This window comes from Tachysurus fulvidraco, chromosome 13 (genome assembly GCF_022655615.1).
Source record: "Tachysurus fulvidraco isolate hzauxx_2018 chromosome 13, HZAU_PFXX_2.0, whole genome shotgun sequence".
Lineage (NCBI taxonomy): Eukaryota > Metazoa > Chordata > Actinopteri > Siluriformes > Bagridae > Tachysurus > Tachysurus fulvidraco.
The window spans coordinates 24,826,829-24,898,009 of record NC_062530.1 but is presented as its reverse complement, the minus strand read 5'-3'; the positions used below and the strand labels follow the sequence as shown (position 1 = coordinate 24,898,009).

Below are 71,181 nucleotides of genomic sequence, written 5' to 3'. Positions count from 1 at the left end.
TTTTATTTTCTAACCTGTTTTGTATCATTTGTTCTTCTTCCCTTGCCCTCATGTTTTCTACCCTAGTGTATGTGTCCTGTGTGTCAACAAACTTGACCAATAAATCTGATTCTGATTCTGATGTTGTAATTGGTTGTTGTTAGTCATGTGTTCCTGTTTATATTTGTCATTGGTTCCCTGTGTGTATTTAACCATAAGTGTTTGCCCGGTTTTTGTGGAGAGGAAGCGTAGAAAGAGAGCTCGGTAACTCGACCACATTTCAGTTGTCTGCCATCTTGGCTCTAAGTCAGCGTTTGTTTGAACCCCGCATAGCATTGTGACTAGATACAAGGAGAGACGAGAACACTCAGCAACGGTTTGGCTACCTATCTTAGTAACAACTATACCATGGATGCAACTACCATGGGTGAAAGTACTGATGGTGATAGTGAAGGTATGCACTGTCAGGGGGTATCACGGAAGAGGAAAGTTAGGAGTAATAGTTCTGGAAGCTCTACATTTGGCTTGGAGACTAGTGAAACAAACCAAAAAAACTGTATGTTTTACTGTAAAGACAAGCATGAGAAAGGAGGATGAAGAAATGGAATTGAATGTTGCATATCCTGGTACAGTAGATGGCGGTATGCACCTAAATAGGTTGGTTGCGACCTGCCATATAAACCAAGAAAAGAAAGAAAGTTTTTTTTGTGGGTTGTTGTCCCTAATGGCTGTTTCATGTGCTCTTGATGCTCATCCTGTTTTGTCATTGCCCTTGCCCAAATTACTTTGTGTTATTTTTAAATAAAATAGTTTACCTGCACTTGGATACTCTGCCTCATCTTTCAACGCACATTACAAAAATCCAACCACACCATGGATCCAGCAGGGAGGATTTTATGCCTTCGTCAGGGGATTCGACCAACAGAGGACTTTGTGGAGGAATTCTGTGGACTTGTTTATGAGGTAAAATTTTATGACAATATCCATCTTTGGTTTATCTAATCTAAAGCCTGCTCACATCATGCCTGCCATTCCAAAGCTTGCTCACATCATGCCAACCATGCCAAAGCCTGCTCAGGTCATGCCTGTCATGCCAAAGCCTGCTCACGTCATGCCTGTCATGCCAAAGCCTGCTCACGTCATGCCTGTCATGCCAAAGCCTGCTCACGTCATGCCTGTCATGACATAACCTGCTCACATCATGCCTGTCATGCCAACGCCTGCTCAAGTCATACCTGCTATGCCAGCGCCTGCTCACATCATGCCTGTCATGCCAACTCTCACTTATGCTATAATGTGAGCACGGAGTTCATTCCTGAGTCTCACATTTGCCATACATACCGTAACCACGGAGGTCATTTGTAAACTCCACTACCCAGGTCTGCAAATGCTTCATAGCCCAGGTCCTCCAGTGCTCCAAAGTCTAGGTCCACAATTGTGCCAGGACCATTTGCTCCACTTCCCAGGTCTGACAATGCTCCATGGCCCAGGGCCTCCATTGCACCATGACCCACTGCTCTGTGGTCCAGGCCAGCCACAGTTCCACATCCCAGTTCTACCACTACCCCATGTTCCAGGTCCACCACTGCTCCTTCATCCAAGACTACTATTTTTGCATAGCGCAGGCCCACCATTGCACGTGCTTCCAGCTCCAATCCTGATTCGTGGGCCTGGCCTTCCATCTGACCCCCAAGACTGTTACCATTTTTCCACCACACTCCCAGAACTTTTGTTGTTTTGGGTGGAGGATTCTTTAAGGGGGTCTGGAGCCGCCTTTAGAGGGCGGATTATGTCACATTGCTTTTGGCCTTTGTTTTATGTTCTGGTTTTCAAATATTTTATTTTTTAGTCTGTTTAATATTGTTTTGTGTTTTGCTTTCCTTGGTCTTATGTTATCTGGTATAATGTGTCATGTTGTGATTGGTTGTTGTTAGTCATGTGTTCCTTTTCTCATTTGTCATTAGAGCCCTGTTTGCCATTTTGTTATTTCCAGCAAGGAATCAAAAAACTCAGTGGACCTTTTGCCTTAAATGAATGATTACAGTCATGATGTCACTCTCAAAATTTACTCTTTATTGATAACTGGAATGTTTTCTGGGAGCATCCTAGGCTATTTTGTGCTGATGGACTGCATCCCAGCAGAGTTGAAGCAGGAATCCTTTCGGTACACATCTCCAGGGCACTGCACACCTTCTGACTGGTAAATTACAATTTAAATCTAAATTTCAGTAGCCATCCTTTACCTCATCATCTCATTGATACAAATGCACATATAGCCCATCCTATAGAAATCATAAAGTAAATGCATGAAAAGTTCTCTAAATAATCTTACCATAATTAGAACAGAAAAATGCCAAAGAAACAAACAAAAACAGTTCCTAAAGTTTGGGCTTCTGATCATTAGATCACTTGCACCCAAAGTACTTTTTGTAAATGAAATCATCTCAGGATATATCTATAAGCATGAGCCTCATCAGACTGGCCACAATCTTTAGTAATTTCCTCACTGTTACTGAGAGAACACGGGATAGATTTAAATCTTATGATCTCCAGAGCGCCATGGTATAATAGTCAAATCCACACCCTCAAAAGAGAAACCCGTAACCTCGAGCAAAAGTGGAGAAAAACTAAATAAGAGGTTTTTACAATTGCATATAAGGACAATGTGTCCAGCTATAGACAGGCACTAAAAGCTGGTAGGGCTGAGCACCTGAGCAAACTCATAGAAAATAACCAGAACAATCCCAGGTTTTTATTTAGCATTCATTTAGGTTTTTATTTAGGCTAGATTAACAAAAAAAACAGAAATCCGAACACAACATTCCATCACAGTTCAGTAGTAAGGACTTTATAAGATTCTTCACTGATACAATTGAAAGCACCAGGAACAAAGTTGATGTTCAACATACTGTATGAGAGCACCTTGTGACCCAGTCTCACCTAAAGCTCTACACACACAACTACAGTGCTTTACAAGTACAGAACAGGAAGAATTAGATATTTATCACTACAGCTAAATCAACAACTTGTTCAAAGGACCCCAGTCTATCTAAATTACCGAAAGAAGTGTTCCATAAAGCCTCTTCTTAATATTATTAACTCCTCCCTATCTTTAGGTTACGTCTTTAAATCAAGTTGGCAGTTATTAAGCCGTTCATTAGGAAACAGAATTTAGATCCCAATGAACTATCAAATTACAGATCTATTTCTCATCTTCCGTTTAAGTCTAAAATACTAGAAAAGGTTGAGTCTGTTCATCTGAGCTCCTTCTTACGGGAGAACAATATCTTCGAAGAGTCAGGTTTCAGGCCACATCATAGCATAGAAACTGCACTTGTGAAAGTTACAAACAACTTGTTCCTAGCTTTGGACCAAGACTGCATGTCCCTATTAGTTCTCCTTTACCTTAGTGCTGCATGTGACACTATAGATCACAACATTCTCCTAGATCGCTTACAAATTACACAGGTATTCAGGAACAGGATTTAAGTTGGTTTAAATCCTACATGTCTAATCAACACCATTTTGTAGAATTAAATGGTGAATCCTCCAGTTTATTGCAAGTTAATTATGGGGCCCTTCAAGGATCAATTCTAGGACCTCTATTCCGCATGCTCTGCTTCCTTTATCTGAATGAGACTAAATAAGGATACTTGGTAAATTGTTTGAACGGTTTTGTCTAGTCTTGAGATGGTCTACCAGGCAACAGTGCCCACAAGTGATTGGATGGAGACTACAGAAGATGCATTTTAAAATTTCATACTATTCATCATCTATTACAACCATATTTTGTTTGTGAAGTTTATGTTCAATTCTGTCATTATATCTGTATATATTTGCTTGTTTGTTTTTTGGTTGGATGCTAATGTGCAGTTTAGCAGTCTTCTCTTTTCTCATGGACATTGACAATTATTTGTGCTGATAAAAACTTTTTATTAGATCGATTATAGAAACATGCATGTTGCTGAATACAAAATATATTTCTATGGACAGAAATAAGAAACTAGTCTCATTGTTGCATGATTGGTTTATTCAGGTCACAAGCACATCCATATCAGATTTAATTAAATAAAGTATATTAGACAATGTTATTTAGTTTATTATATTTGACTTAATGTCTCAAAGATAAACATTCTTCAGCAAAAATGACAATGCATATATCTGAAAAGTTTGTTTCTTAAAATGATTTAGATGCTGTTTTCCCCATCATATTTTTCTTTGTGTTCAGTTCAGGTTTAAACAGAATAATATAACATTTAGGTGTAAATATACAGAATAGTAAAGCAAAACTGGAGGCCAGAATAGCAAATATCTCCACAGCTACAGTGAATTTTCCAGGAGAGCTGACATAAGCTGGAATAAAAGTGATCCAAACTGCACAGAATATCAGTATGCTGAATGTAATGAATTTAGCTTCATTAAAATTATCAGGCAGCTTCCTAGCTAGAAAAGCTAAAACAAAACACAAGAAAGCAAGAACTCCTATATAACCCAACACAGCCCAGAAACCTATAGTTGAGCCCAAACTACATTCTAATATAATCTTATCCTTGTAGTAGTCCATGTTTTTGTATGGGAAAGGAGGGGAAACTGTTAGCCAAAGTACACAGATAAGAACCTGTATGAGAGTGAAGGCAAGTACACTGAGTCTCTGCTGTAGAGGCCCAAACCATTTCATTAAATTACTTCCTGGAAGTGTAGCCCTAAAGGCCACTAGCACAACTACTGTTTTCCCCAGAACACAGGAGATACAGAGGACAAAGGTGATCCCGAATGCTGTGTGACGCAGCATACAGGACCAATCAGAGGGCTGTCCAATGAAAGTAAGTGAACAGAGGAAGCACAGAGTCAGAGAGAAGAGCAGCAGGAAGCTCAGCTCAGAGTTGTTGGCTTTAACAATAGGAGTGTCTTTTTCTATAAGAAATAAAATAGCTACTAACACAGTTAATGTAGCTCCAAGCAAGGAAAAAAATACCAGTATTATCCCCATATCCTCTGTAAATGAAAGAAACTCAACAACCTTTAAAACACATTTATCTTTGAGAGCATTAGACCAATATTCTCCTGGACACTGATCACAGTTATTTGAATCTGCAAAATAATTAAGGTTGTTAACATTAGGTTTTATATATGGTTTTATTTATTAATACCATTTATGAGTAACTGTATCCTGAATAATAAAATAAGGACACAGAACGTACATTTAACAGATTTTCTGAGAATATTAGTTATGCTGAAATTACCTGTCTGGTTACTGATCTCTCCTTCTGCACATGGTATACAGTCATAGCAGCAGACAGGCCTTCCTTTCTGTGCAGCTTTCCTGGTTCCTGGAGGACAGCTCTCACTGCACACAGACCTTGGCTTCTAAAATACAATATATTTTGGCTACAACCTTGGAATAATAAGGTTTTATCTGTTTGTGCCATAACTGCATGTTTAATAATGAAATCTTTGCAGCTTTACATGTTTATACTGTGCCACAGATATTTCATGTAGAATCGGTGGTACATAAAGGGCTTTATTTATTTATTGATAAATTTCAGTTACTTGGAAATTGCGAATAATGTATTCACCTCTCTTTTCTCTCCAGCCCAGATTATATCTTCATGATTTAGTACAAATTGCTGTCCAGCTGGCAGAGAGGCATCATAATAGCCCACAACCTTAAACTCCACTTCACCAGTGAGACCTCGATGCCAGTTCACCACATCATACTTTGCAGCCGTAGCCCCAGTGCTGTCGAACAAAATATGGTCTCCTATTTTACTGGTAAAATTTAACTTTTTTAGAGACTCAACAACCTTTAAATTAAAAAGAAAACAAGTATAAATTTCAGGATAACATCAGCTGTTGATTTGATCTGCTTTGCTTATCTTCTGTTACCTGCCATGATTGTATTTTTTTCTCTTTCTCACAAATCTTTTCTGTGCATCTCAACAGGCTGTGTAGAGAATGTGCCACAGCATAAACCCCATTATAGACATTATTTGCATATCTCAGGTCTGAAAAATCTTTACTATAGTTTTTAAAATAAATTATATCTTCATATTTGTTGCAGTAGCTTTCAGTCTGAGAAATCATCTTTCCATCTTTATCCAAGCAAGGGAAATCTTTTTGCCAAAATTCATTAAGAGCATATTCAGCAAACCCAGCAATTTTCAAATTTCCCACATCAAATCCAATAGATCCAGAAAGTACAGTAAAACTTCTTGGTGTTTGTAGGCCGATAGCAGAAATCCATGCAACACCAATCATCTGGTAGCCAGTGAGATTATTTAGAATAAGTTGTTCTATTAGAATGTTCATATCAAAGTACGCGAAAAATACAATGATTACTTTGGCTGTGCCTTTCTTAATAATATCAGCAATTTTTTTCATTTTAGAAGGAACTGTCCGATCAAACTTCTCAGAGTACTCAACACATATTCCCTCCTCTTTGGCTGCTTTCAGAAAAATAGCCATTCCATTGTTCCCATAGTCATTATCACTGTTCACAGCTCCCACCCAAGTCCAGCCAAAGTGCTTGACCAAATATGCCAGAGCTCTACCCTGGTAGTAGTCACTTGGTATTGTCCTGAAGAAAGATGGGTATTCTTTTCTGTTGCTCAGACATTCACATGTGGCAGAAGGGCTTACCTGAAGAAAGAAAGACAGGGAAAAAACCCAAAAGGCCCATTTGTGTTTCTGTGCTTCTCAGACCAAAAATTCTCCTACGTCCAATGTTTCCAAAAATAATATAATAAAATTTAAAATTTCAAAACAAAAGCTTATGTATGGCATACTATACATCTAATTATACTGTATACCTGTGTAAATGATCTTGATAGGTAGAATAACCCTGATGATACTAAAGAAAACAAATATTGAGCCTCAATTCTAATTCAAAGAACCTCAGATTGGAATACTGATAAATAGCAAAGAGATTAAATAAATAGACAATAAATATATAATGCCTCAGATCCATTGTTTGATATTGTAACAGACCTAATCTGTGAGTTGGAGTGCATGTTGATGTTATACTGAGCATTGTGATTTGTGAGTTTGGAGCATCAAGATGTTGCACCGTGAGAAATAATAATTAAAAGAGTGGATGAACAAATGATGAGCCTCGAGTGGAAAATGTATTACACACAAATCACAATGCTCAGTATAACATCAAAATGCACTCCAACTCACAAATTAGGTCTATTACAATATTTAAAAAATAACTAAAATAATTATAATGACTTAATTTATTAAATTTCTTTGTTAATAAAGATCATCTCGTATGCATATTTAAATTATATAAAATTCATTGTTAATAAACAATAATTAAATTACTTGCTCCTTACCACTGGCATCTGAAAAGGTCCTGTAGTTTTTGTGAGTGCTATAGTAGGAGTGGACTCTGATTCTCCTATGACAGCTTGTACTACTGCTTGTCCAGAGCAGCCATCATCTGCTGTTATGTCATGACCAGTCATAAAAGCCATGGCTGCTTTCATAGATAACAAACCTGAGAGACAGTTGTCATAAATCCTGTAACCAACTGTGATATTTGGGAGCAAGCCGTTGTTTCTGTTGATTTCATCAATTGCAAAAGTCACAGTCTGAGCTAGGCGTAATTCACCTAGGTCAATGCTACAAATATACATGAAAATGATATGAAATTTCAAATTATTTATTACAAAATGAAAAGTAAAGTTACATAATAAAAATAAATAAATGCAGACTATTACAAAACACAAAACTGTAGATTCCCCAAAATCACTATCATGTTAAATTGTCTACTATAACAAACCTTTTGCAGATTAAACTTTGAGGTTTTTCCGTGTATGTTAATGACTGCATCTGTGTTTCCCGATGTATTGAAAAGATAGCTCCAATTATCACATCTCCATCTTTAGACAGCAGAGGATTTTCTGGGTTTGCCAGAATATGGCAATATTCTCCCTTTGCCTGGTAAAAATAAATGAGTAATACAAGGAATAACATTACAAGGTTTGTCCACTGCTTTTGCTGGATCAGTCCACAAACTCCATGTTCTTCATATATTTATACACATGCAGTGGCTGTTCTGGGTATTACCATTTATTTTATGAGCTTGGTGATGTCATCGAGGGACAGAATGTTACACACATCATAATTCTGTCTGGTTAAAATTATTCATCATAATCCAAAATATTATTTACAGCCAACCTTGTTGGCTTGTACATGTGCTGAAAAACCTATAGGTTTATTTGCATTCTTGTATTTCTTGCATGTGTTCACTCACTAGTGGAAGAATATATATTGCTCCTAGGCTTTTCCAAAAATCGTATAGATATTTATAGAAGACTGAGGTGATATATCAGATAATTGTATGTAATTATTTGAACAAAGTTGTACATTTAATTGGAGTGTAAACTATTTCATATTCATAATTCATATTAGAGTGCTTGAGTTTATGTACTGTGCCATTTTACAGTTTTCAGGGACAGAGCACTGTCCTGGGCTATGGCTATTTGGTTGGGCCTAGCTGACTTCCCTACGGTTGGTTCATTTATCAATGCAATGCGAAGCTATTTTGACCACCCTATTGGAATAGGGGCTTTGACCTCATCCCTGCTTCGCATATGCCACGGTGCACGCTCGGTAGCCAGCTATATCATTGATTTCCGTACTGTGGTGGCCATCTCGGGTTGGAATGACCAGGCCCTCCAGGAAGCCTATGTGTAGGGCCTCTCCAAGAATCTGAATCTGGAAGTGGCTGTGGATTGTCTGGGCATGTGCATGCTTTGGAGGAGTACACGGCATCAGTGCCCAGCTACATCGACAAGTGCACAAACTGTACTGACGATGAGCAGTAATTAGAAACAAGCACAGAGTTCTTACACCATTCTGTGTTGGTGTAAACACACACCACCACCGCAAATCTTATCGCACAGAGCTGCATTTCTGTCGGCTCTAAGTGAAGTTATCCCGTCCAGCTGAATGGCGGCATCTGGAACTCTCATTGAGCCATGTCTCCGTGAAAACAAAGACATAGCAGTTTCTAAACTTTCGCCATGTAGTGCGTTTGAGTCAGATGTTGTCCAGTTTATTGTCCAGGGAGCAAACATTGGAGAGTAGAATGGACGGGAGTGCCGGCCTAAATAAAACCTTAAAAAATGTAAATAGCACATATTGAATCCGGAGTGGACGCTGCATGCTACTGCCACGCCGCCATCTTGGATGCAATGGGCCTAATTCAGCACAAAGGCACATTCCATTCTGAGACCTCTAGGTCCCTGCCTCAGGGCACTGACTAAAACAAGTCGTTAAACAGCAGGGGCCCTCCCCCCTCTGGGGACTACTGGGACCTCCATGATAGTGATGGCCAGTTCGTGAACAAATCGTTCTTTTGAACCGGTTCTTTTTAGTGAACTGGATGAACCAGTTCACCAAATCGGACTGATTCGTTCCAAACAGTTTGCGTCTTGAGTCAGCGCTGATCCACAAGTTACTAAAGTTACTCACTTTCGGTAATGACTGACAGCCCCTCCGACTCTAAATAAACTAATATCCCGGAGTATATGTAACTCCTGTACACTGAACTGAGGCATGTTGTGCTGAGAGAACTCTGAGCTCGAGCTGTTGATACTGCGCATGCGTGTATCAACACGCAAAAGTTCTTTCGGACACGTCCGAGATCCGATGAGCTGTTGATACAGCGAATCATCAGTACACTGAACTGAGAACTGTTTCTTTCGGACGTGTCCGAGAACCGATGAGCTGTTGATACAGCGAATCATCAGTACACTGAACTGAGAACTCGTTCGGACGTGTCCGAGAACCGATGAGCTGTTAATACAGCGAATCATCAGTACACTGAACTGAGAACTGTTTCTTTCGGACGCGTCCGAGATACGATGAGCTGTTGATACAGCGAATCATCAGTACACTGAACTGAGAACTGTTTCTTTCGCACATGTCCGAGAACCCATGAGCTGTTGATACAGCGAATCATCAGTACACTGAACTGAGAACTGTTTCTTTCGGACACGTCCAAGAACCGATGAGCTGTTGATACTGCACATGCTTGAATAACTGAACTGATACAGTGAATCATCAGTACACTGAACTGAGAACTGTTTCCTTCAGAAGCGTCTGACATACTGAGAACTGATGAGCTGTTGATACTGCGCATGCGTAAATCACTGAACTGATACAGTACAGCAACAATTGGAAATGGTTATGATTTAATGTCTTATCAACGTATGAGCGTTTAACTCAGTTGCATTAGTTTTTGAAACAACTGATGGAGGAAAGAAACATTTCAAAAATATGCTTTTTTTTGTAAGTTTTTGTAAGTTGATGAAGATTAGTTTATTAACTTTATATCTTTAACACCCACTTTTGCACATCAATGCCTGTACTGCATGTTTTAGTTGCAAAACTTAAATGTAAGAAACGTATTCAACTAAAGTTATGATTACAAAAAAACTCTTCAAATGTGTTAAATTGATTGTATTAATATCTGCCAGCAGCGGCGAGATGAAGTAATTTAGGTCATGACATCATTGTGAATTACGTCATTACGTCAGGACGTAAAAGAACTGGTGAACTGGATTATTGAACTGGTTCATTAAAACGAACTCTCCGAAAGAACCGGTTCGCAGAAAAGAACCGAACTTCCAATCACTACTCCATGAGGGATTCTCTAAACAGAGGGCCCAGGTCCTGCCACCACACCATTGCTTTGACTGCGCCATTAACCTGGTTCCAGGCGCAGCTCCCCTCAGCGACAGACTGTTTTTACTTTCCCTGCTGGAGCATAGAGCTATGGGTCAATATATCCAAGAGGCCTTATTCTTGGGATATATTCGCCCATCCATGTCATCAGCAAGGGCAGGCTGCTTCTTTGTTAGGAAGAAGGATGGATGTCTGCCTGGAACAAGCCAGAGTTTTTGACTACCTGCAGCAAGCTAGAGTTTACTCTAAACTTGACCTCAGCAGTACATATAACCTGATCTGCATCAAGGCAGGGGATGAGTGAAAGACCTTCATCATGCCTTCAGGGAATTACGAATATCTGTTGATGACCTTTGGCTTACTGAATGCTCCGGCAGTCTCCCAGAGCCTCATTAACAAGGTCCTCGGGAAGACCCTGAATTGCTATGCCTTTGTGTACCTGGATGACATTCTCATCTTCAGCAGTTCGTTTAAGAAACATGTTGTACAGGTCCACCGACTCTTGCAGTTTCTCCTTGAGAATTGCCTATACATGAAGCTTGAGAAATCACAGTTTAATGTCAATACCATCTCTTTCCTGGGCTTTGTGGTCTCTCAGGTTGCCCTGAGCATGGATCAACTCAGGATCCTCAGTCCATGCGGTCCAACACTTTCTGGGCTTCACTAACTTTTTCCAGCGCTTTTAGTACCTTGGCCAGCCCACTTTGTGATCCAGGAGGCCTTCAAGGCCTTAACGGAGAGGTTGATTTCTGCCCCTGTGCTTTGGGTTCATAGTGGAGGTTGACGCCCATGACATAGGAGTTATGACATATGACATAGGACATAGGACATATGACATTGGCCGTTCTGTCCCATCAGTCAGGAGCAAGGAGAAGAGGTGCGCCCCTGTGCATATTTCTCTCACTGGCTGACAAAGCCAGAGAGGAATTATGATGTAGTGGATCGCAAGCTCCTGGCCATTAATTTGGCTCTGGAGGAGTGGAGGCATTTGCTGGAGGCGGCCAAGAACCCATTTCTTATCCAGACGCACCACAAAAACCTGACGTACATCCCGCAGGCAAAGAGACTGAACCAATGCCAGGTCAGGTGGTCCCTATTCTCCGCTCGGTTTGATTTTACTCTTTCTTTCAAACCTGGCTCAAAGAATGTCAAACTAGATACCTTCTCCCACCAGCGGGCCCCCCGGCAGAGAATCCCAAGTTCAACCCATAATTCCACCTTTGAGTAAAGCATAGTTCCACCTTTGAGCTCTTGCAGCTCAGTTCCTGGTGGCTCTCTATAGATTGGGATGTTTGGGCTTTTGTGGCTGCCTGCCAGATGTGCACCCAAAAAAAGGGTCCAAGATGCACCCACAGGGGTAGCTCCGGCCTTTGCCTATACTGTCCCACCCATGGCAACACCTCTCCCTGGACTTCATCACTGGCCTGCCTCGCTCCAAAAGAATGAGTGTGATCTTGGTGGTAGTGGACCAATTCTCTAAGGCGGGAAAATATATCCCACTGTCCAAATTCGCCTCAGCCAAGGACATGGTGAAACTTGTGTTACAACACTTCACATGGACACACAGCTTTTTTTCTGACTTAGTCTTGGATCGGGGCCCCCAATTCCCTAGCCGATTTTCAGAGGCTTCCACTCTGAGTCAAATGGTCAGACAGAGAGGGTTAACCAGGACTTGGTTCACACCCTTTGTTGTCTGGCCGCCTCCAACCGGCAAATGGGTCAGACATCTGATGTGGGCCGATTATGCCCTCATCACTCTTTGTCACTCTGCCCTTGGCATATGACCTTTTGAATGCCAGATTCCCCCCCCCCCCAATGTTTGTAGAGCAGGAGGGGATTCCAGGGTCCCTTCTGCAGACCAAATCCCACAGTGCCACAGGGTCTGGCGGAAGGCAAAGACCGCCCTCTAGAAGGCTGCTCAGAGGAGCAATTGCATGGCTAACCACAAGAGATGTGCAGCACCCATATTCTGCCAAGGTCAGAGGTTCTGGCTGTTGACCAAAGACCTGCTGTTGCACATTGGGTACAAAAAGTTGGCCCATGCTACATCGAGCCGTTCAAGATCCTGTGGCAGATTAATTAATCCATGAAGATCTAGTGCCTAATGTTGACCGGGCAAAACCCCAACCCCCCACCCCATCTCAGCCGGCAGATTATGAATTCCCAACATCGCGGGGGGGCTTCCAGTATTTGGTTGATTGGGAGGGCTATGATCTGGAGGAATGCTCGTGGGTCCCTGCAAGTCACATCCTGGACCTGGAGCTAGTTAGGGCTTTTTGGTGAGCCCGAGCAATGAGCCTGGGACCGTCAGGGGCTGTTCCTAGGGTGGGGGTACCGTAACATTGCGTGTGCCATTCACAGTCACGCATGTTGCTCTGAGAGGTAATTTCCCATACAGTGAGGAGTTAAGACTTCTGTGCTGTTCCTCGACTGTCTTTTCAGTGCCTGCCTGGTGTAGCAGTAGAGCTTTAGTCACATGATTTGGGGAGCTTAGCCTCTGCAGATTGAACCTGGCTTTGGGCATTCCCAGTCATTACAAGCATGTCACCTTCCCTTATTATTAGCTACCACTGCCCCATCATAAGCCAAACCTTGCAGAACACTTTTGGGATGTCCAGGTTCAAAGCTGCAAACTGTTAATGGGGTCTCAGCATAATGTCCATCAGGCACTGAAATGTTGCTGGAGTTCCATGCAGGCCATAGGGGAGAACCTGGTTCTGCAAGTAACTGCTGGTGTTTGAGGCTGGAGTTGCCTGACAGGCTAGGGCCACTTGCAAAAATCCACTTGCTGAAGTTTAATGTGCATAATAAGTGGGCTTTTGCCAGATACTGTTTAACATCATCTAGAAGTTGTTGCAGAGCCTCAGGATGCTGTCAGGCATCAGTGCCATCACAATGATGTTGAACTAGAACCTGACAGACTCCTCAATGATTCCAACCTGGAAAGCACCAGCATTTGGCTGAACTCCTCCTCAATTCAGCCATTTTTGCCGATACAGGCTGCTCAGATACTTGTTCAATCTCTTGTCATTTCAAGACTGGACTACTGAAATGAACTGCTGCAAGTCTACCTCTGAACGCAATCCGCCCTCTGCAAATGATCCAAAATGCAGCTGCCCGGCTTGTTTTCAACCGTCCTACGATCTCGCATACCACCCAGCTGCTGCGATCCGTCCACTGGCTTCCGGTAGCTGCACACATCAGATTCAAAACACTGATGCTGGCCTACAAAGCCAAAAATGAACCAGCTCCCTCTTACACAAAGCCCTCATCACTCCTCTCACTGCACCTCACACCTTCCGATCTACCAGCACTGCTCGACTGGTTCCACCATCTCTCAGGGTAAGAGGTAAATCTACTACAAGTCTTTTTTCTGTTCTGGCACCAAGGTGGAGGAATGAACTTCCTCTAGGGGCCCAGACAGCTGAGTAGGTTGAAAACCTACTTATTTATGAAACCCTTCAACTAGCACTTCCTTCTCTGTTTGTTGTATGTATATCATAAAAAAAAACTTTGAACAGTATTTTAGACTCATGGTATCTTAAGTATGTAACCTAGTGAACTAGAGTTAATGTATCCAATGATAAAGATTTAAGCACTTTTGTACATCGCTCTGGATAGTGGTGTCTGCCAAATTATGTAAATGTAATTGTAGCAAGGTGTCCATTCGAGTCTGTCAGGGAGATACTTTGAATGGCAACAGTGCACCAGCATCTCTCTCTTGAGCACCACACATTTGGCATCCTCCCTGGCAAGAGTGCAAAGTAGGATTCAAAGCGTTGGGCCTGCCCAGAGTGGAAGGGATAGAGTATGCGGTCCTAGTTCTCCCTGTACCATTGTTTGCAAAAGTGGACATGCTCAAAGGTCTGCAGGTAGGCCCTGCCATCATATATGCTGCTCAGTTTCATGAGGAGGCACTGGCCATCATGGCAGTCAAGAAAAGAAATGGTGGCGGTTGTGGGTGATCCATGATAGGTTTGTGGGCCAAGTCTGTGCTGCATGTTTGCATTTTCCACCACCCCATTGAGGTAGCAAAATATCCACTGACCCCCAGCTTTGTTGGCAGCAATGCAAACAAAACATTTCAGATAGTCCATAAAGCTAGAAAATAAATGCAGCAGAATTCTAATGTAGTAAATATGTGATCTACATTGCTCTGTAAAAATGATCTATAAAAGCTGAAAGAAAAGGATGATAGGAGATCGATTTTAATACCAGGTGGGAACAACTATGTGTAGGCTGTCCATTTCTGATTTAAATCAAGCAGGATGTATGTTAATGCTATGTATGATCCCAAGACAGGTCTGTTAGTTATCCAGGTGTTTTTTGTAATTAAAGTAACTACATCAGTTTACGTTTGTGATTACATGCCAGCAAGTCCATATAAGGGCATCTACATCACGCTGCTCCAGCTTCAATATGTCTGAAGGTAGCGCGAGAGGATGCCCGGGATGTGGCCAGCGACGCACCGTCTCATTCCCTTCTCACGGTACCGGGTTACATACGTAACCTGCTGTAGTTTCCTGTTAAAGGAACTCGACACTACATCAGTGCTGAGGCTATGGGAACGCCAATACCCACGTCGCCATGCACCGGTCGATGACTGTGCCAGAGGCCGCAAGAGAGCACGAGCAGTCTGGAAACAGAACATTAAAGGCCCTGCAGGACCTGGGATGCCAGAGTGGGGTCGAAGTCTAGGTCATAGAACCTGATAAAGGTGTGCGGAGAGGACCATCCTGCCACAGAACAAATATCTTCAAGGCGACACCCCTGGCCAAGGCACTGGATGAGGCAATACCCCTAGTAGAGTGGGCCCTGATGCCTAGAGGCGAAGCAAGACCATGCACCTCATAGGCCTGAGTAATGGCCTCCACTAGCCAGTGTGCCAGGCGCTGTTTTGAAACTGGATTACCCCTATTCCAGCCCCCAAAACAGACAAAAAGGGTGGAGGAGTTACGCCACAAGCTAGAGCGGTGGACATAAGCCCTCAAGGCCCTCAGTGGGCAAAGCAAATGCAGCCTCTCCTGTTCTGCCGACTCATGGTGTGTGGGACAGTAGGTATGCAGGATGATTGGACAACCCACCATCCTGGGCACCTTAGGGACATATCCTGCCCTGGGGTGCAGAATAACCTTGGACATGCCAGGGGAAAATTCTAGGCAGGCAGGCAGGGGCAATCGACAAAGCCTGCAAATCACCCACTCTTTTGAGAGAGGCCAAGGCTAGAAGCAGAGCGGTGAAAGGGTTAGGCCAAAAGGGAGGACACAATACTGGTACGCTTCGCCCCCGAAAGCGAACCTGAGAAACCTCATGTGTTCTAGCAGAATGCCTATATGAAAATAGGTGTCTTTGAGGTTGATCGTCACAAACTAGTTGGACCTGATCTGGGACACAATAAGCTTGAGAATGAGCATCTTGAACTTGTAGGTCTTCACAGTACAGTTCAGAGCCCGCAGGTCCAAAATCAGCCCCCCGTCCTTCTTGGGAACAACAAAATATCGGCTGTAAAAGCCGGAGTCCCGCTCTGGGAGGGGAACATGCTCTTTGGCCCCTTTGGTCAGAAGCGAGAGGAGTTCCTCTTGGAGGAACACCGCCTGGGGCCCACCCACAATTGTGGGCAACACACCCTGAAAGTGGGGATGATGGGAGGAAAACTGGATCCTGTACTCTTTTCTCACAGTATCCAGGACCTACTGAGACACCCCAGGCAGAAGTGCCTGGCTGTCTGACAGTGGTGTCAACCTTGCACCAACCTCCCGTTTGCCCTGAAACAGCACACTGGCAGGTGCTAACCCAGGGAGATCCGTGCAAGGAAGGAGAACAGGCACAGACCCTACTGCCCTCTGAAACAGTGTAGTAGGCAGAGTGAGCAGTAGGGGGAGCATTCCTGAATAGGACTCTCCTAGGAACCCCAGCCCTCGGGCATCAGGACTCCTTCGTGGCCCGTCTGACTGAAATGACGGACCTAAGGTCCCATCTCAACTGACGGGTCTGGTTCCGGGTACGCTGACCAGCCTCCCTAGTCTTAGATGGGAGGGCACTGGCCACCATGCTAACCTTATTCACTGCCCTGAGTGAACTAGAAGGGGGCAGGGAGTGGCTGGATGATGGCCCAGACTGCTCGCTGCAGTGAGGGATAAACTCCCTGAATGCTGCCGAATGTCGTTTCACCTCCTGGTGTCTGTTGATGACAGTATTCACTGTGTTGCCGAACAAACCCTGAGGTGACACCGGGGCATCCAGGAGAAAGGATTTATCATTATCCTTTATGTCAGTTATGTCATTGAATGGCCTATGGAACGGGCCATGTGCTTCATGGCACGATGGAGCTCAGATATCACCTGAGGTCCCAACCCGTCACCACTGTCAAGCTCTGCCAGCCTACCAGCCTGGTAGGCCTGTAAAACCACCATGGTGTGCAGAGCCACACCTGCTTGGCCTGCTGCCGTATAAGCTTTACCCACAAGGGCTGAAGTGGTCCTACAGGGCTTGGATGGAAGGGCAGGTCTCCTCCATGTGGGCGATGTAGGTGAGAGATAGCCTGCAAGCATCTCTTCAACTCTAGGCATCGCCCTATAGCCATGGTTTTCAAGCCCTGTAATGGCTGAATAATTAGACATGGCTGTAGAAAAAACACGTGCCGAAAGTGCCGAACACGTGCCTCGACAACTCGGCATGGAGGTAAGGAAAAAAACGTCAGTCGCCTGCAGGTGGCCTGCGGACTGAAATCAGAAAGCAGTCGTCTTGCTTATAATGGATGACACTAACTTCCTCTTCAGGCCAATCCAAAGCTGATTGTGCTTTCTCTTTCGTCGGCATTGCCGAGGGGGAAAGCCACTCTCCGCCCACATCAAGCTCCTCAGAGCCCAAGCGGAAAGCAGCATGCTCTCTTCCAGGTCGGGAGAAATCGCAGCGCGATTTCCCATAGCATCAGCCCTGACGCAGTGTCGAGTTCCCTCAAAAGGGAACCCCTTCTGCGAACTTGGATGTGATTTGAGATTCCTTTCCATTTTGCACTTTCCACAAATTGTGTGGTGAATCAAAGAACCTGCAAACCACCTCAGCCACCATTCCACATGCTCCGGCTCCTATATCTGAACCAGACTAAATAAGCAAATTGTGTTAATTTTGTAAGAAAATTTGCCTAGTCTTGAGATTGTAGTCTTAACTATCAGTCTACTGTGCCCTCTAGTAATCTGATGGAGACCATGGCAGATGCATTTTAAAGTAGACAATAACTTACCATTGATCACCTAGTACAACTATGTTTTGTTTATGAAGTTTATTCTTTGTTCTGTTATCATGTATATATTTTCTTGCAAAGATAGTGCTCTTCTGTTTTTTTCATGGACACCACAAATTATTTGTGCCAATGAGATTGAAATTGTAATTGAATTGTATTAGATTCTTGATTACAAACATGCATGCTGCATAATATAGAATATATTTCTATGAACAGAAAGACACAATTCAGATTTTTGCATTATTGGTTTAATCAGGTTGCAAGCATATCCATATTCAACATTTTTCCTGAGTTCAACATTCTTCAGAAAGAATGAATATGTTTGAAGTGTTTGTTTCTTAAAGTGATTTAGATGCCATTTTTCCCATCATACTTTTCTTTGTGTTCAGTTCAGGTTTAAACAGAATAATATAACATTTAGGTGTAAATATACAGAATAGCAGAGCAAAACTGGAGGCCAGAATAGCAAATATCTCCACAGCTACAGTGAATTTTCCAGGAGAGCTGGCATAAGCTGGAATAAAAGTGATCCAAACTGCACAGAATATCAGTATGCTGAATGTAATGAATTTAGCTTCATTAAAATTATCAGGCAGCTTCCTTGCTAGAAAAGCTAAAACAAAGCACAAGAAAGCAAGAACTCCTATATACCCCAACACAGCCCAGAAACCTATAGCTGAGCCCAAACTACATTCTAATATTATCTTTTCCTTGTAGTAGTTCATATTTTTGTATGGGAAAGGAGGAGAAACTGTTAACCAAACCACACAGATAAGAACCTGTATGAGAGTGAAGGCAAGTACACTGAGTCTCTGCTGTAGAGGCCCAAACCATTTCATGATATTACTTCCTGGAAGTGTAGCCCTGAAGGCCACTAACACCACTACTGTTTTCCCCAGAACACAGGAGATACAGAGCACAAAGGTGATCCCAAATGCTGTGTGGCGCAGCATACAGGACCAGTCAGAGGGCTTTCCAATGAAAGTAAGTGAACAGAGGAAGCACAGAGTCAGAGAGAAGAGCAGCAGAAAGCTCAGCTCAGAGTTGTTGGCTTTAACAATGGGAGTATCTTTTTCTATTAGAAATAAAATAGCTACTAACACAGTTAATGTAGCTCCAAGCAAGGAAAAAAATACCAGTATTATCCCCATATCCTCTGTAAATGAAAGAAACTCTACAACCTTTAAAACACATTTATCTTTGAGAGCATTAGACCAATATTCTCCTGGACACTGCTCACAGTTATTTGAATCTGCAAAATAATTATGGTTATTATCATTAGGAAGGAAAATATGTTTTATCTGAAGGATTTATTTATTAATTCCATTATAGAGGAACAGTATCCTAAATAAGAAAAGGAGGATACAGAATGTACAATTAACAAATATTCTTTGGAACTTGTTCATGCTGAAATTACCTGTCTGGTTACTGATCTCTCCTTCTGCACATGGTATACAATCATAGCAGCAGACAGGCCTTCCTTTCTGTGCAGCTTTCCTGGTTCCTGGCAGACAGCTTTCACTGCACACAGACCTCGGCTTCTAAAATACAATATATTTTATAATTAAATATAAGGTTTTATCTTTTCATGCCATACTGTAACTGCATTAGTTGGATATAGGACAAAAAAAATGAATGGCTTCATTTATTAATTTATTTGTTTGTTTATTTTTTCAATTTCAGTTAAAATTAGATTTCATTAAAAAAATGCATACAATTTATTCACCTCTCTTTTCTCCCCAGCCCAGATTATATCTTTAGAATTCAGTACAAATTGTTGTCCAGCTGGTAGAGAGGCATCATAATATCCCACAACCTTAAACTCCACTTCTCCATTGAGCCCTCTATGCCAGTTCACCACATCATACTTTGCAGCCGTTGCCCCAGTGCTGTCAAACAAAATATGGTCTCCTATTTTGGTGGTAAAATTTAACTTTTTTAGAGCCTCAACAACCTTCAGATTTGAAAAGAAAACAAGTATTAATTCCAGGAAAATGTCAATTATGAATACTGCATGCTTTGCTTCTCTTCTTTGTGTTACCTGCCATGACTGTATTGTTTTGTTTTTCTCACAACTCTTTTCTGTGCATCTCAACAGGCTGTGTAGAGAATGTGCCACAGAATAAACTGCATTGTACACATTATTTGAATATCTCAGTTCTGATAAATCTTTACTATAATTTTTAAATTGAATCATCTCTTCATATTTGCCACAGTAGCTTTCAGTCTGAGAAACCTTTCCATCTTTATCCAAGCAAGGAAAATCTTTTTGCCAAAATCCATTGAGAGCATAGTCAGCAAACCCAGCAATTTTCAGTTTTCCCACATCAAAACCAATAGATCCAGCCAGTACAGTAAAACTTGCTGGTGTTGCTAGGCCACCAGCAGAAATCCATGCAACACCAATCATCTGGTAGCCAGTGAGATTATTTAAAATAAGCTGTTCTATTAGAATGTTCATATCAAAGTAGGCGAGAAATACAATGATTACTTTGGTTGTGCCTTTCTTAATAATATCAACGATTATTTTCATTTTAGAAGGAACTGAGCGGTCAAACTTCTCTGAATACTCGACACATATTCCCTCCTCTTTGGCTGCTTTCAGAAAAATAGCCATTCCACTGTTTCCATAATCATTATCACTGTTCACAGCTCCCACCCAAGACCAGCCAAAGTGCTTGACCAAATATGCCAGAGCTCTACCCTGGTAGTAGTCACTCGGTATTGTCCTGAAGAAAGATTGGTACTCCTTTCTGTTGCTCAGACATTCACATGTAGCAGCATGGCTTACCTGAAGAAAGAAAAACAGGAAAAACTAATTAAGGCCTATTCGAACACAAAAGCAAGTATTATAAGCAGGGGCAGTTCTAGGATTTTATCTTTAGGGGGGCTTAGCCCTCAGTGAGAATTTAAAACAAGAAGAGTTTTATATTATATGACTACATAGTAAGCCAAAAGTTATGCTATTATTTAAAATGGCAAAAGTGAACAATAAAATTTTATGCATGATTTAATGATGCCAGTTTTGAATCAAATCAGTTCATGTATGTGTGCATTATCTATGAACAGTGTGTCCAATGAATTCAGTCATTATTAAAATAAATATTCACAAGACAAAAAACAAATCAATAAATGTTATTTTTATTCAGTATTGAATGGATTGTTTGCATTAATATTTTGTTTGTGTTATCAACTCTGGTAATAAGAATAGTGAAATTTCACTGCGCTCTGACTGACTCTGTGCTTCTCCGTTCAAATAAGGCAGACAGCTGATGACGCAGTTTGAAAGATGCACGCACATAAAAGCAAAGAAAAAAATTCGCTCTTGGATCAAACTAATAAATAACTTTCATTCCCATCGAAAACATGTCCTGCATTTTAACATAATTTTTATTTTTTATTTTTGAAAGTAAAAATAATACTTATAGTTTCAGGGTGGCTGAAATCACAGACAGAGGGGCTGAAGCCACCCTAAAAAAGACCTAGAACCACCCCTGATTATAAGCAAAAGCTTTTGCATGATATTCCATACATTTGGACAATTGTTGGAAATGGAGAAACCAGAGGAAACCACATCAAACAAAGATAAAACATGCAAAACTCTATATAGAGGTTAACCCAAGCACAGGATTGAACCCAGAACATTGGGGCAGTGATTTGCCTTTTTTTTCTCAATGTACGACTTTGCTATGTCTACGAATAGTATTCATTATTCAAAAACAAATATATATCTAGTAAAATAATTCATATTTGATGAATTATTAAACATTATTTAACAGTAACTTCCCTCCTTGTGAGAATTGTTTCAATTCTAATTTGAAGAGCATCAGATCAGAATATTGATAATTAGCAAATATATTGAAATAATAAATAAATACTTAATTGTTGAAATTTCACTGCGCATAAAGATCTCATATGCATATTTTAAGTGTATACCATTACATATTACTTATGACAATTGAGCTTCAATTCTAATTCAAAAAGCCTCAGACCCAAGGGTTGATAATTATCAAAATAACTAAAAATAAATATATAAATGACTGATTAAATTTTGATTAAATTGATTAAATTTATTTGTTAATAAAAATCATCTCACATGCATATTTAAAGTATATAAAATTCATTGTTATTAAACAATAATTAAATTACTTGTTCCTTACCACTGGCATCTGAAATGGTCCTGTAGATTTTGTGAGTGCTATAGTAGGAGTAGACTCTGATTCTCCTATGATGGCTTGTACTACTGCTTGTCCAGAACAGGCACCATCTGCTGTCATGTCCTGACCATTCATCAAAGCCATGGCTGCTTTCATAGATAACAAACCTGAGCGACAGCTGTCATAAATCCTGTAACCAACTGTGATATTTGGGAGCAAGCTGTTGTTTCTGTTTATTTCATCAATTGCAAAAGTCATAGTCTGAGCAAGGCGTAATTCACGTAGGTCAAAGCTACAAAAATATACATAACATTTCTAATTATTTTTATAAAATGATGAAGTTCAGTTATACAAATTATTACAAAGCACAAAATTCTAGTTTCCCCCAATCACAATTATTTTAAAGTTTCCACTATAACAAACCTATTGCAGATTAAAGGTTGAGGTTTTTCAGTGTATGTCAATGACTGCATCTCTGTACCACGATGTATGGTAAATAAAGCTCCAATTATCACATCTCCACGTTTAGACAGCAGAGGATTTGATGGGTTTTCCAGAATATGGCAATATTCTCCCTTTGCCAGGCTAAGAGAAAAGAGTAGTACAAGGAATAACATCACGAAGTGTTTCCACTGCTTTTGCTGCATTACTCTCAAAAGGATGTCTTCATGATATATTTATTGACATGCTCTGGGTCTTCTGGGTATGACAGTTTGGGTTGGACAAATCAAAGAGGTAGTGAGATTTGTGATGTCACCAAAAGGATGCTGCCTGCAACTCTCAGTTATTTCTGTTGTAATTAATTCAATGATGACCAAAAAATTATTTTAACCACTATGTTGGTTTGTATATGCTGGGCCTGCATGAACTGTCAAACAGTGTGGCCAAAATGTGTGTTCATTCAATCATTTGTCTGATCATTGACCAGTGGGTGTGTTCCTATTATATTGCTCCAAGGACACTAGAAGCCTATATATTGTATATTAGTGTATATTCATTCACTTTAAGAAAAATGTTGCTTCTTTGCTATTTAAAGCACATGCGATTAAACTTTGGTATGAAACACCACAGTTTGGAAGCTGTTCGTGTGAGTTCTGAGCCATGATTATTATAACTTTTTGGCTTCAATGAATTTTGTAATATCTGGTATTTTGTCCCTGCCCTGTTCTCTGAGCAAATTTTGAATATTGTCTTTGATTTAACAGTTTGCCTGTGTTTTGTGGTAAGGACCAGAACTGTTGTGACCCTGTCAGTAATCCCCATGCACATATATCTTTACTCTGTGTAGGCTGCTTGATGTATGGGAAACACTTATCAGAATCACTTGTCTTGATTTATCCAATCAGAATTGCTTCAGTCTTGCTTAAGTTCTGGTGTTCATGTCTTTAATTTTATAACCTGTTTTGTATCTTTTGTGTTTCTTCCCTTGCCCTCATGTTCTCTGGCCTAGTATATGTGTCATGTTGTGATTGGTTGTTGTTAGTCATGTGTTCCTGCTCCTATTTGTCATATTTGCCTTTCTGTGTGTATTTAACCATAAGTGTTTGCCACGTTTTTTGTGGGTTGTTGTCCCTAATGGCTGTTTCTTGTTCTCTTGATGCTCATCCTGTTTTGTCATTGTTATTGTCATTGCCCTTGCCCTTGCCCAAATTACTTTAGTGTTATTTTTAAATAAAATAGTTTACCTGCACGGGGTTGGGGCTCGCATGCGAGCGCTTGGTGGCCGGGTCTTGCCCCACGGGGCCTGGCCGGGCTCAGCCCGAAAGAGCGACGTGGGGCCCATCTCCTGTGGGCCCACCACCTGCAGGAGAAACCGTAAGGGGCCGGTGTAATGTGGATTGGGTGGCAGTCGAAGGCGGGGGCCTCGGCGACCCAATCCCCAGACACGGAATATGGCACTAGGGACATGGAATGTCACCTGGCTGGGGGGGGGCCTGAGCTGGTGCGGGAGGTTAAGAGATACCGACTAGATATAGTTGGGCTCACCTACACACACAGCTTGGGCTCTGCAATCCAACTCGTTGAGAGAGGCTGGACTCTCTACTACTCTGGAGTTGCCCATGGTGAGAGGCGGCGGGCTGCTGTGTGCTTGCTCATAGCCCCCCAGCTCAGCAACCATGTGTTGGAGTTCACCCCGGTGAACGAGAGGGTCGTTTCCCTGCGCCTTCGGGTCGGGGATAGGTCTCTCACGGTTATTTGTGCTTATGGGCCAAATGGCAGTGTAGAGTACCCGACCTTCTTGCCGTGTCTGGAAGGGGTGCTGGAAAGTGCTCCGACCGGGGACTCCGTTGTTCTACTGGGGGACTTCAACGCTCACGTGGGCAGTGACAGTGACACCTGGAGGGGCATGATTGGGAGGAACGGCCCCCCCGACCTGAACCCGAGTGGTGTTCTGTTATTGGACTTCTGTGCTAGTCACAGTTTGTCCATAATGAACACCATGTTCAAGCATAAGGGTGTCCATCAGTACACATGGCACCAGGACACCCTAGGTCGGAAGTCGATGATCGACTTTGTGGTTGTTTCATCTGACCTCCGGCCATATGTCTTGGACACTCGGGTAAAGAGAGGGGCGGAGCTGTCAACTGATCACCACCTGGTGGTGAGTTGGATCCGATGGCGGTTGAGGAAGTTGGACAGACTTGGCAGACCCAAACGTACTGTGAGGGTCTGCTGGGAATGTTTGACAGAGTCTCCGGTCAGAGAGATTTTCAACTCCCACCTCTGGCAGAGCTTCAATCAGATCCCGAGGGAGGTTGGAGACATTGAGTCCGAGTGGACCATGTTCTCCACCTCCATTGTCGACGCGGCCGCTCGGAGCTGTGGCCGTAAGGTCTCCGGTGCCTGTCGTGGTGGCAATCCCCGAACCAGGTGGTGGACCCCTGAAGTAAGGGATGCCGTCAAGCTGAAGAAGGAGTCCTATCGAGCCTGGTTAGCTCGGGGGACTACGGAGGCAGCTGATAAGTACCGAAGGGCCAAGCGAGCTTCAGCCCGGGTGGTTACGGAGGCAAAAACTCGGGTCTGGGAGGAGTTCGGTGAGGCCATGGAGAAGGACTATCGGTTGGCCTCGAAGAAATTCTGGCAAACCGTCCAGCGCCTCAGGAGGGGGAAGCAGTGCCCTGCACACACTGTTTACAGTGGGAGTGGGAATCTGCTGACTTCAACTGGGGATATTCTCGGACGGTGGAAGGAGTACTTCAAGGATCTCCTCAACCCCATTGACATGTCTTCCACTGAGGAAGCAGAGGCTGAGGGCTCGGTTCTGGACTCGTCAATCCCCCAAGCTGAGGTCACTGAGGTAGTTGACAAGCTCATCAGTGGCAAGGCACCGGGGGTGGATGAGATCCGCCCTGAGTACCTCAAGTCTCTGGATGTTGTGGGGCTGTCTTGGTTGACACGCCTCTGCAACATCACATGGAGGTTGGGGACAGTGCCTCTGGACTGGCAGACTGGGGTGGTGGTCCCTCTGTTTAAGAAGGGGGACCAGGGGGTGTGTTCCAACTATAGGGGGATCACACTCCTCAGCCTCCCCGGAAAAGTCTATGCCAGGGTACTGGACAGGAGAATTCGGCTGATAGTCGAACCTCGGATTCAGGAGGAACAATGCGGGTTTCGTTCCGGTCGTGGAACACTGGACCATCTCTATACCCTTGCCAAGTTGCTGGAGGGTTCATGGGAGTTTGCCCAACCAGTTCACATTTGTTTTGTGGATTTGGAGAAGGCTTTCGACTGTGTCCCTCGTGGTGACCTGTGGGGAGTGCTCTGGGAGTATGGGGTCCGAGGCCCTCTGCTAAGGGCTGTCCGGTCCCTATATGAGTTTGGTTCACATTGCCGGCAGTAAGTCAGACTTGTTCCCGGTGCATGTTGGACTCCGGCAGGGCTGCCCTTTGTCACCGGTCCTGTTCATTACTTATATGGACAGGATTTCTAGGCGCAGTATGGGGCCGGAGGGAGTCTGGTTTGGGGACCACAGGATTTCGTCTCTGCTTTTTGCAGATGATGTTGTCCTGCTGGCTTCCTCAAACCAGGACCTTCAGCGTGCACTGGGACGGTTTGCAGCCGAGTGTGAAGCGGCGGGGATGAGAATCAGCACCTCCAAGTCCGAGGCCATGGTTCTCAATCGAAAAAGGGTGGCTTGCCCCCTTCAGGTTGGTGGAGAGCTCCTGCCTCAAGTGGAGGAGTTTAAGTATCTTGGGGTCTCGTTTACAAGTGAGGGAAGCATGGAGCGGGAGATCGACAGGCGGATTGGTGTATCTTCTGCAGTGATGCGGTCGATATACCGATCTGTTGTGGTGAAGAAAGAGCTGAGCCAAAATGCAAAGCTCTCTATTTACCGGTCGATCTACATTTCTACCCTCACCTATGGTCATGAGCTTTGGGTCAGGACCGAAAGGACGAGATCCCGGATACAGGCGGCCGAAATGAGTTTCCTCCGCAGGGTGGCTGGGCGCTCCCTTAGAGATAGGGTGAGGAGCTCGGTCACTCGGGAGGAGCTCAGAGTAGAGCCGCATCTTCCACATCGAGAGGAATCAGCTGAGGTGGCTCGGGCATCTGTTTCGAATGCCTCCTGGACACCTCCCTGGGGAGGTGTTCCGGGCATGTCCAACCGGGAGGAGGCCCCGGGGAAGTCCTAGGACACACTGGAGGGACTATGTCTCTCGGCTGGCCTGGGAATGCCTCGTTATTCCCCCAGAAGAGCTGGAGGAAGTGTCTGGGGAGAGGGATGTCTGGGCATCCCTGCTTAGACTGCTGCCCCTGCGACCCGGCCCCGGATAAGCGGTAGAAGAAGAAGAAGTTTACCTGCACTTGGATACACTGCCTCATCTTTCACCGCACATTACAAAAAAACAACCATGTTATGGGTCCAGCAGTGAGGATTTTATGCCTTCATCAGGGGATCCGGCCTACTGTTGAGGAATTCTGTGGACTTGGTTATGAAGTAAAATTTTATGATAACTTTGTCCATCAAGTGAAATTTCACTGTTAATGCCTTCACACTAGATCCTACACTATACCCCACACTATACCTAGACCCATACCCCACACTAGACCCTAAAACAATGCATAGGCTTTGCTTTAAAGTTTAGTCTATCTGCTTTTGAACACGCTGAGGAACACGCTGCTCACATCATGCCTGCCATTCCAATGCCTGCTTACGTCATTCCTACCATGCCAAAGCCTGCTCAGGTCATGGATGTCATGCCAAAGCCTGCTCAGGTCATGCCTGTCATGCCAAAGCCTGCTCACATCCTGACTGTCATGCCAAAGCCTGCTTACGTCAGGCTTGCCATGCCAAAGCCTGCTTACGTCATGCTTGCCATGCCAAAGCCTTCTCATGTCATGCTTGCCATGCCAAAGCCTGCTCACTTCATGCTTGTCATGTCAGTGCCCATTCATAACCAGAGCCCTCAGCCAAGATGGCCACCGGGCAAGAGCCCTTAGAGAAGATGGCTGCCAGGCCAGAAACCTCAGGTGTCATAGATATTGTTTCAGAGTCTTCAGCCTTTCAGCATCATGCTGCATACGAAGATGTCGATGTTCCCCATAGGAATATGGTGTCAAGTCTGGAGGATGCCCCTCTTGTGTCAGTACGTGTTGCCGGTTTCCCTGTAGTTGTCGCAAGCCAAGGTGTCTCAGAGGTGGTCTTAATGATGACTACATTTTATGTTGCTGCTATGGCCATTTGGTGTGTTTTGGCTGCATGTTTTTCATCAGCTCAAGAATCTGTTTTAAACACACAAGGATCTGATCCTAAGTTTCGTGCCTGTCATGATGCAACCACAGAGGTGTTTCTGAGTTTCACATCTGCCATGACACGACCACAGAGGTCATTCCTGAATTTCTCGTATGCCATGATACGACCACAGTGGTCATTCCTGAGTTTCCTGTCTGCCATGATATGACCATGGAGGTCATTCAAGAGTCTCACTTATGCTATGATGTGACCACAGAGGTCACTCCTGAGTCTCACATTTGCCATACTGTGACCACAGAGGTTGTTCATAAACTTTTGGCTCTGCCTTGGTCACCTGTTTAGCCAGTACCCCTTAACCTGGGACCACCACTGCACCAGGACCTTCTGCCCCATTGACCAGGTATGCAATTACTTCATGGCCCAGGTCCTCCAGTGCTCCACAGTTTAGATCCACAACTGCACCAGAACCTTCTGCTCTACTACCCAAGTCTGCAACTGCTTCATAGCCCAGGTCCTTCAGTGCTCCACACTCTAGGTCCACAATTGTGCCAGGACCATTTGCTTCACTGCCCAGGTCTGTCAATGCTCCATGGCCTAGAACTGCTCCTTCATCAAAGACTACCATTTTTGCATAGCCCAGGCCCACTATTGCACATGATTCCAGCTCCAGTCCTTCTTCATGGGCCTGGCCCTCTATGACTCCCAAGAAAAAATCCCCAGAAAGTATCTTTAACAATAAGATATCAGACATCAGGTTTTATATGGAGATCCCAGCTGTTTATTTCCCAGTGCTGCAAATTACTTTTTTATTTTTATTTTGCAAATCCTGAGCAAGTTACCCTTATTTCTAATATTGAGGTTTTATCCCCACCTACCCTAATTTTCCTCTGAATTCCCCTTATCTTCTAAGTAGGCCTGCCATGACTTACCTGTAGTTTGGTTTCCTGTACTCAGATTTTCCCTTATTTTCCAAAAGTTCAAACCACCATTTATTTTCCCTTATTTTCCAAAAGTTCAAACCACGCCCTTTTGAATACTTTCCTCTTTCTCTAATTTTCTTGTTTTTATAATATTTTTCAATATTGTTGGTTTTTGTACTGCCTACAGTCTTTTTCAACATTGTTGTGATTGCCACTGTCAGGACCCAGCTTAGTGCCCAGTTGGTACAGAGCTGGAGTTTCTGCAGTCTCGCCTTTCCCAGGGGCCTGTCCCCCTCTACTTTAAAAGTGTATGGGGCTGCCATTGCTGTGAACCACAAACCTTTCTGAAAGGCCTTGTTGGGGAGACACCTTCTGGAATATCCTAACCTCCACACCTGGGACCTCTCGGTAGTCCTAGAGGGGCTGTGAGCTTCTGAGAAGTTTATGATCCTAAAGCCAGCTCTGCTCTTAGCCTTGGCCTTCCTTAAAAGGGTAGGAGAACTGTGTGTCAAATCTGTTTGCATTGTTGTATTTTTTTATGTATTTACTGACCAGTAGAGGAATAGATATTGCTCCTAGACTTCTTTAACATTTTAAACAATATGTCAATGAACACAAAACAATTGTCCTAAATGTTGACAAGACTAAGTTTAATATAACATCTGTTTACCTTATAACACAAAAGTAAAGTTAATAATTTAATTTAAAATACACATTTTTTCAGTTTAACTCAAATAAGGGTGATGCAAAAATGAGTACACCCCACAAGAAGTAGACTACATCTAGTACTTTGTGTGACCTCCATGATTGTTAATGACAGCACCAAGTATTCTAGGGATGGAATGGACAAGCTGGTGACATTTTGCAACATCCAACTTTTTCCATTCTTCAAGAATGACCTCTTTTAGAGATTGGATGTTGGATGGAGAGTGATGCTCAACTTTTCTCTTCAGAATTCCCCAGAGGTGTTCAATTGGGTTCAGATCAGGAGACATACTTGGCCACTGAATCACTTTTACCCTGTTCTATTTCAGAAATCCAACAGTGGCCTTAGATGTGTGTTTAGGATTATTGTCATATTGGAAAAGTGCACAATGACCAAGGGCCCGGAGTGATGGTAGCATCTTCTCTTTCAGTATAGAGCAGTGCATCTGTGAATTCATGATACCATCAATGAAATGCAGCTCCCCGACAACAGCAGCACTCATGCAGCCCCACATAAGGATACTGCCACCAGCATGTTTCACTGTAGGTACCATGCATTTTTCTTTGTATTCCTCACCTTTGCGACACCATACAGTTTTGAAGCCATCAGTTCCAAAAACAAATCTTGGTCTCATCACTCCAGAGTACAGAGTCCCAGTATTCTTCATCTTTGTCAGGATGGGCCTTGGCAAACTCTAGGTGGGCTATTTTGTGCCTGGCCTTTAGGAGAGATTTCTTTCATTTCTGGTACCCATCCATGACATTCCTGTGCAGTGTACACCACATTGTGTCATGGGAAATGGTCTTCCCAGTTTGGCTTTCTACTTCTTTAGTTAACTGCAGTGAACTTGCATGCCAACTTGCAACCCTTCTCATCAGAAGACGCTCTTCTCGAGTTGTTAACTTCCGTGGATGGCCTGGATGTGTCTGTGAGATGGTTGAAGTTCCATCTTTTAAAATTTTTGTACAACTTTTGCTACAGTATTCTGACTGATTAGTAAAGCTTTGCTGATCTTCTTGTAGCCTTCACCTTTCTGGTGTAGAGAAATTATTTTCTTTCTCAGGTCTTGTGACATTTCTCTTCCATGTGGTGCCATTGCTGACAGCATGAAATGGGATGTAGCCTAACACCCTTTTATGGTCAACTGTCTACTGGAAACCTGTCTAATGAATAATTAGACTCACCTGTGGTGGAATTCTTGTTAAATTAGACATTTTTAGTCTAAAATTTTGCTTTGCTCCAGACACTTTCAGTGGGGTGTACTCATTTTTGCATCACCATAATTTGAGTTAAACTGAAAAATGTGTATTTTAAAATAAATTATTAACTTTTCTTCATTTTTAAATGTTAATTTTTAAAGGGGATGTACTCATTTATGCTGAGCACTGTATATTGTAAGGCACTTAGAGAGACGGAACATGGAAGAAGAGGCACAGAGATGGGATTAGCCTAATAATGGGGTGGTATTTATTTTCTTTAGAAGTGCAGAAAAGAGTCAGGCAAGGAGAAATAAACTGTTCCTGCTCCAAACCCAGGCAGCAGGAGGAGGAGGACGACGACGACGGTGAAAGTGCAGCAGTCTTCTCCAGGAGCTTAGCGTAGGCTCAGCCTGCAATCTTGAAGTCCGGGATCAACTGGATGTGACTAGAAAAAAGCATCAGAGTGAAAACACGCATTAGTTTTATTAGGCACGCCCCCTTTTCCCCTCTCCAGCCGCTGAGCCTTGCTTCTGGCTGTGCTTTCCTCCTGGAGGGTATATATATATATATATGTGTGTGTGTGTGTGTGTGTGTGTGTGTGTGTGTGTGTGTGTATATATATACATATATATATATGTATATATATGTATTTATATATATATATATATATATATATATATATCTATATATATATATATATATATATATATATATATGTATATATATGTATTATATATACATATATATATATATATATATATATATATACACATATATATATATACATATATATTTGTATATATATATATATATATATATATATATATATATATATAAATATAAATATATATACATATATGTGTATATATATATATCTTATATTTTTATATCTTATATCTCAACTAGGTTGTCTAAAGCTGTTGCAGAACAGCTGCTGTGGCTTTGAATGAAAAGGGGTGGAAGAAAAAATTCAGCAAACTGTTCCAGCAGCGCTATCAGCTCAGGATCACTGGACAGGCCAAGGCCACTGAGCTCCCAGGTTATAGGAAGCCTGCTTTTCACCTCGACTGAGATGGTGATTGCATTGGGTGGGGTTTACCAAGGTTTCTCAAAGTATTGTGGGGCTAGAAGGTCTGGCTTAGTCAGCATGGGCTTTGATGGTCCATTCGGGGGCAGCGGTAAGGTTGGTTGTGCAGGGCAGCCATTGCATACTTAAGGGGCTCTAGCTTGTCTCTGTGGGTGCTGGGACCTCATATCTCAATGAGCATCAGGTCATCCAGTGACAGAGCTCTCTTGAAGTGGTCCATCACCAGTTCCTTAACAACCTCCTTAGCCATAGGCTGTTCAGGCTGAAGCCACCTTTTCTATGACTATGTAGCAAAGTGTCCATCTGAGTCTGTCAGGGTGTTGGGAGACTGGCCACAATGCAATAGGGTCTCTCTCTTGAGCACCATATAATTGGTAGCCTCTACTTGCAAGAACACAACTGGGCTTATGCAGAGTGGAAGGGATCAAGTATACAGGGACAGACATTAAGATGGTTCCGGTTCTACCTGTCTGATTGATACCATTTTGTAGATTTAAATGGAGAATCCTCCATTTTAATTCCACTGAAATATGAGTACTTTAAGGGTCAGTTTTAGGATTGCTGCTTTTTTCAATATACCTGCTTTCTTTGAGAAACATCTTTAGAAGGCATGGGATTAGTTTCTATTGCTATGCTTACGATACCTAGTTATAGATCTCATCAAAATTCAATGAAATATCTAAATTGTCTAAGATAACTGAGTGCATTAAAGATATAAAAGTGTGGATGACCCGTAATTGTCTATTGTTAAATTTGGATAAGAGAGAGATATTACTAATCGGTCCTAAAACCAGTAAACAGAAGCAGTCACTAGCAGTCACTAGATTGACAGTGAAAGACCTGTTTGTCATATTAGACAGCAAATTGTTATTTGAAAATCGTATTGCCCATATTACAAAAACAGCCTTCTTCCACTTTAAAAATATGTTCACGCTAAGAAACATCCCATCTGTATCTGATGCTGAAAAACTAGTTCATGCATTCATGACCTCCAGTCTGGACTATTGTAATGCATTGTGGTTGTGCTGCATTGGAAAACAGGCTACAGTTAGTCCAAAATGCAGCTGCCAGAGTTCCTATCATGGCAAGAAAATATGATCATGTAACCCTAATTTTATCATCTCTTATTTATCTCATATTTATCTCACACTGTTTACCTGTTAAGTAATTACAAACTGCTGCTATTTGCATACAAGGCACTAAATGGTTTATAATGGTTTATAGTAATAGTCCTCCTGACAGTGTCCATGGCTCAGACATACTTTCCCAGTTTAAATGTAGATTAAAGCCATATCTATTTAGTGAAGGCATACACATAATACATTTTACGACCGTGTGCTCCAGTTGATACACATTGTTATCTAGTTCTGTGTTATATTATGAACAGTAGCTATGTTAATTACTCTCCTCCTACTTTTCTACCCATCCCAATGCATCCAGTAGTTGTGCCAGTTCCAGTTGTTTTCCGCTTCTTGAAGATGGCAAACATTCAAAGAGACGTTGTGAACTCCATGAGGTCTCTGAGGACAAAAACATCCCAATCAATACACAATTGCCAGAGTATATATGTAGAAAGGACATTATTACTAATTAACAGTCATGTTCACCTTTGGTGTTTTTAACAATTTATATTTACACTCTCCCATTTCATCCAAATGAGAATGGGTTCCCCTTTGAGTCTAGCTCCTCTCAAGGTTTCTTCCCCTTCCATTTAAGGCAGTTTTTCCTTGCCATTGTCACCTCAGACTTGCTTATTCAAGGATAAATACAAACACATTTAAATATAAGTACAATATTAATCTTGAATCTTTGCATAAATCATTGTATAATATTAACCTTTTTGTATGTTTTGCAATATTTCTTGTTTTTTAAAGCTGCTTTGAGGCAATGTTTATTGTAAAATGTAGTATTGTATTGAAAGAATGCAAACCCAGTTTTCCATGTTCCATTCATTGCAGAAAGCAACTCTGTTAAAGCTCTGCAGGTGTGCCAATAAAATTAATTTATTAGATCCATATTACAAACATGCATGTTGCTGAATATATTTCTATGCACAGAAATAAGACACAGTACGTCACATTTTTGCATGATTGGTTTATTCAGGTCACAAGCATATCCATATCAGATTTAATTAAATAAATTATATTAAACATTCATTCATTCATTCATTTTCTACCGCTTTATCGGAACTTCTCGGGTCACGGGGAGCCTGTGCCTATCTCAGGCGTCATCGGGCTATATTAAACATATTAGACAATATTATTTAGTTAATTATATTTGACATTATGTCTCCAAGTTTAACATTCTTTAGTAAAAATGACAATGCGATTATCTGAAAAGTTTCTTAATGTGATAAAGATGTCGGTTTCCCCATCATATTTTTCTTTGTATTCAGTTCAGGTTTAAACAGAATAATATAACATTTAGGAGTAAATATACAGAATAGTAGAGCAAAACTGGAGGCCAGAATAGCAAATATCTCCACAGCTACAGTGAATTTTCCAGGAGAGCTGACATAAGCTGGAATAAAAGTAATCCAAACTGCACAGAATATCAGTATGCTGAATGTAATGAATTTAGCTTCATTAAAATTATCAGGCAGCTTCCTAGCTAGAAAAGCTAAAACAAAGCACAACAAAGCAAGAACTCCTATATACCCCAAAACAGCCCAGAAACCTATAGCTGAGCCCAAACTACATTCTAATATGATCTTTTCCTTGTAGTAGTTCATGTTTTTGTATGGGAAAGGAGGAGAAACTGTTAACCAAAGTACACAGATAAGAACCTGTATGAGAGTGAAGACAAGTACACTGATTCGCTGCTGTAGAGGCCCAAACCATTTCATGATATTACTTCCTGGAAGTGTAGCCCTGAAGGCCACTAACACCACTACTGTTTTCCCCAGAACACAGGAGATACAGAGCACAAAGGTGATCCCAAATGCTGTGTGACGCAGCATACAGGTCAAATCAGTGGGCTGACCAATGAAAGTAAGTGAACAGAGGAAGCACAGAGTCAGTGAGAAGAGCAGCAGGAAGCTCAGCTCAGAGTTGTTGGCTTTAACAATGGGAGTGTCTTTTTCTATAAGAAATAAAATAGCTACTAACACAGTTAATGTAGCTCCAAGCAAGGAAAAAAATACCAGTATTATCCCCATATCTTCTGTAAATGAAAGAAACTCTACAACCTTTAAAACACATTTATCTTTCAGAGCATTAGACCAATATTCTCCTGGACACTGCTCACAGTTATTTGAATCTGCAAAATAATTATGGTTATTATCATTAAGAAGGAAAATATATTTTATCTGAATGATTTATTTATTAATACCATTATAGAGTAACTGTATCTTAAATAATAAAAAGTGGATACAGAATGTACAGTTAACAAATATTCTTTGTAACCTGGTTATGCTGAAATTACCTGTCTGGTTACTGATCTCTCCTTCTGCACATGGTATACAGTCATAGCAGCAGACAGGCCTTCCTTTCTGTGCTGCTTTCCTGGTTCCTGGAGGACAGCTCTCACTGCACACAGACCTCGGCTTCTAAAATACAAAATATTTTGGATACAAAATTGGAATAATAAGGTTTTATTTATTTATTTATTTATTTATTTATTTATTTATTTATTTATTTATTTATTTATTTATTTCAGTTAACATCATATTTTTTTTAAATACTTCATTCACCTCTCTTTTCTCTCCAGCCCAGATTATATCTTCATGATTTAGTACAAATTGCTGTCCATCTGGCAGAGAGGCATCATAATAGCCCACAACCTTAAACTCCACTTGTCCATTGAGGCCTCGATGCCAGTTCAACACATCATACTTTGCAGCCGTTGCCCCAGTGTTGTCAAACAAAATATGATCTCCAATTTTAGTGGTAAAATTTAACTTTTTTAGAGACTCAACAACCTTCAGATTGAAAAGAAAACAGGTATTATTACCAGGATAATGTCAGTCATGGATATTGCCCGCATTGCTTCTCTTTGTGTTACCTGCCATGATTGTATTGTTTTGTTTTTCTCACAACTCTTTTCTGTGCATCTCAACAGGCTGTGTAGAGAATGTGCCACGGCATAAACCCCATTGTAGACATTATTTGAATATCTCAGTTCTGATAAATCTTTACTGTAATTTTTAAATTGAATCATCTCTTCATATTTGCTGCAGGAGCTTTCAGTCTGAGAAACCTTTCCATCTTTATCCAAGCAAGGGAAATCTTTTTGCCAAAATCCATTGAGAGCATAGTCAGCAAACCCAGCAATTTTCAGTTTTCCCACATCAAATCCAATAGATCCACCTAGTACAGTAAAACTTGCTGGTGTTGCTAGTCCACCAGCAAAAATCCATGTAACACCAATGATTTGGTAGCCAGTGAGATTATTTACTATAAGCTGTTCTATTAGAATATTCATATCAAAGGAGACGAGAAATACAATAATTACTTTGGCTGTGCCTTTCTTAATAATATCAGCAATTTTTTTCATTTTAGAAGGAACTGACCGGTCAAACTTCTCAGAGTACTCAACACATATTCCCTCCTCTTTGGCTGCTTTCATAAAAATAGCAATTCCACTGTTTCCATAATCATTATCACTGTTCACAGCTCCTACCCAAGTCCAGCCAAAGTGCTTGACCAAATATGCCAGAGCTCTACTGTAGTAGTAGTCACTACGTATGGTCCTGAAGAAAAATGGGTACTCTTTTATGTTGCTTAGACATTCACATGTGGCAGCATGGCTTACCTGAAGGAAGAAAGACAGGTAAAAATAATTAAAGCCTGTTTGCATTTCTGTAAAAGTTCACTAAATGTTTTCTTCCAAGAGAAAATGATGTATAAGCATGTTCTGACAAATAAACAGAAGAACATAATAGCAAGTATTATAAATTAAAAGCTTGTATATGATGTACACTATTTTCTCTTGTATACTGAGGCAAATAAGGATGATAGGAAGCATGAGATTAATTCATTCAGCTTTACTACTCAGTTCCTGTGGATACTAACTTAATCCTGTAAACACTGCGCATAATGCAAACACCATGTTACACCATGCACACACTGTTTAACACAATTGGACAATTTATTGTAGACCTTTTGCTTGTCTGCATGTTTATGGACAGTGGGTGGAAATAGAGAACCCAAAGGAAACCACAGCATACAAGGGTAATATATCCAATACCCTACACAGAGGTTAACCGAAGCACCACTTTTTATACGCTGTCTGTGTGTGTGTTTATGTATTTCTTTTTTTTTGTGTGTATATATTTTCGTTTTTCATTATCATAATAATTAATAATACGATAATTATTATCATAATTTACCTACTTATGAGAAACAATTCCAGTTCAAATTCTAATTCAAAAAGCCTCAAATCTGAGGATTGATATTTATCAAACAGACTAAATGTAAATATATATTGACTTTAAATTTCTTTGTTATTAAAGATCGTCTATTTAAGTCTATAAAATTCATAGTTATTAAACAATAATTAAAAAATGAATCCTCACCACTGGGATCTGAAATGGTCCTGTAGATTTTGTGAGTGCTATAGTAGGAGTAGTCTCTGACTCTCCTATGATGGCTTGTACTACTGCTTGTCCAGAACAGGCACCATCTGCTGTTATGTCCTGGCCATTCATCAAAGCCATGGCTGCTTTCATAGATAACAAACCTGAGCGACAGCTGTCATAAATCCTGTAACCAACTGTGATATTTGGGAGCAGGCTGTTGCTTCTGTTGATTTCTTCAATGGCAAAAATCATAGCCTGAGTATGGCGTAATTCACGTAGGTCAAAGCTATAAATATACATACAAGTCACATAAAATTTCAAATTATTTTAAGTAAAATTATAAAGTTCATTGCAAATTATAAAATTCATTGCAAATAATTGCAAATTATTTTAAAGCACAAAATTCTAGTTTTCCCATGATCACAATCATGTTAAATTGTCCATTATAACAAACCTATTGCAGATTAAAGGTTGAGGTTTTTCAGTGTATGTCAATAACTGCATCTGTGTTTCACGATGTATTGTAAATATTGCTCCAATTATCACATCTCCATGTTTAGATAGCAGAGGATTTGATGGGTTTTCCATAATATGGCAATATTCTCCCTTTGCCAGGCTAAGAGAAAAGAGTAGTGCAAGGAATATCATTGCAAAGTGTTTGCACTTCTTTTACTGCATCACTCTCAGAAGGATGTGTTCATGATATATTTATTGACATGCATAGGGTCTTATGGGTATGACAGTTTGGGTTGGACAAATCAGAGAGGTGGTGAGATTTGTGATGTCATTCAGGGACAGGATGCTGCCTGCAAACCTCAGTTATTTCTGTTGTTATTAATTCAATTTATATAGGTGCTGCTGAATACATGGATGTATATTAAAAGAATGTGTATTTGGTGTAGGTCAGTGCAGCCCATACTCCGTGTGTGTGTGTGTATTGTGCACTGTACAGTTCAGTTTAGTTATTGAGGAGTCTGATGTTAGACAGTCTGGACGTGTGGCCCCGAATGCTTTGGTGCCTTTTACCAGATGGTAGTAGGGTGAAGAGTGTATGTGAGGGGTGTGCGGGGTCATCCACAATGCTGTTGGCTTTGCAGATAGACTCCATTGATCTTCGCAGCTGTCCTCACTATTCGCTGCAGGATCTTGCGGTCTGAGAGCGTGCATTTCCCAAACCAGACAGTGATGCAGCTTCTCAGAATGCTTTGTAAAATGTAGTCAGGTTGGGGAGAGGGAGATGTGCTTTTTCCAGCCTTCATAAGTAAATATGTACACTGTTGAATAAGTGAATATAGTGCTTTTCAGCATTAAATGTATAATATGTTATAGTGTACAGTATACTGTAATATAGATATTCTTGCCTAATATACTTTTGATTTTGTTAATCACATTGCCCAGAAACAGTATCCTAAAAAATGAAATAAGTATAGACAACATACAATCAACTTTGATTTTAATACTGTTCATGCTGACATTACTGTACCTGTCTGTTTAGTGATCTCTCCTTCTGCACATGGTATACAGTCATGGCAGCAGACAGGTTCCTGAAATAAAATTATCACTGCACACAGACCTTGGCTTCTATTAGAAAACAAAATATTACAGCTACAACTTTTTTTGTAATGTTTTATCCAGCAGTTCCATCTAGCTGTTTAGCCAACATTCTTTGTTTACTAATGATGCATAATATTCAGCTGTACGGATCTGTAATTTTTACCTTATGGCAGTGTATTGAAGTAGAATGTGTCATGTATATTCTCTGAGAATGTTTCATTTATATTCATTAGAACATTTCTAGATTGTTTTTTTTTTTTGGAAGAAAAAAGTTATTTCGTCATCGCTTGCCTTGATTCCTTTCTTTGCTTTACCTTCCAAGACTCATTTCTGTGCATTTCAACAGGCTGTGAAGAGGACATCAATTTCATCCATTCATCCATACATCCATCCATCCATCCATCCATCTTCTACCGCTTATCTGGGGCCGGGTCACGAGGGCAGCAGACTAAGCAGGGATGCCCAGACTTCCCTCTCCCCAGACACTTCCTTCAGCTCTTCCAGGGGAATACCGAGGCGTTCCCAGGCCAGCTGAGAGACATAGTCCCTCCAGCATGTCCTAGGTCTTCCCCGGGGCCTCCTCCCAGTTGGACATGCCCGGAACACCTCCCCGAAACAGATGCCCGAGCCACCTCAGCTGACTCCTCTCGATGTGGAGGAGCAGCGGCTCTACTCTGAGCTCCTCCCGAGTGACCGAGCTCTTCACCCTATCTCCAAGGGAGAGCCCAGCCACCCTACGGAGGAAACTCATTTCGGCCGCCTGTATCCGGGATCTTGTCCTTTCGGTCATGACCCAAAGCTCATGAAAACAGGTGAGGGTAGGAACGTAGATCGACTGGTAAATAGAGAGCTTCGCCTTGTGGCTCAGCTCTTTCTTCACCACAACAGACCGGTATATCGAATGCATCACTGCAGAAGATACACCGATCCACCTGTTGATCTCCCACTCCATCCTTCCCTCACTCGTGAACAAGACCCCAAGATACTTAAACTCTTCCACTTGAGGCAGGAGCTCTCTGCCAACCTGAAGGGGACAAGCCACCCTTTTCCAGCTGAGAACCATGGCCACGGACTTGGAGGTGCTGATTCTCATCCCTGCCGCTTCCCACTTGGCTGCAAACCGTCCTAGTGCACGCTGAAGGTCCTGATTTGAGGAAGCCAACAGGACAACATCATCTGCAAAAAGCAGAGATGAAATCCTGTGGTCCCCAAACCGGACTCCCTCCGGCCCCTGACTGCGCCTAGAAATCCTGTCCATATAAATAATGAACAGGACCGGTGACAAAGGGCAGCCCTGTCGGAGTCCAACATGCACTGGGAACAAGTCTGACTTACTGCTGTCTATGTGAACCAAACTCCTGCTCCGGGCATATAGGGACCGGACAACCCTTAGCAGAGGGCCCCGGACCCCATATTCCCATGAGCACCCCCCACAGGTCACCATGAGGGACACAGTCGAATGCCTTCTCCAAATCCACAAAGCACATGTGGACAGGTTGGGCAAACTCCCATGCACCCTCCACCAACCTGGCGAGGGTATAGAGATGGTCCAGTGTTCCACGACCGGGCCAAAACCCGCATTGTTCCTCCTGAATCCGAGGTTCGACTATCGGCCGAATTCTCCTCTCCAGTACCCTGGCATAGACCTTTCCGGGGAGGCTGAGGAGTGTGATCCCCCTGTAGTTGGAACACACCCTCTGGCCCCCCTTCTTAAACAGAGGGACCACCACCCCAGTCTACCAGTCCAGAGCCACTGTCCCCAGCCACCACGTGATGTTGCAGAGGTGTGTCAACCAAGACAGCCCCACAACATCCAGAGACTTGAGGTACTCGGGGCGGATCTCATCCAACCCCGGTGCTTTGCCACTGAGGAGCTTCTCAACTACCTCAGTGACCTCAGCTTGGGGGATTGACGAGTCCAGAACCGAGCCCTCATCCTCTGCTTCCTCAGTGGAAGACATGTCAATGGGGTTGAGGAGATCCTTGAAGTACTCCTTCCACCGTCTGAGAATATCCCCAGTTGAAGTCAGCAGATTCCCACTCCCACTGTAAACAGTGTGTGCAGGGCACTGCTTCCCCCTCCTGAGGCGCTGGACGGTTTGCCAGAATTTCTTCGAGGCCAACCAATAGTCCTTCTCCATGGCCTCACCGAAGTCCTCCCAGACCCGAGTTTTCGCCTCTGCAACCACCCAGGCTGAAGCTCACTTGGCCCTCCGGTACCTATCAGCTGCTCCGTAGTCCCCCGAGCCAACAAGGCTTGATAGGACTCCTTCTTCAGCTTGACAGCATCCCTTACTTCCGGGGTCCACCATCGGGTACGGGGATTGCCGCCATGACAGGCACCGGAGACCTTACGGCCACAGCTCCGAGCAGCTGCGTCGACAATGGAGGTGGAGAACATGGTCCACTCGGACTCAATATCTCCAACCTCCCTCGGGATCTGGTTGAAGCTCTGCCGGAAGTGGGAGTTGAAGATCTCTCTGACCGGAGACTCTGACAAACATTCCCAGCAGACCCTCACAGTGCGTTTGGGTCTGCCAAGTCTGTCCAACTTCCTCCCCCGCCATCGGATCCAACTCACCACCAGGTGGTAATCAGTTGACAGCTCCGCCCTTCTCTTTACCCGACTGTCCAAGACATACGGCCGGAGGCCATATGAAACAACCACAAAGTCGATCATCAACATCCGACCTAGGGTGTCCTGGTGCCACGTTTACTGATGGACACCCTATTGCTTGAACATGGTGTACGTTATGGACAAACTGTGACTAGCACAGAAGTCCAAAAACAGAATACCACTCGGGTTCAGGTCGGGGGGGGGGTGGGGGTGGGGGGGGGCGTTCCTCCCAATCAGGCCCCTCCAGGTGTCACTGTCGCTGCCCACGTGAGCGTTGAAGTCCCCCAGTAGAATGACGGAGTCCCCGGTCGGAGCACTTTCCAGCACCCCTCCCAGAGACGCCAAGAAGGTCGGGTACTCTACACTGCCATTTGGCCCATAAGCACAAATAACCGTGAGAGACCTATCCCCGACCCGAAGGCACAGGGAAATGACCCTCTCTTTCACCGGGGTGAACTCCAACACATGGTGACTTAGCTGGGGGGCTATGGGCAAGCCCACACCAGTCTGCCTCCTCTCACCACGGGCAACTACAAAGTAGTAGAGAGTCCAGCCTCTCTCGAGGAGTTGGGTTCCAGATCCCAAGCTGTGCGTGGAGGCGAGCCCAACTATCTCTAGTCATTATCTTTCAGCCTCCCGCACCAGCTCAGGGGGGTAAGACCTGGCCACCAGGCGCTCGCATGCAAGCCCCAACCCCGGGCCTGGCTCCAGGGTGGGGCCCCGGTTGCGCCATACCAGGCGACGTCACGGACCTTGGTATTGACTTCTTCATAAGGGGCTTTTTGAACCGCTCTTTGTCTGGCCTGTCACCCAGGACCTGTTTGCTTTGGGAGACCCTACCAGGGGCAAAAAGCCCCAGACAACATAGCTCCTAGGATCATTCAGGCACGCAAACCCATCCACCACAATAAGGTGGCGGTTCAAGGAGAGGAACATCAATTTCAGTCTGAGAAATCTTTTCTTCTGTATACAGTTAGGTCCATATATATTTTAACACAGGTACAATTTTTTTTCTTTTAGGTATTTACATATTACATTTAAACATATTCAAGCTATATCGTGGGCTGCAAGTGCAGTCTCTTAGGTTTAATTTGAGGGCATTCACATCCACATTGACTGAAACGTTTAGGAATTAGCTCTTGAGAGTACCCTAAGCTTCAAAAACAAAACAAATCCATCAGAGAGATAGCAGGAACATAAGGAGTGGCCAGATCAACAGTTTTGTACATTCTGAGGAAAAAAAATGCAATGGTGAGTTCAGCAACATACAGTAAAAATGCCTGGTGGTCCACGGAAGACAACAGAAGTAGATGACTGCAGGATCCTCTCCATGGTAAAGCAAAACCCATTTACAACATCCAGCCAAGTGAAGGACACTCTCCAGGAGGTAGGCGTGTCATTGTCAAAGTCTACAATCAAGACTTCATGAGAGCAAATACAGAAGGTTCACAACAAGGCACATTTTTGGCAAATTAGACTTTGTCAAAAAAACATCTAAAAAGGCTGACCAGTTCTGGAAAAGCATTCATTGGACAGATGGAACTAAGATCATCCTTTACCAGAATGATGGGAAGAGAAAAGTATGGAGAAAGCTTGGAACAGCTCATGACCCAAAGCATACAACGTCATCTGTAAAACATAGTGGAGACAGTGTAATGGCATGTGCATGCATGGCTTCCAGTGGCAATGGGTCACTGGTGTTTATTGATGATGTGACAGAAGACAGAAGCAGCTGGATGAATTCTGAAGTGTATAGTTCATTTCAATTCAATTCAAGTTTATTTGTATAGCACGTTTTACAATTGACATTGTCTCAAAGCAGCTTTACAGAACATAAACATAAAAAAAGGTTAATATAAAGAATAATATAAAAATTAATAGAATAGGAATATACTGCAGTATATAGGAATATACTGTCTGCCCAGATTAAGCCAATTGCAGCAAAGTTGATTGGGTGGCATTTCACAGTACAGATGGATAATGATCCAAAACACACCGGTCTCCCTGCTTCACCACCCTGAACAGGGGGCACGAATGCAGACCACATTTATGATTGATAAAGGAAACCAGAGGCCAGGTCTTTCCACACATAAGAAGGGTATGAAGCCAACAGTGAGCAACCCTTATGAACATAAGGGGATGTCTGCAGGGATGAAAGCTCACACCCGTAACCCAGAGCTGGAATGGCCTCATGTGAAGCAGACCCATTGGCTGCTGCTACCAAGAGGCTGAAAACTCTATGCCTAGGCAACAGAGAGGCTTTGTCCTAGCCATATAGCTTTCATTGCTGGAAAGATGGAAGCCACCCAAGCGGGGAACAGAAATAAAAGCACCATGTCTTTCCCTTCTACATTTAATGTACTGGTATGTGCTTATAGGCATCTAAACTGTATTTTGCATATTTGCCCCGTGGAGCATGTTCATTCAAATCTTTGTGCCCCGTGGAGCAATGGCATTCAAATCTTTAAACCAGGACCAGCATTAAGGTTAGAATCAGAGGTTAGCTAAAGGGTTTCTTCCTTGCAAACCATCAAAGAGTTTGACTCACCCATCACTTCAGGGCTGACCCCCTTGACCTCGACATGAGGTGTTGATGGTCATGCACTTTTTTCATATTTTTTTAGGGCACTCTCCCTCACTCATCCCCTTCTACATCTGCCTTGATATTGCCCCTTTTTTTTTTTTTTGCTGTGTTTGGCACTTTGCCATGGCTTGCATCATTGTTAGCTAAACTGTGTAAATAATAAAAAATAAAGTATCACACTGGTAGGCATGTCAAGAGTAAAGAAGTTTCACAATTTATTGTGTGCTGTTGCACAAGAGGATCCAACACTCCTCATGTGGCATGATTGAGGCATTGGTCCGATCATTGATTACATCAAGATTTTATATGCATTATTCAAACAAGAAAACATGTAAGGGGAAAACATCATCAATCATTGTTTATGAGCCTAAATCTCACCAACTCGTCTCAAGTTCCCTCTGTCCATGTCATATTCTACAAAACCAATCACTGGAAATAACAATTTCTATTCACAAACAACTACCAGTCATGAGCACAGAAGGTAAGATCCTTAAAAACAGCTCCTTATTAAAAAATTCCAGCTCAGGTCATAAGGGATACACACTGCAGGATTTATACCTTTTTATGTGGAGGAGACTCCAGTTCTTGACCTTGGGTCCCGTTCTAGGAAAGAATGTTGCAAGACTCTTTAGACGGATGACTCAATATCAGGTTGCCGAGCAGTCTAGGATGGAAGTAATCCAGCAAACCAGGAAGTGCTGACAGCTTAGGCCTGTGGTCTGAGTTCATTTGTCAGAGGAGTCGACACACTATTGTTTTCAATTCTCACCAGGCCGCTCTGGGACTGGATGCTCTGGTACAAACATGGCCTGTCAGAGTGTGCCATGATCAAGTACACCTATATCTAGCGGCTCCTCATTTACCCACTCAAATATAGTTTGCCGACACAGTCTCTGTCCTAGACAGCACGCCGTGAGAAAATATCTCCTCTCTGAGGTGCAGGGGGGATTCCTACACCCATTACTATATATATATATATATATATATATATATATATATATATATATATATATATATATATATATATATATATGTGTGTGTGTGTATATAAAAGGTGTAAATTTAAGTGTAATGTTAACTATTTATATGAATAATATTATAGAATATTGCAGAATATTATAATAGTTAAGTTTCCATGGTTGCTTGAAGAATGGTGAATTGCATATATGTTCAGAAAGTGTCTGATGGCTGATGTCTAAGGTAGTGTATTACAGGGTAGTGTGATGGGCTGTTATGTGGAGGGTAAACAATGAGTACTCATCAGGCTATGTCCTTTTATAATTTCCCTCAAGGACGATTATTTGCTGCTGGACTCATTGGCTGCCAGCTGTCTGATTTTATGCCATCCTAACTAGAACCTTATGTTTCTTTGCTATCTACATCATAATGTGTGTTAAAATGTTGCTGCCAATTCAGCACCAAGGTGGCAGTTATGTCAGAGGCATGCTTTGACTGTGTGAAGTGTGAGCCCCCCCTTAGCACGGAGCCTATTGTTGCTCGATGCATGGGGCACAGGGCGTATCTATACAACAAGCCAATTCGGTGATTGAACTCTGCTCTGTGTTGCACCAAAAAATAGAGGTCCTGCAATGAAAGTAACCACTCAGTTATTGAAATATTAATGCCCTTAGCCCTGACCAAAGAAGCATGATTGGGCAAAAGTGTAAAGTGTCAGCTTAGATAGTAATGATACCAGTTGATAGCCCAAAAAATTGCAAGAGGTATTTCAAGCAGAGAATTTTTTTTTATTGGTGTTAACTTTGCTGTCATATACAGGTCTGAGTGTTCCTCCCCTTCAAACGGTTGTGGCAGGATGGTGTTCAGTCCCCTTGGTCTAGCTGACATCAAGAAAAAAAAAGCCTTTATTATTGTCACATTTATTACACAGTGAAAGTCTTTTTGCCTATTCCAAGTTTTGATGTTAGGATTAGAGCAAGTGATATGGCACCCCTGGAGTAGTGGGTTAAGGGATTTAGTCTGGGATTGAACTCTAACAATCATGAGTCTTAACCACTTGAGCTACCCCCTCATCAACGAATATTCTAGTGCTGTGTTTGCCTGATTAGATAGGGCTTTTTCCAGCCATTGTACCAGGTTGTCGAAAAGCCTTTGCAGTACCTCAGGCTTTTGTGGTTTTGAGTGGAATGGGGTGAACGAAAAATGTCATCAAACTGGTCAAACAGCTCCGGATCGCTGGACAGGATAAGATCCATGAGCTTCCAGATTCTAGGACACCTGCCATTCACCTCGAAGGAGATGGTGGTTGCATTTTGTGAAGTCAAAGTATGCAGGGCACAGCCAGTTTACCACTGCATGTCAGCTTGCTGTGGGGATAGAGGGTCTGGCTCAGTCACAATAGGCTTTTCCAGGGTGGAGCAATTGTTGTACCTGCTCTACCTAAGGTTTGGTGTTATGTGAGAATGGCTGGCTCTTGTCATGCTTCCTTGCCATCTCCAGGGTGGCAATTGCATACTCGAGGGACTCTAGCTTTTCTCTGGGGGTGCCGGGACCTCATATCACAATGGCTTCTGGTCATCCAGTGACAGAGTGCTCATGAAGTGGTTCATCACCAGTTCCTTAACAATTTCCTAGATGCATGCTGTTCAGGCTTAAGCCACCTCTTAGGACAGTGCAGCAAGGTGTCCACCTGAGTCCACCAGGGTTTTGGGAACTGACCACAATGCAACAAGATCTCTCTCTTGAGCACCCCCATTGACTTATAAGTTTTGTTAGCAGTTATGCAAGCAAAACATTTGAAATATTTAATCATTTATTTAGGTAAAATAAATAGGACTTGTGGAATGTTCTGCCTGAAATTTAATGCAGCAGAAAGCTAATGGAGTAAATATGTGTGACTTCTATACCCTGTAGAAATATGAATGCAAATGGTCATAAGAGATGGATTTTAATACCAAATGTGAGCAATATGTTGTCTGTCCATTTTTGATCCAAATCATGAAGGATGCATGTTAATGTAATGTATGAAATGGACCCAGTTATCCAGGCTTTTCATGTAATTAAAGTGACCCCTTCGGCAAACCCAAATGTGAATTCGCTGATTCCTTTCTCAGGGCTGTCAAGTGTCATGCACTGAGAGTGACAGTCACTCATTTTGGTCTTTTGTCACGTTCTCCCGCCACACATCATATTTCTCACGCAAAAGAAGTTACACAATAGCCAATCAGAAAATAGCACTATCTGGGTAAGATTTAACGCAACAACCAATGAAAAAAAAACATTAGCGAGGTTTTTCTCTGGACGGGACATTGTCCTCAATCATGACCTTAAAAACTGTTTTAAATGGGAGCAACATTACAAATGATGAAGGAGTCCAAAAAGGCAACAAACACTTACAATAAACAACACCAGTCATAATCTCTCTCTCTCTCTCTCTCTCTCTCTCTCTCTCTCTCTCTCTCTCTCACACACACACACACACACACACACACACACACACAAATTAATAAATGCAAATTAAACAAATACTTTGTATTTGGTTAAATTGCAGTCAGTGATCCTTACAAAACTACTCCAATATTATTATGTTTTTATTTTTTTTTGGAGGAGGTGTGTGGAGATGTCATGCTTGACTGTCTTCAAAACTTGAGAGCCCTGCTTACTTTTGTGGATGTTCCTAAATCTGTATGGTCAATCTTCACGAAAGCTTCAAACATAAAATCACCTCTGCCACCATTCCACATGCTCTGACACCTATATCTGAATCAGACTAAATCAAAGTCTAGTAAAACCATATTTTGTTTGTGAAGTTTATTCTCAGTCCTGTCTTTGTCTGTATTTATTTGCAGGATTGTTGGTGTCTGCTAAAGTGCACCGGAAGAAGCACTCATAACCTTTTTCATGGACATTGACACATCACAAATTATTTGTGCCAATGAGATAATTGTTCTAGACCCATGATTACAAACATGCTTGTTGCTGAACACAGAATATATTTCTATGGACAGAAATAAAACGCAATTCAGATTTTTGCATGATTAGTTTAATCAGGTCCCAAGCATATATATATTAAATTTAAATAAATTAAGTATGTCTCGAAGTTCAAACATTCTTCAGCAAAAATGACAATGCATATGGTTGAGCTGTTTGTTTCTTAGAGTGATTTAGATGTCGGTTTCCCCATCAGATTTTTCTTTGTGTTCAGTTCAGGTTTAAACAGAATAATATAACATTTAGGTGTAAATATACAGAATAGTAAAGCAAAACTGGAGGCCAGAATAGCAAATATCTCCACAGCTACAGTGAATTTTCCAGGTGAACTCACATAAGCTGGAATAAAAGTGATCCAAACTGCACAGAATATCAGAATGCTGAATGTAATAAACTTAGCTTCATTAAAATTATCAGGCAGCTTCCTAGCTAGAAAAGCTAAAACAAAGCACAAGAAAGCAAGAACTCCTATATACCCCAACACAGCCCAGAATCCAATAGCTGAGCCCAAGCTACATTCTAATATGATCTTTTCCTTGTAGTAGTTCATGTTTTTATAGGGGAAAGGAGGAGAAACTGTTAACCAAAGTACACAGATAAGAACCTGTATGAGAGTGAAGGCAAGTACACTAAGTCTCTGCTGTAGAGGCCCAAACCATTTCATGACATTACTTCCTGGAAGAGTAGCCCTAAAGGCCATTAACACCACTACTGTTTTCCCCAGAACACAGGAGATACAGAGGACAAAGGTGATCCCAAACGCTGTGTGGCGCAGCATACAGGACCACTCAGATGGCTGACCAATGAAAGTAAGTGAACAGAGAAAGCACAGAGTCAGAGAGAACAGCAGCAGGAAGCTCAGCTCAGAGTTGTTGGCTTTAACAATGGGAGTGTCTTTTTCTATAAGAAATAAAATAGCTACTAACACAGTTAATGTAGCTCCAAGCAAGGAAAAAAATACCAGTATTATCCCCATATCCTCTGTAAATGAAAGAAACTCTACAACCTTTAAAACACATTTATCTTTGAGAACATTAGACCAATATTCTCCTGGACACTGCTCACAGTTATTTGAATCTGCAAAATAATTATGGTTATCATCATTAGGAAGGGAAATATATTTTATCTGAAGGATTTATTTATTAATGCCATGATAGAGGAACTGTATCTTAAATAATAAAAGAAGGATACAGAATGTACAATTAACAAATATTCTTTGAAACTTGTTGAGGCTGAAATTACCTGTCTTGTTACTGATCTCTCCTTCTGCACATGGTATACAGTCATAGCAGCAGACAGGCCTTCCTTTCTGTGCAGCTTTCCTGGTTCCTGGAGGACAGCTCTCACTGCACACAGACCTCGGCTTCTAAAATACAATACAATTTGGCTACAATATTGGAATAATAAGACTGTATCTTTTTATGCCATAATTGAATGTTAAATAATGAAATCTTGTAGAAAGAGTGGGATATAGAACAAAATATAAAGGCATTTATTTATTTGTTTATTTATTTAACACTGTATTTTTTTAAATACTGTATTCACCTCTCTCTTCTCTCCAGCCCAGATTATATCTTCATGATTTAGTACAAATTGCTCTCCAGCTGGCAAAGAGGAATCATAGTAGCCCACAACCTTGAACACCACTTCTCCATTGAGCCCTCGTTGCCAGTTCAACACATCATATTTTGCAGCCATTGCCCCAGGGTTGTCGAACAAAATATGATCACCTATTTTAGTGGTAAAATTTAACTTTTTTAGAGACTCAACAACCTTCAGATTTGAAAAAAAAAAAACCAGGTATTAATACAAGGATAATGTCAGTCATTGGTATTGCCGGTTTTGTTCTCTTCTTTATATTACCTGCCATGATTGTATTGTTTTGTTTTTCTCACAGCTCTTTTCTGTGCATCCCAACAGGCTGTGCAGAGAATGGGCCACAGCATAAACTGCATTGTAGACATTATTTGTATATCTCAGTTCTGATAAATCTTTACTGTAATTTTTAATCTGAATCATCTCTTCATATTTTCTGCAGTAGCGTTCAGTCTGAGAAACCTTTCCATCTTTATCCAAGCAAGGGAAATCTTTTTGCCAAAATCCATTGAGAGCATAGTCAGCAAACCCAGCAATTTTCAGTTTTCCCACATCAAATCCAATAGATCCACCTAGTACAGTAAAACTTGCTGGTGTTGCTAGTCCACCAGCAAAAATCCATGTAACACCAATGATTTGGTAGCCAGTGAGATTATATACAATAAGTTGTTCTATTAGAATGTTCATATCAAAGGAGGATAGAAATACAATGATTACTTTGGCTGTGCCTTTCTTAATAATATCAGCAGTTTTTTTCATTTTAGATGGAACTGAGCGGTCAAACTTCTCAGAATACTCAACACATATTCCCTCATCTTTGGCTGCTTTCAGAAAAACAGCAATTCCAGTGTTTCCATAATCATTATCACTGTTCAATGCTCCCACCCAAGTCCAGCCAAAGTGCTTGACCAAATATGCCAGAGCTCTACCGTAGTAGTAGTCACTGCGTACGGTCCTGAAGAAATATGGGTACTCTTTTATGTTGCTCAGACATTCACATGTGGCAGCATGGCTTACCTGAAAAAAAAAGACAGGTAAAAATAATTAAGCCCCGTTTGCGTTTCTGTGCATATTACTCTAAAAGTTCTCTACCAAGAGAATCTGTTCTGACAGATAAATGGAACAACTCAAAAGCAGGAAAATTAAATTAAAATCTTGTTTATGAGGCACAATATTTTCTCTTCTATATTTAGGCAAATACTGATGGTAGTATTGATGGGTAGAGAGCTAGTCCTGGAAACATTGTGCATAATATTCAAATAGACAACTTAATGTTGACATTTTGCTTGTCTGCATGTTAATGGACAGTGGGTGGAATTGGAGAAACCCCAGTAAACAAGGTTAAAACATGCAAAACTTTACATTGATATTAACCCACGTAAACAATAGAATATATTGCATAAACATTTACATTTGAGGAATAGTAAACATGATTATCATAATTTAACTATTTATGAGAAATGAATTTCAAATCTAATTCAAAGAGCATTAGCTCTGGGGATTGATATTTGCAAAAAGGACAAAATATAAATATATAATGACGTGAAATTTCTTTTTTAATAAAGATCATCTTATATGCATGTTTAGGTCTGTAAAATACATTGTTATTAAACAATAATTAAAACCATTACTCCTTACCACTGGGATCTGAAATGGTCCTGTAGATTTTGTGAGTACTATAGTAGGAGTAGACTCTGATTCTCCTATGATAGCTTTTACTACTGCTTGTCCAGAACAGGCACCATCTGCTGTCATGTCCTGGCCATTTATCAAAGCCATGGCTGCTTTCATAGATAACAAACCTGAGCGACAGCTGTCATAAATCCTGTAACCAACTGTGATATTTGGTAGCAGGGTGTTGCTTTTGTTGATTTCTTCAATGGCAAAAATCATAGCCTGAGTATGGCGTAATTCACGTAGGTCAAAGCTACAAATATACATGAAAATTTCAATAAAATGAAAAGTAAAGTTATAAAATTGAGAAATGCAAATTATTTCAAAGCACAAATTTCTAGATTCCACACAATCACAATCAGGTTAAATTGTCCATTACAACAAACCTATTGCAGATTAAAGGTTGAGGTTTTTCAGTGTATGTCAATAACTGCATCTCTGTACCACGATGTATTGTAAATATAGCTCCAATTATCACATCTCCATGTTTAGATAGCAGAGGATTTGATGGGTTTTCCAGAATATGGCAATATTCTCCCTTTGCCAGGCTAAGAGAAAAGAGTAGTGCAAGGAATATCATTGCAAAGTGTTTGCACTTCTTTTGCTGCATTACTCTCAAAAGGATATCTTCATGATATATTTATTGACATGCTCTGGGTCTTCTGGGTATGACAGTTTGGGTTGGACAATCAGAGAGGTGGTGAGATTTGTGATGTCACTGAAAGACAGGATTCTGCCTGCAACTTTCAGTTATTTCTGTAATTAATTCAATAAAGAACTCAAATTATATTTTCAGCCACTATTGTTGGTTTGCATATTCTGGGCCTGCATGAGCTGTCAAAAAGTGTGGCCAATCTGTGTGTTCATTTAATCATTTGTGTGATAAGTAATCTTTAGGCAAATTCCTGTCATATTGCTTATATGTCAAAGCCTATAAGTATTCACTTTCAGAAAAATCACATATCACTTCTATACACATTTTAATACTAAAACTGTCACGGATACGCCAGGTTCTCACCACACTTCCTTCAGATGTCAATCACCGGAGTTCTGTTAATCATCACCTGGTGTCACTCAACACTAATTGCTCACAGACTATTTAAGCCACGCTCTCACCTTCATTCACCGTCCAGTCTCGTATGCTATGCTTACTAACTCGACTCTCTCATTGTTTTTCTCAGTAGCGGTTCCAGATCCTGATCTGCATGTTACCAGATTCAACTCCTTATTGAGCGTCGGAGCATCCTTCACCATGTCTAAAAGCTTTGCATCTTTACCTTAGACCTGAACTATCAATAAACACTGGTTTTGATTTCATCTGTTTGTTCATTGTCTTCTGTACATTACAAAAACCGGTGGTAAGTATTTATATCTTTGTGGAAACAAAGTTTCCTTACAAGGATATTGTATCATCCAACACAGACATATCCTTTCCAGACTACTGGAGTTTTGCTTATTTGCTATTTAAAGCACATGTATTTATATTTATCTATGAAACATCACAGTTCGCAAACTATTTTTGTGAGTTCTGAAACATCTGTATTTATGTTTTGTCTTCAATGAATTTTGTGATATCTGGTATTTTGCCCCTTTGCTGTTCTTTGAGCACTTTAAATGTTGTCTTAGATTTTATGGTTGTGACCCTGTCAGTAATCCTCATGCATATGGATCTTTACTCTGGGTGGGGTGCATGAAGGACAACTCCTCACCCATAGCACAAACTCTGCTTGTCAGGTATGGCTATGCCTATTCCCTGCCTGAACACCAGGGGGACATTCTGGCAGGCTTTGTTTATCTGTGCCATGTGCCTTTGTATTTGTTTTTTTATATCACATGTATTATTCCTGCCCTTCCTTTATCCAGTCCTGCATCTGCACAACTGATCCTTGTGTTTCAAAGATTGTCACCTCCTGTCTTCTGTTAAATCAGTAATTGTGTGCACATCCCACCTTCTGGCAGGTGCAGGACAAAAGATTGTCACCTCCTGTTTTCTGTTAAATCAGTAATTGTGTGCACATCCCACCTTCTGGCAGGTGCAGGACAAAAGAAACTGTTAAAGTAAAAAATTTGTAAAGTCCGCAACACTTTTTAAACTCCCATCTTTATTAATGAATTAAAAAGCAACGTTTCGACCCTGTTGGGTCTTCTTCAGGCCTGAAGAATAAAATTTTTTACCTCCTGTCTTCTGCCCTGGTGGCTTCCATCCTGTCAGCAGAGAAAGCTATTTGGCTAGGTCAAAATTTCTTTGGCTGTTCCAGCTCTGGCTCAGAGGTTTGATCTTTCTTCCATTCAGGCATCACCTTAGGGTCATAAGGGTTACATGACACAGGCTTCATACCCTTATATGGAATGAAGTAATTTATACTGACATACATGTCCCTTTGTGACACTTGTTTTCAGATTGTGTAGGAAACCCTTCCACAGTCCCACTAAGGAATGTGTCCTAGATTGCATGGGTTAGTTTAAAATCACAAGATCAACTATCAAAGTTGGTCTTACCTTGACATGGGTTGTCCTTCAAAGTCCCTCTGTCTTCTAACAAAGGATCCTCTTCAAGTTCTTCTACCCAACCTATTGTTTGAATCTTTAGATCAGTGGTCCCCAACCCCCGGGCAAATGGTACCGGGCCGCCCAAGGAACATTAAATTATTTCCACTTTATTTACTGTGGTGTATTTCTCTCGGGTTTGTGCGACTTTGCATGGATGAGAGGTTAACCGGGAGCTGAGAGACGTCACCTAAAGCCGCACCAATACCGCGCATGTGCAAAATATCGTAATATCGGGCTGAGTTTAGGTGATGTCTGGATCTGAGCGGCTGCAAGCGGCAGTGGGGTTGTAGCTTTGGTGGAGAGAAGGTGTATATCTCTCTTCTCTTTGTTCACCGGAACTTTCTCATGTTCAACAGTGCTCGGTGTACGTGTATATTGTGTTTGCTCAAATTTAACCCACAAATGAGCAAAAATGAGTACGAAACAGACGTCGATAGAAAGTTAGAAACTCTGCCGGTGATCTGGATTAAAGTCATGGCAGAATACCCTGAGATTGCCATCACAGCACTTAAATCCCTATTGCCATTTCTGACATGCTATCTGTGTGAAGCGGGGTTTTCTGCAGTGACAGCAACCAAAACAAAACGAGGGAGTAAACTGGACATAAACAACACACTTCGGGTGTCATTGTCTCCTATTATCCCAGTCTCGTTGCAAAGAAATTGATTTAGCATTGTAGTGAGTTAAAAAGGCATGTTTAAATACAATTAAATTAAAATAATTAATTTTAATTTAATTGTATAGCCGCCACCCCACCCCCAGCGGGCCGCAGTAAAATTATCAAACATTGACCGGTCCACAGCGAAAAAAAGGATGGGGACCACTGCTTTAGATGAAGGAGTCAGACTTAGACCTTCTTGTCTATTTAGGGTTCTCACAATGGGAGGCCTTATTTTTATTAAAAGCAATGTAATACAGATAAATGTGTGTAATATATGTAACGCAAAAAATAAAAGAAAATTACAAATAATTAATACAATTTTAATCAACAAATAAAAAAATAGTCAAACAATTTTAGAATAAGTAAAAGTATTTAAAAATGCAAAGATAGTAAGAAAGTGTATGCCTGCATTTGTTTTCTGATGCACACTAAATAAGCAATGACTGAGTGTAACACACACTGAGCTTGCCTACAATAGAATGCACACACAATATTTTTCCAGATGAGCTTTTATACACTTTTCTCACTGTGACTACTAGGCATAGGGTCTTTAATTACATCAACCTCTCTTTCCACATCGGCTCTCACTGCCAAAAAAAGAGAGCCATATATGGGTATAGATGTGCAGTTAATTACTGCATCTGCTAAGCTGTGGTTACATATTGCTTGTACTTGCAGTTTCAGTAAAGGTCACTAACAGGTCGCTGTGTTCTTGTCTAGAACCTCGCCTCAAAAGCAAACATCACTATATGTGTGTGAAGCTTAATACAGTAGTATACTATTGTAAAATAATACATGTTTAATAGGTAAAGAAAAATGTTCAAAAAAATGAATAAAAATATTTTTCAGTCTTATGAAGTCCAAATGTCTAGTTACAATGTCTGTTCCTCAGTCGATTTCAGCAGTTGTTCATCTTCTTGTTTAGGAGTTTCATTCATTTTCTACCGCTTATCCGAACTTCCTCGGGTCACGGAAACCCTGTGCCTATCTCAGGTGTCATTGGACATCAAGGCACTATACACCATCGCAGGGCACACACACACTCTTATTCACTCACACACTACGGACAATTTTACAGAGATGCCAATCAACCTACCATGCATGGAAACCCCCAAGGCACAGGGAGAACATGCAAACTCAACACATACAAGGCGGAGGCGGGAATCGAACCCACAACCCTGGAGGTGTGAGGCAAACGTGCTAACCACTAAGCCACCGTGCCCCCCTGTTTAGAAGTTTAAATCCTTCAATTCACTAACCAATTTTTCTAGTTTAAGGATATTTTCATCCATTTGCAATTGTTTTTTCTCCTTTTGTCTTTCTCTCCTTCTTTTATGTTTCTCTCTTTTAGTTTGGTTTAGTTCACTTTGCTTATTGGAATTTCATACTTTTGTTTAGTCTTCTGATTATGACTGTGGCAAAGCTCTTGTGAATGATTCAGGCATGTGTATCTTATAACTTCATTCCATTTCACCTTTCTCTCTATGGGAAGAGACCCCAGTTCTTGACCTTGGGTCCCATTTTAGGGACATGGCTTTGGCTCTAACTGCACCTTACCCCCAGTAACTCTGCTCTGTCAAAGTGTGCCACGTTTGAGTACACCTTTATCTAGTGGCTCCTCAGTGACCCACTCAAATTTTGTTTGCCTAAACAATCTCTGTCCTAGACAGCACTCCTTGAGGGATTCCTGTCAGGAAGGACCTCCTCTCTCAGGTGCAGAGGGCAATCCTAAAACTCCACCCGAGATGTGGAAGCTCTAGGTTTGGCCGTGAGGGGACCAGTTCCTATTGGCAAGCCTCTCATCTGAGGTAGTAGAGACTCTGCTGAATGGTAGAGCCCCCTTGACTAGAATGCTGTACACTATAAAGTGGAGGCTTTTTCACCTCTGGTGTAATTAACACCATCAGGAGCCAGTGCAGTGCCCTGTTGGTATAGTGCTGGAGTTTTTGCAGTCTTGCCTATCTCAGAGGACTGTCCAAAGTCTATGTGGCTGCTATTGCTGCGAACAACTAACCTTCCTTCAGGGCCTCCTCAGGTAGGCACCCTCTGGTCTCTCATTTTTTGCACAGTGGCTGAGGCCATTCTCTAGACTGTGCCTCCCCTCCTGGGACCTAAGCCTCTCATTGAGAAATTTCTAACCATAAAGATTAGAATTTAACCCTGGCATATCCGAGGCTATCTGACACCACAGTGAGGGATATGTACCAAAGGTGCCAAAGATGGAGAGTTTTCTGTTAATTTTGCAGGCCTTTTGTCCTCTGCCCATGTGTTTTCAGAACAGGAAAGTCTGCAATTGCTGTGCCCAATAAGGACTGCTTCAAGCCAATAAATTGATGTTTGTGCACACAGAGCTTCACTTTATCAATGAAGCGTTCACATAGCCATGATGCAGCATCTCAATCCCTTCACAGGGAACAGTGTTACTTGCATGTGCTGCTAAACTATGTGTCAAATCTGTTTGCATTGTTGTATTTTTTGAATGTGTTTACTCATCAATAGAGGACCAGATATTGCTCCTAGACCTCATTGTCAAGGATTGCATAGGTAATTATAGTTAGCTGTGGAGATATACAGTATCAGATAAATATGTACTGTATATATACATGAAAAAGGTGTGAATTAAAGTGTAATATAACTATTTAACAATATACAGTACAATATACAATTTACACAGTTACCTGAAGAATGTTGAATTACATATATATTCAGAAAGTCTCTGATGGCTGATGTCTAAGGTAGTGTTTAACAAGGTAGAGCAATGGGCTGCTATAGGGAATGTAAACACTGACTTTTGTGTAATATAAAGCTTAGGAAAGTGCTTATTCTACATGTCTGCTGTGCCCTTATATAATGTCCCTGCTTTTGCTCAAGGGTGATTATTTGCTGTCACACTCGGCTGCCAGCAGTCAGTTTTTCTGCCATCCCACTTTGGGAAAATAAGTTTGTCAATGTTTTATTTCCTTTTAGTTCTAGGATATTTTCTGTGTATCATGTAGAAGCAAAATCAAGTTACAATGCTAGTTAAATTCAAACTTTACATTAGACTTGTGGTTCCTGTATCTCATTTATATGAAAGGAAAGGGGCAAGGTAACTCAGGTTATCATTTGTCTCTTTGTGCCATTTGTCTCATTGTTTAAGGTAGCCATTTGATTCAAGGTCCGAGTCAAGAAGGAATGCCAAGCATTAGAGGTGAACTCGTTTCTATGTTAATGAAGGGGTCTGAGAAAGACTCTTATGTTAATGGGATTAAGGGTGAGATTCCAGGATCTGGTGTGGGGCTGTTACATCCATTCATGTTCTGATTGTCACCTATCTGATGGGACTGCCCCCTAAAATGTTGATGACTGCAGCGCCCGTGCTAGTATGCTCTGACTCGTTTCATTGTGTATCTACAATAAAGACTACTGCACAAGGATATCCAAGTCTTTTTTTTGCTATCTACATCATGATGTCTGTTGAAATGGTGCTGTCCATTCAGTACCTAGGTGGCAGTTATGTCAGAAGCATGTTTTTGCTGTGTGTTATATGATCTCCTCCTTTAGCTCTGAGCCTACTGCTGCTGGATGTATGGGCCACAGGGCATATCTACACAACAGGGCATTTCATTGGAAGATCGCTGCACTGTGTTGCACCATGAAAGAAAGGCCCTGAAATTAACCATTCAGTTACCCAGATATTGCCATTCTTACCCCGCACCATCCAGTGCATAGTTGTATGAGTGGTCAGTCATTGTAATAGTGGCCATTGATAGCCCACTTTATTGCAAGGGCTTCTTTTTCATGCGGTTCAAACTTTATTTAGTGGGGTTTAGCTTCCAGGTTAGGGACAGGATTGTGTGGTCCTCCCCTTCAAATTGTTGTGGCAGGATGGTTCTCAGTCCCCTTGGTCCAGCTGACTTGTGTGGTTTGGCCATTAGAATAAAAATGGCCTTTATTATTCTCACATTTACACAGTGAAATTCTTTCATTGTATATCCCAAGTTCTGAGCATATCAGAGCACATGATACAGCTCCCCTGGTTAAGAGGCTATCAGAGGGTTATCAGAGAGGGTTAAGCTATTTGCTCTGAGCTTGTGCTCTAACCTTACAATCAACAACCCTGGGCCTTAATCACTTTAGCTACCTCCTCATCATTTGAACATTCTGGAGCTCTGTTTGCCTGGCCAGGTGGGGGAGTGGATGATGACATTGTCAAAGTGTGACAATCTGTCCATGGGGTCTCAGGATGAAGTCCATCAGACACTGAATTGTTGCTGGGATTCCATGTATGCCAAAGGGGAGAACCTGGTACTGGCAGGGGTGCTGATGGTTGAGGCTGGGCTTTGTCTCAGAGGCTCAGGAAACCTGCTAAAATCCTATTGTCAGGTCTAGTGTGTATAATAAGTGAGATTTTCCCAGCCATTGTACCAGGTAGTCCAAAGCCATTGCAGAAGCTAAGGCTGCAAGAGAGAGGTAGAAGAAAAATGTCAGCAAACTGCTTAAACAGCTACATCAGTTCTGGATAGCTGGACAGACCAGGGTCACTGAGCTCCCGTATTCTAAGAAGTCTTCATTTCACCTTGACAGAGGAAGTGGTTGCATTGGGTGATGTCAAATTATGGGAACAGGAGGTTTACCAAGGCTTGTCAGATTATTGTGGGGCTAGAGGTCTGGCTTAGTCAGCTGGACACCTGGTCATCCAGTGACAGAGTTCTCATGAAATGGTGCATCATCAGTTCTTTAACAACTTCCTTATATGCTGTTCAGGCTGAAGCCACCTCTTAGTACTATGCAGCAAAGTGTCCATCTGAGCCTGTTAGTGTGCTGGGAATCTGGCCACAATGCACTATGATCTCTCTCTTAAGCAACACATAGATGGCAGCCTCTACTGGCAAGAACACAAATTTGGACCCTATGAATTGGTCCTACCCAGAGTAGAAGGAATCAAGTATGCAGACCCAGATCTCCTTGTTCCATTCATTGCTGAATCCGACTCTCTCAAAGGTCTGCAGGTAGGCCTTGACATTTTACATGCTGTTAAGTTTCATGAAGAGGTACAGTACTGGGAATGAAGTAACCTTGGGGTAACCATGGACAATCAACTATCCTTTTCCTCTCATGTTGCTAATGTGACTTGCTCATGTCGGTTTCTTCTCTACAACATTAGAAGGATTCGTCCATTTTTGTCCACACAGACTGCTCAGGTACTTGTTCAGTCTCTTGTCATTTCTAGACTGGATTACTGCAATGCACTGCTGGCAGGTCTACCTATGAACGCAATCCGTCCTCTGCAAATGATCCAAAATGCAGCTGCCCGGCTTGTTTTCAACCTGCCAAAGTTCTCGCATATCACCCCGCTGCTGCGATCCCTCCACTGGCTTCCCGTAGCTGCACGCATCCGATTCAAAACACTGATGCTGGCCTACAAAGCCAAAAATGGACCAGCTCCCTCTTACCTCAAAGCCCTCATCATTCCTCGCACTGCACCCCGCAACCTCCAATCTACCAGCACTGCTCGACTGGTTCCACCATCTCTCAGAGTAAGAGGCAAGTATATTACAAGACTCTTCTCTGTTCTGGCACCAAGGTGGTGGAATGAACGTCCCCTAGAGGTCTGGACAGCTGAGTCACTGGCTATTTTCAAGCGGCGGTTGAAGACCTACTTATTCAGGAAACACTTCAACTAGCACTTCTTTCCTTATCTTTTGCATTTAAAAAAAAAAACAAAAAAAAACTTTTGACACTTTTTCATTGTAACTTTGAACAAATGTTTTAAACTCATGGTATCTTAAGTATGTAACCTAGTGAACCAGCATTGATGTATTCAATGTGAGAGATTTAAGCACTTATGTACGTCGCTCTGGATAAGGGCATCTGCCAAATGCTGTAAATGTAAATGTAAGCAGAGGCAGTCTAAGAGAGGAATTGCAGTGATTGTAAGGGTCCATAAGAGGTTTGTGGGGTGAATATCTGAATAACAAATGAATAAGCATATTGGCTAAATTGCTTGAGTTTCGCCTAGTCTTTCGCTTATGGTTTTATCTACCAGTCTACACTGTCCTAGTGATCTGATGGAGACCATAGAAGATTAAATTTAAAAGAAAATTCATCACCTAGAACAACCATATTTTGTTTGTGAAGTTTATTCTCAGTTCCATCATTATATCTGTATTATTTGCAGGATTGTTGGTTTGTGCTAATGTGCACTGGAACAAGCACTCTTTTTCTTTTATTCATGGACATTGACACATCACAAATTGTTTGTGCCTATAATTGTATTAGATCCATGATTACAAACATGCATGTTGCTGCACAGAATATAGTTCTATGGACTGAAATAAGACACAATTCAGATTTTTATGCGATAGTTTAATCAGGTCCCAAGCATGCATATAAGTATATTAGACATTTTATGAATAGAATTTTATTAATTATGTCTCCAAGACAATACAAATGGCAGAAAAGTTTGTTTCTTAGAATGATTTAGATGTTGGTTTTCCAATCATATTTTTCTTTGTGTTCAGTTCAGGTTTAAACAGAATAATATAACATTTAGGTGTAAATATACAGAATAGCAGAGCAAAACTGGAGGCCAGAATAGCAAATATCTCCACAGCTACAGTGAATTTTCCAGGTGAACTCACATAAGCTGGAATAAAAGTGAACCAAACTGCACAGAATATAAGTATGCTGAATGTGATAAATTTAGCTTCATTAAAATGATCAGGCAGCTTCCTAGCTAGAAAAGCTAAAACAAAACACAACAAAGCAAGAACTCCTATATACCCCAACACAGCCCAGAATCCAATAGCTGAGCCCAAACTACATTCTAATATGATCTTTTCCTTGTAGTAGTTCATGTTTTTGTATGGGAAAGGAGGAGAAACTGTTAACCAAAGTACACAGATAAGAACCTGTATGAGAGTGAAGGCAAGTACACTAAGTCTCTGCTGTAGAGGCCCAAACCATTTCATGACATTACTTCCTGGAAGTGTAGCCCTAAAGGCCATTAACACCACTACTGTTTTCCCGAGAACACAGGAGATACAGAGGACAAAGGTGATCCCAAATGCTGTGTGTCGCAGCATACAGGACCACTCAGAGGGCTGACCAATGAAAGTAAGTGAACAGAGGAAGCACAGAGTCAGAGAGAACAGCAGCAGGAAGCTCAGCTCAGAGTTGTTGGCTTTAACAATGGGAGTGTCTTTTTCTATAAGAAATAAAATAGCTACTAACACAGTCAATACGGCTCCAAGCAAGGAAAAAAACACCAGTATTATCCCCATATCCTCTGTAAATGAAAGAAACTCTACAACCTTTAAAACACATTTATCTTTGAGAGCATTAGACCAAAATTCTTCTGGACACTGCTCACAGTTATTTGAATCTGAAAAATAATTATGGTTATCATCATTAGGAAGGGAAATATATTTCATCTGAAGGATTTATTTATTAATATTATTATAGAGGAACTGTATCTTAAATAATAAAAGGAGTATACAGAATGTACAATTGACAAATACTCTTTGTAACTTGGTTATGCTGAAATTACCTGTCTGGTTACTGATCTCTCCTTCTGCACATGGTATACAGTCATAGCAGCAGACAGGCCTTCCTTTCTGTGCTGCTTTCCTGGTTCCTGGAGGACAGCTCTCACTGCACACAGACCTTGGCTTCTAAAATACAATATATCTTGGCTACAACCTTGGAATAATAAAGTTGTATCTGTTCATGCAATGATTAAATGTTTTGCAATTTAACGAAGCACTATTGAATCATGTAGAATCAATGGGAGATTGAACAAAAAATTAAAGAGATCTATTTCTTTCTTTATGTATTTATTACAGTTAAGATTATATATTACTAATATACTGTATTCACCTCTCTTTTCTCTCCAGCCCAGACTATATCTTCATGATTTAGTACAAATTGCTGTCCAGCTGGCAGAGAGGCATCATAATAGCCCACAACCTTAAACACCACTTCTCCATTGATCCCTCGTTGCCAGTTCAACACATCAAACTTTGCAGCCATTGCCCCAGTGTTGTCGAACAAAATATGGTCTCCTAGTTTAGTGGTAAAATTTAACTTTTTTAGAGATTCAACAACCTTCAGTTTGAAAAGAAAACAGGTATAAATACCAGGATAATGTCAGTCATTGGTATTGCCTGTTTTGCTTTTATTCTTTGTGTTACCTGCCATGATTGTATTGTTTTGTTTTTCTCACAGCTCTTTTCTGTGCATCCCAACAGGCTGTGTAGTGAATGTGCCACAGCATAAACTGCATTGTAGACATTATTTGTAAATCTCAGTTCTGATAAATCTTTATTATAATTTTTAAATTGAATCATCTCTTCATATTTGCTGCAGTAGCTTTCAGTCTGAGAAACCTTTCCATCTTTATCCAAGCATGGAAAATCTTTTTGCCAAAATCCATTGAGAGCATAGTCAGCAAACCCAGCAATTTTCAGTTTTCCCATATCAAATCCAATAGCTCCACCCAGTATATTAACACTTGCTTGTGTTTCTAGGCCACCAGCAAAAATCCATGACATACCAATGATTTGGTAGCCAGTGAGATTATTTACATTGAGTTGTTCTACTAAAATGGTTATATCAAAGGTGGCGAGAAATACAATGATTACTTTGGCTGTGCCTTTCTTAATAATATCAGCAATTTTTTTCATTTTAGAAGGAACTGACCGGTCAAACTTCTCAGAATACTCAACACATATTCCCTCCTCTTTGGCTGCTTTCATAAAAATAGCAATTCCACTGTTTCCATAATCATTATCACTGTTCACAGCTCCCACCCAAGTCCAACCAAAGTGCTTGACCAAATATGCCAGAGCTCTACCATAGTAGTAGTCACTAAGTATGGTCCTGAAGAAAGATGGGTACTCTTTTATGTTACTTAGACATTCACATGTAGCAGCATGGCTTACCTGAAGGAAGAAAGACAGGTAAACAATAATTAATGCCTGTTTGCTTTTCTGTGCATCCTACAACAAAAGTTGTACCAAGAGATAATTATGCACAAGACAGATACAGTAGACAAACAGAAGAACACAAAATCAAGTGTTATAAAGTAAAATCTTATAATGTATGATATGATGTATATGATGTATGACATTTCCTCTTGTATTCTCAGGCAAATAATGATGATAGGAAAAATTGATTGATTTACAACTCAATCCTGGTCTGGTTCCCTGAGTTAATCCTGGAAACACTGCCCATAATGCAAACACCCTGTTACAGCATGCAAACACTGTTTAACACAAAGGAACAATTTAGTGTAGACATTTTGCTTGTCTGCATATTTATGGACAGCGGGTGGAAATGGGAAACCCTAAAGAAACCACATCATACAGGGTAAAACATCCAAAAATCTACACAGCACCAATTTGCTTATGAGTAATATATGCTGTTCAAAATGGAATATATATATATATATATATATATATATATATATATATATATATATATATATATATATATATATATATATATACACACACACACATTTACGTTTGAGAAAAAGTAAACATGATTATTATAATTTACCTACTCATAAAATTTGTCTCAAATCTAATTCAAAGAGCCACAGATCTGGGGACTGATATTTAACAAACAGAACAAAAATGAATATATAATGACTTTAAATTTCTTTGTTAATAAAGATAATCTCATATGCATATTTAAGTCTGTAAAACCCATTGTTATTAAACAATAATTAAAACCATTAAACCTTACCACTGGGATCTGAAATGGTCCTGTAGTTTTTGTGAGTGCTACAGTAGGAGTAGACTCTGATTCTCCTATGATGGCTTGTACTACTGCTTGTCCAAAGCAGGCACCATCTGCTGTCATGTTCTGACCGTTCATCAAAGCCATGGCTGCTTTCATAGATAACAAACCTGAGCGACAGCTGTCATAAATCCTGTAACCAACTGTGATATTTGGGAGCAAGTTGTTGCTTCTGTTGATTTCTTCAATGGCAAAAATCATAGCCTGAGTATGGCGTAATTCACGTAGGTCAAAGCTACAAATGAAATGAAAAGTAAAATTATAAAATTCAGAAATGCAAATTATTTCAAAAAACTAAATTCTAGAATTCCGATAATCACAATTATGTTAAAGTGTCCAAAAAAACAAACCTATTGCAGATTAAAGGTTGAGGTTTTTCAGTGTATGTCAATGACTGCATCTCTGTACCACGATGTATTGTAAATATTGCTCCAATTATCACATCTCCATCTTTAGATAGCAGAGGAATAGATGGGTTTTCCAGAATATGGCAATATTCTCCCTTTGTCAGGGTAAGAGCAAAGAGTAGTATTAGGAATAACATCACATCGCTTTTGCTGCATTACCCTTTAAAGGATTTCTTCATGATATATTTATTGACATGCTCTGGGTCTTCTGGGTATGACAATTTGGGTTGGACAAATCAGAGAGGTGGTGAGATTTGTGATGTCACTGAAATACATGATGCAGCCTGCCACTTTCAGTTATTTCTTTTATTAATTAATTAATTCAACAAAGACCTCAAAAATATTTTTAGCCACTATTGTTGCTTTGTATATGCTGGGGCTGCATCAGCTGTCAAACAGTGTGGCCAGTCTGTGTGTTCATTTAATCATTTGGGTGATCACTAGCCTTTATGTGAATGCCTGTCATATTGCTCCTATGTAGAAGCCTATAAGTAGTTGCTTTCTGAAAAATCAGATTTTATCACTTCTATACTTATATATTTGGGATGTGGTAGCTCAGTGGTTAAGGTGTTGGGCTACTGATCGGAAGGTCAGGGGTTCGAGCCCCAGGTCCACCAAGCTGCCACTGCTGGATGCCTGAGCAAGTCTTTTAACCCTCAGTTGCTCAGCTGTAAGTCACTCTGGATAAGGGAGTCTGCTAAATGCATTAAATGTAAATATACACATTTTAATATTAAAACAGGTGGTACGTATTTATATCTTGGTGGAGACAAAGTTTCCTTACAAAGATAGCATAACATCCAACACAAACAAATCCTTTTCAGACTACTGGAACAAGCCCTCAACTGAGTTTTGCTTCATTACTATTTATGCATATAAACTTTGCTATGAAAAAAACTACTCCAGGTTACTTATGTAACCCAGTTCCCTGAGAAGAGTCAGGGCTGATGCTATGGGAATGCTTCTTTGAGGAAGTGGTGTCTGAAGATGACATCCCTTAGGTCTCCTCTTGCCTGATGGTTCTGCCACCTAATTCTGGTTGTAAAAGTCCTGATATGGTCCCACATAAGAAGAATGGGTGGTTATAGCTAAAACCCGACTCACATGAGGTGGTGGGGTAGACAGCTGTAGAGATGGCCGTAAAAGGGCATCATTGGAAACCATGTTCAGCCATCGGGCAATAGGATTCCTTCTGACCACAGGTAAGCTACTTTAGCAGGTCAGCTTGGAATGCCTGCAAATCTGTGATTGTGTGCAGCAACACACAGGCTTAACCTACAGGATTGTAGGCCTTCTGTAGAAGGCTTAGGAGAATAAGAAGGCCAACACTAACCTTTCAAAGGACTAGTCTAAGCTAAGCTTATTAACAGCACATGTGATCACCTCCAGGAGCTAGTCAAACACCAGAGAATGCGGTGGCAATCTGACTGCTGCTTGCTCCTCATTACTGACATCAAGCTTCTCAGAGTCTGATGTAGAAATAATAATAATGCTTCCACACACGTTTCAGTAGAAATCAACTAGACGTGGAACTCCAGCCGGGATGCAGCCAGCGAGAGCAGAGATTGAGAGTACATTGAGAGTCATTCATTATAGTACAGCCAATCAATGTGAGCTCCCAGGGTTGAAGTAAAGATATCAGAGTCAGTGGATGGGACGAGAAAAGGGCTCACCCATCTCTCATTCGTTTTCCAATAACTTAACCTGCAACCTCCATGACCGAAGCTGACGTGACTGTCTTGACAGGCACAGAACACCAGCATGGAATGCAGCCAGCGAGAGCAGAGATTGCGAAAAGCAACCGCTCATAATTCATGCGATTGTCTTCCTCCAGAGATGATTGTTCGTTCCATGATAAAAAAGAAAAGACCCTAGTCTTCATATACTATATTCCTTTGTCCTAGTCTTAGACAATAAGACAGACAATATGCACCAACATACACAGAGCACTTCCTAAAAACAAAGAAGCTTCCTCAAAGAAGCGTTCCCATATTGTAGCCCTGATGCAGTGTCGAGTTCCTTCGAAATTAAATCACAGTTTGCAAGCTATCCATGTGAGTTCTGAGCCATCTTTATTATATTATATTCAATAAATTTTGTGATATCTGGTATTTTGTCCCTGCCCTGTTCTTTAAGCATGTTTTAAATATTGTCTTGTATTAGACAGTTTGATCTGTGATTGGTAAGGACCAGAACTGTTGTGACCATATCAGAGATCCCCATTTACAGTATATGGATCTTAACTGGGTGGGGTGCATGAAGGATGGGTTGCAGAAATCAAGGTCACTTATCTTTGTTGTCAATACTTTTGTAAGCCATTTAAGGGTCACACCATTCACACCCTCACTATTTGTTCAATCTTTGGGTCCAATTGCTTTGTCCCATCTGAATTGCTTCAGCTAAGCTCATCCACCACCTCACCTCAAGTTCTCACCCAAAGCACAAACTCTGCACTTTTTTATTTATATATGTACACTGTTAACAATGATTTTCTCTGAGAAACTCGTTTCTGATATTGCTCAACTATTTTTCACCACAGCATTGGGGGAATGGGTGATCCTCTGCCCATCTTGACTTCTCTTTTTTATACCCAATCATGTTGCCAATTGACCTAATAAATTGCAACCCTGTCCTCCAGCTCTTCATTATATGCACATTTAACTTTTCCGGCCTCTTATTGCTACCTGTCCAAACTTTTTTGGAATGTGTAGCTCTCATGAAATAAAAATGAGCCAATATTTGGCATGACATGTCAAAATGTCTCACTTTTTATAACATTTGATATGTTATCTATATTCTATTGTGAATAAAATTTAAGTTTATACGATTTTAAAATTATTGCATTCCTTTTTTATTCACAATTTGTACAGTGTCCCAACTTTTTTGCAATCGGTTTTGTATATCAATCAGGGAGTTCTGAGTTTGGACTCTCTGTTCAGGTTCAAGCATCCAAATTTGCTCTGGGCATTAGCCAGTTTACCAGGGCTTATCAGCTTATTGTGGGCTTAGAGGGCCTGACTCAGTCACAATGGGCTTTTTCTTGATGGGGCCATTGTTGTACCTGCTTTACCTAAGGTTGGGTGTCATGTGAGAATTCCCAGCTCGTTTCATGCTTGCTTGTCATCTCCAGATCTCCAGGGTGGCCACTGCATACTTGAGGGACTCCAGCTTCTCTCTGGGGGTGTTGGGACCTCATATCTCTATGGCCTTCTAGTCAAGATGTAGACAATCACCAGTTCCATAACAACTTCCTTAGCCATATCCTGTTCAGGCTGAAGCCATCTATTAGCACTATGTGGCAAGGTGACCATCTGAGTCTGTCAGGGTTTTGGGAATCTGGCTACGATGCACTATGATTTCTCTTTTGAGCACAACATAGATGGTAGCCTCTACTGGCAAGAATGCAAATTTGGAGCCTATGAATTGGTCCTACCCAGAGTGGAAGGGATCAGGTATGCAGGCCCAGTTATCCATGTTCTATTCATAGCAGAACCAACTCACTCAAAGGTATGCAGGTAGGCCTTGACATGATACATGCTGCTAGATTTTATGAAGAAGCATTGGACATGATGAAGAGGCAGTTCTCTTTCGAGGGAACTCGACGTTGCATCAGTGCTGATGCTATGGAAATGCTTCTGTGAGGAAGTTGTGTCTGAAGCTTTGTGTGCACACACACCATTTTAATGGCTCGGGAAGGACATGTAACGGAGTGATTACGTACCAGCAAGTCCATATAAGGGTATCTACGTCACACTACTCCAGCGTCTTTGTCCTCAGGAAGCTTTCTGGGTATGTGTGTCAATTGTTTGTCCTGTCTGTCTAGTACAAGGAGAGAAAAATATATATTTTAGAGAAAGCTAGGTGTTTGTTTGGGAGAGGGGCATGCCCAGTGGGCTCTCGAGGGAGCCGGCTGCGTGCAATGTAAGGGATTCACTCTGCATACTCTCCGATCCCGCCTGGCTGTATTTTTCAGCTTCGGCTGCACCTCGTTGTTCGGGTCCGCGTCCACCGAGTCGGCACAACGGCTTTGGTCATGGGGATTGCAGGTTTAGTTAGCAAATATGGAGAAAGAGACGGGTTTTCCCTTTCTCTTTCCCTCTGAATAGCTGACACAATCAGCTGCATTCAAGGAGCTGCTCGAGGCGGTGACACGCGCTGTCTAGGCTAAAATTAGATTGGCCTGAAGAGGAAGAAAGTGTCGTCCGTTATAAGCTAGACGACCACTTTCTGACTTCAGGCCGCAGGCCACCTTCACGTGGGCAGCTGCCATTTTTCCCAGACCTCCATGCAGAGGGGTCGAGGTCTTGAAGAATTCCATTTTCAGCGTGTATTATTTCTCTATATTGACTATTCAGCCACGGTATGTGGTGATGCCTCTGATTGAAGAGATGCTTACAGGCTATATCTCACCTACATCCCAGCACAGAGGAAACCTGACTTCAGGTGGTATCTGAGCTCCACCGAGCCTCGGACGTTGCGCTCGGTGCTACAAAGCAGACGGCCTGCTCCATAGGCCATGCAATGGCTGTGCTTGTTGCCACGGAGAGGCACCTTGTTGCCACAGAGAGGCACCTCATTTTAACTAATATTAAAGCTGATGATATGTCCTCTCTCATGGATGCCCGGGTGTAACCTCAGGGCTTGTTCTGCGATGCAGTGTTTACTGTCATCAACAGGCACCAGGAGGTAAAATGCCATTTGGCCGTGTTCAGGCTTCCCTACTGCCTCCGGCGTTTCAAGGAGCAGTGGGGTCTGTGCCTGCTCCTCTTCCTTGCACAGATCTCCCTGGGTTAACACCTGCCAGTTTCAGGGCAACCGTGAGGTCTGTGCAAGGTTGACACCACTGTCAGACAGCCAGGCAGCATGGAAACTTCTGCCAGGGGTCTCTCAGTGGGTCCTGGGTGCCGTAGAAAAAGACTACAGGATCCAGTTCTCCTCCCATCCTCTGAGCTTCCAGGGTGTGCTGCCCAGGCGGTGTTCCTCTAAGAGGAACTTCTCTCACTCCTGAGGAAAGGGGCCATAGAGCATGTTCCCCTCCCAGGGCAGGACTCCATCTTTACAGCAGATATTTAATTTTTCCCAAGAGGGACGGGGGGCTGCGTCCGATTTTGGACCTGCGGGCTCTGAACTGTACTCTGAAGACTTACGGGTTCAAGATGCTCACGCTCAAGGTTATGGTGTCCCAGATCAGGTCCAAAAACGATCAACCTTGAGCACGCTTATTTTCACATAGGCATTCATTCTGCCAGAGCACAGGAAGTTCCTTACTTTGGGGCGGAGCGTACCAGTATTGTGTTCTTCCTTTTGGCCTAGCCCTTTCTCCACACACGTTTTCAAAGTGCATGGACACTGCCCTAGCACCTAGCCCAGTCGAAGGCTATGGCGGCCAGTCATCGAGATGCTGTTCTTGCCCATATGAGGTCTCTAGGCCTCAGGTTGGACCCAGAAATGTGTGCTTTCTCCTTTTCAGAGAAGCACCTTTCTGAGGCTAGTTTGGGACTCCACCACGATGCGGGCACATCTGTCTCCCGCTCGGATGGTTTCCATATTGTCAGCAGTGAAAGCTATTCGGCTAGGCCGAGGCCTCTCTGTCACTCTCTGTCGCTTTCATCCTCACAGAAATCCCCTCAGGGTTATAAGGGTTATGCGCTGTGGGCTTCGTACCCTTCTTATGTGGAAAAGACCTTGGTTTCTGGCCTTGGGACCCACTCTAGGGGCATGTCACCGTCGCAGGACTCTTTTGACGGACGCCTCACTTTTGGGCTGGGGAGCGACCTAGGATGGCCGTCCTGCCCAGGGTCTATGGGAGGGCCCTTATCTCTTATGGCACATAAACTGCCTGGAGACGAGGGCTGTGTTTCTAACACTTTCTTCCATGCCTCTGGGGCTGCCATGTCTTAGTACGGACAGGCAGCACTGTGGTGGTTCCCCAAGTCAATCATCAGGGTGCTCTGCATTTGTGCCCCCATTTTAGGTTGGCACAGCAGATTCTGTTCTGGGCAGAGACCAGGTTCCTTTCGCTGAGAGCGATTTTCATCCCAGGGCATGTAAATCGGGAGGCAGACTTCCTTTCGAGGCAGGTGCTGAGGCCTGGGGAGTGACGTCTCCACCCCCAATGTGGTGGAGCAAAATTGGTATGGACATGGCTGAGGCTCCGTCTGTGCACCTTCCCCCTAATAGCTCTGCTCCCTCAAGCCATAGCCAGAGTGTGCCACGACCGGGTCAACCTACTCCTAGTTGCCCCTCGTTGGCCCTCTTGAGTTGGTTCATGGCCTCCCTCCTGAACGGCACTCCATGGAGTTTACCGTTAGGGAGGATTTCCTCTCTCAGGTGCAGGGGGCAATCCTACACCCCCGCCCCAAGATGTGGAAGCTTTGGGTCTGGCCCCATAGAGGGACCAGTTCCTAGAGGCAGGACTCTCAATTGAGGTGACCAAAACTCTACTGAATGCTAGGGCTCCCTCCACTAGGAAGCTATACACTCTGAAGTAGAGGCTTTTTTGCCTCTGGTGTAATGAACACTGTCAGGATCCAGTTCACTACCTGGTCGGTACAGTGCTATATTTCCTGCAGTCTCTCTTTTCTCGGGGCCTGCCTCCAACTACT

General features: G+C 41.8%; 5 protein-coding genes across 5 annotated transcripts; all 5 read right to left on the bottom strand.

Annotated features, from left to right (window-relative positions):
* Positions 1–4,150: 4,150 nt before the first annotated feature.
* Positions 4,151–8,636, bottom strand: LOC113652721 (extracellular calcium-sensing receptor-like). The gene is made up of 7 exons (XM_047822805.1): positions 8,625–8,636; positions 7,763–7,920; positions 7,314–7,602; positions 5,866–6,618; positions 5,556–5,783; positions 5,223–5,346; positions 4,151–5,070 (listed from the first exon to the last, which is right to left on the bottom strand). The coding sequence occupies exons 1-7, from the start codon at positions 8,634–8,636 to the stop codon at positions 4,157–4,159; spliced, it is 2,478 nt and encodes an 825-aa protein (XP_047678761.1). The 3' UTR covers positions 4,151–4,156.
* A 9,573-nt stretch (positions 8,637–18,209) lies between these two features.
* LOC113652530 (extracellular calcium-sensing receptor-like) lies at positions 18,210–22,730 on the bottom strand. The gene is made up of 6 exons (XM_047821989.1): positions 22,498–22,730; positions 22,078–22,366; positions 19,959–20,708; positions 19,644–19,871; positions 19,335–19,458; positions 18,210–19,169 (listed from the first exon to the last, which is right to left on the bottom strand). The coding sequence occupies exons 1-6, from the start codon at positions 22,719–22,721 to the stop codon at positions 18,256–18,258; spliced, it is 2,529 nt and encodes an 842-aa protein (XP_047677945.1). The 5' UTR covers positions 22,722–22,730; the 3' UTR covers positions 18,210–18,255.
* An 11,295-nt stretch (positions 22,731–34,025) lies between these two features.
* Positions 34,026–37,790, bottom strand: LOC113652741 (extracellular calcium-sensing receptor-like). Its single transcript, XM_027162002.2, has 6 exons — positions 37,654–37,790; positions 37,197–37,485; positions 35,684–36,433; positions 35,373–35,600; positions 35,105–35,228; positions 34,026–34,939 (listed from the first exon to the last, which is right to left on the bottom strand). The coding sequence occupies exons 1-6, from the start codon at positions 37,785–37,787 to the stop codon at positions 34,026–34,028; spliced, it is 2,439 nt and encodes an 812-aa protein (XP_027017803.1). The 5' UTR covers positions 37,788–37,790.
* Positions 37,791–48,065: 10,275 nt separating this feature from the next.
* LOC113652529 (extracellular calcium-sensing receptor-like) lies at positions 48,066–52,426 on the bottom strand. Its single transcript, XM_027161642.2, has 7 exons — positions 52,299–52,426; positions 51,559–51,720; positions 51,137–51,425; positions 49,766–50,515; positions 49,448–49,675; positions 49,145–49,268; positions 48,066–48,979 (listed from the first exon to the last, which is right to left on the bottom strand). Exons 1-7 carry the CDS (start codon positions 52,424–52,426, stop codon positions 48,066–48,068), a joined length of 2,595 nt encoding a protein of 864 aa, XP_027017443.1.
* An 8,409-nt stretch (positions 52,427–60,835) lies between these two features.
* Positions 60,836–68,894, bottom strand: LOC113652528 (extracellular calcium-sensing receptor-like). The gene is made up of 8 exons (XM_027161641.2): positions 68,809–68,894; positions 68,520–68,601; positions 64,520–64,671; positions 64,116–64,404; positions 62,558–63,307; positions 62,244–62,471; positions 61,915–62,038; positions 60,836–61,749 (listed from the first exon to the last, which is right to left on the bottom strand). The coding sequence occupies exons 1-8, from the start codon at positions 68,892–68,894 to the stop codon at positions 60,836–60,838; spliced, it is 2,625 nt and encodes an 874-aa protein (XP_027017442.2).
* Positions 68,895–71,181: the final 2,287 nt, after the last annotated feature.

Excerpts from the sequence above, each read along its gene's own strand:
- LOC113652721 (XM_047822805.1), bottom strand. Across the intron at positions 7,603-7,762 it reads CAAAGTTTAATCTGCAAAAG|CATTGACCTAGGTGAATTAC; the intron begins GTTTGTTATAGT and ends GTATATTTGTAG. Across the intron at positions 5,347-5,555 it reads GGGCTGGAGAGAAAAGAGAG|AAGCCAAGGTCTGTGTGCAG; the intron begins GTGAATACATTA and ends ATTGTATTTTAG.
- LOC113652530 (XM_047821989.1), bottom strand. The coding sequence starts at position 22,721 with ATGCAGCAAAAGCAGTGGAAACACTTCGTGATGTTATTCCTTGTACTA. Across the intron at positions 22,367-22,497 it reads CAACCTTTAATCTGCAATAG|CTTTGACCTACGTGAATTAC; the intron begins GTTTGTTATAGT and ends ATATTTTTGTAG. Across the intron at positions 20,709-22,077 it reads GACCATTTCAGATGCCAGTG|GTAAGCCATGCTGCTACATG; the intron begins GTAAGGAACAAG and ends TTCTTTCTTCAG.
- LOC113652741 (XM_027162002.2), bottom strand. The coding sequence starts at position 37,787 with ATGGAAAACCCATCAAATCCTCTGCTATCTAAACATGGAGATGTGATA. Across the intron at positions 35,601-35,683 it reads AAACAATACAATCATGGCAG|GTTGTTGAGTCTCTAAAAAA; the intron begins GTAACACAAAGA and ends TTCAATCTGAAG. Across the intron at positions 34,940-35,104 it reads AGAGATCAGTAACCAGACAG|ATTCAAATAACTGTGAGCAG; the intron begins GTAATTTCAGCA and ends ATTATTTTGCAG.
- LOC113652529 (XM_027161642.2), bottom strand. The coding sequence starts at position 52,426 with ATGGTGAAGGATGCTCCGACGCTCAATAAGGAGTTGAATCTGGTAACA. Across the intron at positions 49,676-49,765 it reads AAACAATACAATCATGGCAG|GTTGTTGAGTCTCTAAAAAA; the intron begins GTAATATAAAGA and ends TCAAATCTGAAG. Across the intron at positions 49,269-49,447 it reads GGGCTGGAGAGAAGAGAGAG|AAGCCGAGGTCTGTGTGCAG; the intron begins GTGAATACAGTA and ends ATTGTATTTTAG.
- LOC113652528 (XM_027161641.2), bottom strand. The coding sequence starts at position 68,894 with ATGGAATTCTTCAAGACCTCGACCCCTCTGCATGGAGGTCTGGGAAAA. Across the intron at positions 68,602-68,808 it reads AAGGTGGCCTGCGGCCTGAA|CCGTTGTGCCGACTCGGTGG; the intron begins GTCAGAAAGTGG and ends CCATGACCAAAG. Across the intron at positions 64,405-64,519 it reads CAACCTTTAATCTGCAATAG|CTTTGACCTACGTGAATTAC; the intron begins GTTTGTTTTTTT and ends TTTCATTTGTAG.